The following is a 72,089-nucleotide window of genomic DNA, read 5'->3' on the forward strand; positions in this document are numbered from 1 at the left end:
TAACTTATTAGAGAAATTTATTTTATTTTTCTTTCTATCTTTCTTCTCTTAAAAATGTTTATAGAGAAATTTATATAAATAAAGTCATAATTTATTGAATTTCTATAAGATAAATTTGAAACAAAACAAGAAATTTAGAAAGACACGAGTGTTATAATGAATCATGAATGCTACATTGAAAATAACTTAAAATAACCTTATTAGGAATAAAATAAGAAACACAAAAGAAATTATGTAGAAGAAAATAATTGATTTCTAATATGAACAAGATGTGGGTTAAATTTATGAAGAAAAAAACTATCACATTGGTATTTTAAAATGTAATTTGTATTATATGATTAGCAATGTATATTGAGTTCCAATACGAACAAAACGTGTGCTAAATTTGTATTTACCTTTTTTATTTAATAAAAAGTCATATACGTTCATTATTATTATTATTATTATTATTATTATTATTATTATTAAAACAAATCTTACAATCAAATTAAATATAAATTCTATTTATAAAATATTATAATTATTGAAACAAAATCAACCATCAGATTTTGATGTGAAATTTGAATTTTGGTCGGTACCAATTGGTCTCAGTCCCTTTTTCTCTTTTGTACAGATCAAGATAGAGTTATTTAAAAACAAGACTCTTTTCTTATACATGGTGGATGATGCTTCTTAACAGTTGATGCTTGTGGCTAATATGCAAAGTAGTTGATTTTTTAGTGGTGCTATTTTTTTCATAGATATCTTTCTTCAAGGCAATTTCAAGACACTAGCTAAAAATATATAAATGTCTCTTTAAGCAGAAATTCAAATCTTAATTTGTCAGGTCAGAGAGATAAGTTTTTTTTTCACTTCACTAAAAAAAAGCTTTTTTTTACTGGATCCATAATTTTAGTGGTGCTATTTAGTACGAATTTATGTACAAGTTTTTAAATAAAAATGCATTGTAAAATGCTGCATTTTCAAATAATTTAAAATTAAAAAAAATATATAAAATGAGATTAATAGAAAATGGGATTCGTGTAATTTTGACTAAAATCTTTCGTAACTATTAGCCTATTTTAAAATGCGTTTCAACACTTTAATTATGAGACTTTCAGTAACGGAATAGTGTGCATACAACCGCACACACAAGATAATAAGAGAAGTAATTGGGTGTATTACATATAATTTTTTTAAAAAAAAAATTACTTGATTTTTATATGTTCACATATATAAATAAGAGAAATAAATAAGGATTAGTGTAGTGATATAAAATTCGATATGTTGTGTTCATATATGTGAGAGAACATAGGCGGTTTCAAGGCCCGGCTACCCTGGGCAATTGTCCAGGCTCTGGCCCAAATTCATTTGGTAAAAAAAAAAAAAGGTAAAAATTAAAAGAAAAATATTAAAGAAAGGGCAAAAAATTGAAAGGGCAAAACAATTATAAGAGTTAAAAATTAACCCGCTAAGAAGTCTCGCAAAGGACACTTGCCTCGTAATTTTATTTAACCCGCTATTGTAAGATTATGTTTATCTCTTTTATTTTAAACTATATTTTTGTTGACAAAATGACGAGTCTCTTTTATTTTGATTGATTACTATTTACATATTATATACAATGTGAATTTGCTATCTTTAAATTTTTGCCCAGGCTTTATAATTTTTCTGGCTCCGCCACTGTGAGAGAATAATATTTATTTAGTAGAAAAAAATTATGTTTGATTTCTTCACAGTGATTATGATTAGTTTCTGATTTTAGTGGGTTGGGTCACGACAGATACCATTAGGTGACTCGCATAACTTTTTTAATTCATTTTTAATATATATATATATATATATTTATATATATATATATATATATATATATATATATATATTTAGGGGTGTAAGTAATAGGGGTGAAATTATATAAATGGTGTTATTTAAGTGTAACATAAAAATAAGTGATTTAAGAGTTATTTATTTTTTCTACTTTTTAACAAAATATTTTATTCTTTTATAGTATTTTTTGAAGAGATATTATATTTTATTTTTTTAGAAAAAATATTTGAGTAATATATATTTTTCTTTCTAAACGTTAATATGTTATTATTATTTTAAATGTTAAAATAATTAGTTTATAGTCAAATGACTTTATTAGCATTTCATATATATTAATATAAGAATTTAAATATTATTTATTAATCTTTGTCCATGGATCAAACTTACAAACACTTTATAAGAGACTGATAAGTTAAATTTTGAAACATATCTATAATATTTTATCTTCTAATTATCATTATTTTATATTCTTTTTGGCTTTATTGTCTCGTCTTTGTTCTTCTTGTTATTGTTTGAGAGATTTCAACGAATTTTTTGGTCACGAGTGCAAGAGTTCAAATACATGTACTATGTAATTCTTAGAAAAATATATTATATATCAAGTTGCATCAAAGATAAGTTGAATTTTACCGGTAAAGTTGTAACCTTTGTTATGACAACATTTTCCTTCTATTTACCAACTATCTGGAAGTAAATTATTTTCAACGTTGTTAGCTACTATTGTCGTAAAAAATAATTTAGTTAGTAGCATAATTTATTAATTCCAAGTTAATGGTTTTTTAACATAATAAGATTTTTCGTAATAAAAATGTTTAACATAAATACTATTTTTTATTATAAATTCATTAAGATTCTTGATGGCACATGAAATTGGTGATTGTAATTTGTAATTTTGGGTTTTTAAAAAATGTTTAATTTATCTATTATGAAAATATATTTTCTATTATAGTTCTTAGATAATTTAGAAAAAATATATAATTATGATTATTTTGTATGAATTTTGATATGTGCTAGTTAATATATTTATTATATGAATTTTAATTTTTATATTTGGCCCCTCATTAGATCATGGATTTGTCTCTGGTTGGTGGACATCTTGTGATATCTGAAACTTTGACGATGAAAAAGAAAAGAGAGGAACAAATTCATTGTGCAAGTACAATATTAATTATGCATAAATTGTTAATATTAAAGTTATTTAAGATCGAATCATTTAAAAAAATCTAAACACAAGTAAGATGGTTATATGTAATTATTCAGAATAAAATTCAATAACTAATATTTATTTTCTTATTCTCACGTAAAAATAAATTAAAAAAAAAAATACTCCCATGCATTTAATAAATCCTATATATAACTTATCCATGTTATAGTGGACAGGCTTACAATCATCTCCATAATACCAAATTGGAATTGCAGTTAACAAATTAATTGCACTACATCGATCCTTAATATTCTAGAAATAAGGGGGGAATTGAAATTTGTGGAAAAGAAAAGGATTCATCCAATTATATGCATAGTGGTGTATAGTGGAAATCCACAATCCCATTTAGAACTCAAGTGATTGTATTAGTCATTTGTGAAGAAAAGCTCACACTTGCAGCAAGATGAATTGGCTTCTATTGTTACCGAACAATATGGATTTAAATTTGTACAAATGTCCACGGCATGTTTCTGCATAATGATATGGACATTGGTTGAAACTAAATATTTTCAAGCAAGTTGATGATAGCCCTTTTTTTCTAAGACAAGTGCCGTGGTTACAATTAAGTGCCCTTTCTTTAGGTGGACCAAAAAAGGACACTTATTTTCTGGAATTTGATAGTCTAACTATTGGTAGTAGAAAAAGTAGCACCACCTAACCCACTAACCAACAATTACCGCATCATTAGCATTCAGCAGCAGCGTTTTTCCACGTCCCACTGTCGAGATCATTCTATCCGTCGGTGAAAAAAATGTTATCAGAATATATGTGTTGTCGTTTTACATTTACGATCCTATTATTAGCTTTGGCATATTCGATCCTTATGACCATATATTTTTTGTCAAGTAAAGTAATCGTGCTAGCTGTTTTACATGTAGTGCATGTGGATCCAATTGAGTTTTGAAAGCTTTAAGAATTTATTCCATTAATATTACATTACCGGATAACATATAATTTGGATGTTATACCAAGAATAGAGATTAGCCACAGGTAAAGTAAGCAACTGACTCTCTTTCTACTCGTATTGCGTATAGGAGGTTCTTGTTTGTCATTTTGAAGAAAACACACTGAAAACCTGCTTAAAAATTATGATTAGAGATGTTCTTTGTGGTTGTGGAGAGTGAGACAAATGAGTTTATATAACTATTAAGTACAACCAACACTTAGTTACTAACCGTCGTCGTAGATAACATTGTAAGTAATGTCGTAGAAAATTTTATTTTTTACGATAATTTCATAAAAAAATCGTCTTAAAAAATAGATATTCTTCTAAGATGGTTCTTAATTAAAAATCGTTTTAGAATAATATATTTTTAAGATGATTCTTTGTCATGGGTTCGAATCCGGAAACAGCCTCTTTGCATATGCAAGGGTAAGGCTGCGTACAACATCCCTCCCCCATACCTTCGCATAGCGAAGAGCATCTGGGAAATGGGGTACGAAAATTTTTTTATTCTTTGTCAATCTTTTAATTCGATAAGACGGTTCTTACCATGAAGCAGTTACAATCAACACTATAAATAAGGATACAATGCACAACTAACTTAACTCCTTTCCAACTCTAAAATACTTATAATTACCACTAGATTTGAGGGTCTAATATTTTTGTAAGTACCACCATCCACCGCTTTAAGGGGGTTGATCAACTAAAGCAGGGGAAAATCACACTCACCACCATATCTTAATTGAGAACATCTCAATTTTTTTATAGGTATATTTAGATTCCACTGTAGCATCGAAGTAAGCTTTTCTCCGACCACCATAAAATGTGGTTTAAGCACATGCTCATTTATCAATGAATCATTAAAAGTTGTTGTGCATAACAAAAAAAAAAATCAATTTATAAACATACAAATAATATAGAAATACACGTAGAAAATGCGTTTATGTTGTGAATTCCATAAACATATATATAACAAAAACGTGTTCCCGGCATGTTCCTTTAATTATTCTCAATTAACTCCCTTTAGAATTCAAAAACCCGAATAAAAAGTATTAACTTTTTTTTGTTAAAAGTATTATTAACTTATGAACTAGTTATTTCACATGTTAGAAAAGAGCTTTTTTCCTCTTTACTTCATATATATTGAAATTTTACAAAAAATTATGAAGTAAAAAAAAAACATTAAATAATCACTAACGTATAATTTCATGCACATTATATTTTGGACTATATATTAAAAGGGTTATTTGTTCATTTTGATCACTTGCGGAGATGAACTGTCAAATAGCAATAGTACATAGTTTTTTTACTTTTTTTCTGGTCAGAGACCATGAACAAAAAAATAAAAACTAATACAGATTATATTTCCCATATATAAACGTAATGGAACCTTACACCATTAATGTGTCAACCCTTATAATTTTCCTACTTTTAAGATGTATGACTCTTGTCAAGCCTATCTTTTTTTATCATGAAATTGCCAGTTCATCCAAAATTTTGAAATATATTTGATTTGTATAAAAAAAAATTATAACCAGAAGTACCAAAACGGCTTATTTGGCATTTGTTAAATCACGTGCACATCTTGATATTGAGTCTATTGAACAAGTTTTATATCACTAAATATTTGTATATCTTGGTTCATACAAAAACACGTCATGTTATGTGTGTTTATATTAAAAATCCTAGTTCTCAAAAAATAGGATATAAAAACAAAATCAAGAGATGCTAAACATCATTGTCTTCTAGGATCGGCAATAATTTCAAAACTGACTAGTAGGGCATTGGTTCAGAATTCAAGTGAGAAAATGATGTCATTAAGAATGTATCATAATTAAAATAAAATAAAAAAACAAATTCTAAGAAAGATTTACCTAGCTCTTTGCAATCTGCACGTAAGTTCAAATTCCGAATAAGTTGAAAATTCATGACAATTACATCCTGCTTAAACAATTTGGATCTGTAATACTGAAATACCAGGAAGGCATCAGACAACATATATGCAAACAACTCCTTAGATTCTGTTTCATCGACTACACTCTGGCATCAACATGCTTGTGCCTTTTCATACAGTAAGGGGAAAAAAATCCCTAAATTAAGGCATACATTTGAAATTGTTCACCTACCTTTTTTCTAAAACTTTTCTGGAATAACCAGGTATGTTCTTGACATCTACTTTATACATAAAACTGCCAACATGAAGGGCTAAGCCCCATTGCTAACAGCGGCATCGTCATTCTTCACCCTGCGGTAAAATAGCACATAGGCAGCAGCAGTGTTAACCTCATCTTCACTTATGAGTGATATGTGGCTGTCATCAAAATTGTACCACCTGTTCTCATCTAAAAGCTGCACATTTGGAAAATATGAATCAGACTGCAGAGCATTGCTAAAAGGAAGAACATTCTGGGTGCTGAGCCCTAGCAAAAAATCAAAGCAACTTCAAAGGATTGAAATTTCTCACTTTACCTTAATATGTGCAGTGTAATGCCCGCTACCCATACTGCCATAATGATTTGTAAGGGCATACAGTTCGTACAGTTGACGCCGAGTGTTGTTTTTGTTGGCTATGTAATTGGTTAAATCAAAATCATGAATGGGAAAGTTAACAAAAGTCTCCAGTTTATGCTTCATTGACCTGCTGTAGGAAAACCTCTTCAAATGAATGACCAAAACCTCTGGGAGTCTCCACAAATCAAGCTTCTTGCTTGCTTGTCGTCTCTCTTTGCATTTAGGACAGTACCTATATCAGATTCAGATAAATATAATATTAGCCATTGATATTCAAGTACTAATTTTATATATGCAAATGCAGAAATGCTTTAAGAACTATTTCTGCAGCAGTTACACAGTTTTGCTCATCAAGAGATTTCAGTAGCAATACAAGATCAAACAAGAAAAAATAAAAGTGAACAATAGAATTACAAAGTGAAAAAGTAGATAAGTTCCTATCCTAAGGTAGAAATTGATATAAAAACAATATTTTACAATGTTTGTGTATCACATAGCTTGAAAGATATAACACTAAGAATAGAAATAAATAACACATAGACATCTAACAATAGAGCCTCGATTAGGTGTGTACATAAAGGAGGAGCATGCTAAGCAAAAATGCTTTCAATAGGAATGTACAAGAAAGAAAGGAGAAAGAGTGCTAGCAAAGCATTGATAACTCAATAGTTACAGCCTAGTTCCACCCATAAATGTGATTAAAGTACTTGGGTTTTACGGATATGGGCAAAGATGTTGAGCTTATTTGAATGTTTTGATTCATGTTTTGCTTTCTAGTTAAATTGGCTCAATCTTTGGAAATCTTGGGAAGTTAAGAGTTATTTCAATTAAGCATGTTTAAGATCTCTTATGGGATGTTTTGCTACTAAATTTTACAGATTTAAGGCTTAGACAAGGCCCAAGCGAGAATCAATCCAAATTGAAGAGGAAAAGGGGAAAGTCTAGCACAAGGGTGCTGTAGGGCTCTAGCCTATTAGAAGCATATACCTGATCAACAGTGCCCACTGACTGAGAATGTCGTGCCCATGACAACTCCAGTCCATTTTATTTCCTTTTTATCTAAATTTTTAAGACTTTTCATTCAGTCCTTTCTAGACCTAGATCTAGTGAGTTGAAAGATTAGGGTAAGGGTTTCTAGTGAGAGAAACTCAAGCATTTGGAGATCAAGCTTGGGATTGAGAGCTTTCAAGGATTCAACATCCAGTTCTTTGTCACTCTTTATTTTGGTTATAACTTTTTATGTATTCTGAACTATATCCTTTGCTCTTAACTACTAAGGACAGTATGGAGTTCTAAATCTTTTAGAGGCTCCTTTTAATTTACTAGGTACTTTGACTCTTTAAATCTTTGAGCATTTTATTATGAAATGGGTTTGTTTACCCACATCTACTATAAATGTTTTTAATTGCTTGGCTAACAACTGTTTGAACTTTGAAGAGGAATGCTAATAACAAACATTCTATAATCCATTCTTTTTAACACACTAATTATTGAGTGAAATTTATGCGGATCCCACTAAATGATTTGGGTTCCACTCCCTATTTAGTGGATCCAGCAAGCAATTCTTTTAGTAAATAATCTACATGCATTTTATCAATAAAAAAAACTGTTTTGCAGGCATTTCACATTTTAATTGGGTAACTCGTTTGATCAAGACAGGATCTGTATGTTGGACCATGGATGTGAATAATTTAAGTTCAACTTTCAAACTGTAGCCAATAGGATAAAAATATACCCATTGGCCTTGCATAGCCATAGTAAACGTGGTCTCTGGGCCAATTCACGTAGTGATGGTTACTTCATCTCATTGTTTTCCCTCTCAAGACTAGTGATGGTTACTGGTTACATCTTAGCATTTACTTTTTAAATGCTTTCATTTGTCTTCTAAAATTTTCAATTTTAATTAATTGCTTTGATAAAGGTTAGAATAGTAATTGATCAATCCCTATAGGAACAATAATCTACACCAAGTTTGTCACTTGCCATGTGTACTTGAATCTTAACAAGTACTCCCTCTGGTTTTAAATATAAGTGAAAAAAACTATTTCACGCTAACTAAGAAAGTTGGTTAACATTTAATTGCATCAATCTCAATTAAAAATTAAGTTATTTACCCAAACTACCCTCATTGGAATTTGATATCAAAAATAAGAATGAGTCATTGAAATTAAAACCCCTAAAATTAGTTGAGATTTACTTATATTAAAAACCAACACCCAAAGCAATTTTTTGGTTATATTCAAAACCAGAGGGAGTATATATTCATATAGCAACGGCAATAAATAAATCATTGTCATGAATATGTTAAAGTACAATTAAGTTGAATTTTGGACACACAAAATTCCCTTATGACAAAATATTGTAGCATGGAATTAGCAAAAAGCACTAAATGAAGTTTAAAATCAAATACCAGAATAAAATGTATAAACACAACACATAAGTTCAGACCTAAGCTATAAAAACTTGAAAATATTAAATGCTAACCCACTCAATGCTCATGAAAAGCATCTACATCTAAATTCATCTAACATAAATTGCGTTAACTACTACACAGGTGACCATGTAATGGACAATGCCACCTCATACTAGAAAATTCAATGCTGTGGATCATTAACATTTGCAATTACTCTTAATTTACTATAAATAACTCTTCAAACAAGAAGCATGTTACTAGTCACAACCACTAGTTTCATTCTCTTCTGTTAGATTCTTAAATTGCAGAATAGGGAACATTAATAAAATAGGTCACTGACAGATTTAGCTCACAATTATTAATGTACACTCCATTTGGACTGCTTGCTAAGCATGAGAAAGAAAGATATGAAGAGAGAATAGAGTTAGAGTGAGCTGCAGGATGAACTAACCACATATCTTCGGGCACCAGAGGTTCTTCACGCAGAAAAGCTTCCAAGCAGGTGTACAAGGAGAGAGGTTCAGTACGAGCTTTCTTGGTTACAGGTCCATATTTTAGAACTTCAGGCAAAGTCTCAAGTGGATGAGTATCATACTTCTCCAGAAGCTTCTGAGACCAATCAATATACACTAAAATCTTTGGTGACAATGGCGACAGTTTAACTACTTTTTCCTCTCCCATTGAAAGATCAATGCAAGCATTGTTATCATCTACCAAGAGAAGAGGTAATGTTGGCAATGGCACTGGCGGCGCCTTTGAATTGGTAGTATCCTTATTTACTGAATTAGACACCATGTTGGCAGCACATGCATCATCAGAAGAATTAAAACTGCATTGATCAGATGTTGCTTTTGAGATGCTTGTTTCAGAAGTGGTAGCTTGTTCTACATTGATACCTTTCCTTAGCAGTGGAGAGAGCATACGATTAACTATTACTTGTATATCACCTCTTGTGACTGTATCATCACATGAAATCAACGAAACAATAGGTGTTCCATATGGTTTCCATCCGGATATGATGTGTGAGTCACTACTCCTAAGAGAAAATTACAAAAATATATCAGAAAGCAGTTTAGCAAACAACATATAAAATTATGCCCAACTTGATGTTTTAACTTATGACCTAGATGACATATGATACCACGGCCAAGTGACTTCCATTTAAATTTTAATGGATCTGGACCTAACAGATGCAATTCAAATCAAATCAACATTAGAAAATACTGCATTATAGTTAGCTATTAAACATGACAGACTGTTTTCCCAAATCCCCATAATAGTAATAGAAGAGAATGTTATAACAAACGAGAAGAGAAGCATCATTATATGTACTAACATGACAAAGTAGATTCAATTCTTTGGTAAATATAACAACTGTGCATATCATGTAAATTTAAAAATCACATACTGCTCTCTTCGGCGATGTATCAACTGGAGATACTTTGTGTTCTTGTCTATCTTTGGAACCTTGTAAGCAGAAAGACGGTCATCATCTTTAATATTAGACAACAATTGAAGAGGATCTTCAAAATATCTATGGATCAAATGGTTTCGTATCTGTGAATAGCACATCAATATAACACACTGAATTAGAATAAGTACATGCAATAATTCCAATACATATGTTTAACTTATGAACTAGTTTGGTACACACCTCCACAAGTACTAGCCTCTCATTGTGCTTCAATGAGCAAGCATTGCTAAGTGCCTGTATGAGATCCCTGCATCGTCCCTGCTTAGGGACAGTTACTGTACAAGCAGATGGAAGGGCGGCTCCATCACAAGCAAAAACTGTCACTGTCATGGTTCTATTGGTGGTGGGCTGGAGTGGCAGGGAAAGGTACATAAAAGGATCAAATGTGACAGAGACTTTATTACAAACTGGACAAACCAAAGTTGACTTGTATTGTCCCTAAAAAATGAAGAATTATCAGAAACATATCCAAGTTGGTAAACTTGATCAGGAATATATAAAATGTGAATTCATATCATACATAAACAATTACAAATGGATAATCAAGAGACCAAAGTTTAAATTATGGAAAGAAATTAGCATCATTGAACATTTTCTTAATTGAAATTTCTGTGTACAAGAGTACCAGCTAAGCCATAAATAAAAAAATTACGCTAGTTAGGAAACACCATTGGTCTCTTAGTCTGAAGCATGGATACTCTATTTTGGGCAACGTACCAGTATCAGATATGTATCCAATACGGATACTCCCTGGATACATATCCTGCACGTATCCAGTTCCAGACCAATTTTAAAAAGGAAAAAGACGTCCCGATACGGCACGGATACAGCATGATAGTCAGATTTAAAATAAATCAATTTTTTTAGAACAGGTAACACCAAAATAAAAAATAGAACCAGATTTTTAGTAATGTTATTCCAGTATTTTGAATTTTTGGATCATATTTATTTGCAATTTCTATCTTATTTTTATTGATGTTTAATAAAATATTATTGATTTTAATGTATCCTAAATGTATCATATCCTATATTTTTTTAAAATGACGTATCGTCATATTGTATCCGTATCGTATCCGATACTTGTACCATATCCATGCATCATAGATCTCTTATCATATAATTGCCCCTCCCTTTGGATAAACTACAGTTTATTTTAAGTTCACTATGCTTCAGAGAAGAATGATCATTGTCATAATAATACTGTAACCTGCATTTTTATTCCCAATGCATTCATCATAATCCCACATCTTTTCCCGGTAAATCTCACCCATCCTAGATTCATTTTTATCATTTCAAACAAAGTAATGCATAAAGCTTAAACCCTTAAAAAAAAACCAAACTTAGAATCATCAATTTCTGAAATATTATCCCACCACCAGTGTTGTCAATAGCAGATTGCAGAAAATTGCGAAAAGCTGAAAATCCGCTATAGAATATAGTGGATGGCGTTGCGGCCAAATAGCAGAACCCACATAGCGGTTGAAATAGAATATATATAACAATTAAATGTGTATAGAAAAAGCATGCTATATGCAAATAAAAATAAGCTGGACAAGCATTAACATAATATTATCTCAAAAGTTAAATTGTTCAAGACAAAATATGTTCATTCTCCTCTGCCCCTTCCCCAATATTTCCATCCAGGATCAGTACTAGGAGGATTTGATTATCCCTCATTTGCCATACTGTGATTTTTTAAGAAATCAGAATAATAAGAAGGTCGGGCATAAGACAGATGACTTGGACGAAGAAAAAGGGGGAGTATTAAACCAAAGAAAGAAAAAAAAGTTCTTACCTGTAAAAAAACAGAGGCACTGGACAAAGAAGGCTGGAAAGTTTTGGTAGGGAAGGGTTTATGTGATGACTAAGAATCAGAGGAAATGCTAAGAGGTTCTAGAATGGTCTGGAAAACTGAAAACTTACGTGAAGTAGAAGTCAAAATGCTACTGTTGGGCCTATTAGAAGAAAGCCCGAGTCCATAAGTAAAAAGTAAAAAAAAAATAGAGTAAAAACAAAAAATTTGACTCTGATGTTTTAAAAACCAATAGAGTAAACTTTTAAAAACCCACGTGACTACTACACGTGAGTTTTAAATTTTGACAAAGCTAAAAACCTTGTGGACTGCAAGCCCAAAACAACTCTGAAGTACCTGACCCAAATCCGCACCTGACCACATTCCTCTTTCAGAACGATGAACCCTAAACGCGCATCGATGCAGTTTCGCTCCGGATTCAACCTTGTCGGAAACCGACAATGCAACAACCACGATGCAATGAGATTCCGCGACAGGTAAGGCACCCGCGATTGCAATTTTTGTGGAGTCCACAACGCGACCCCATCGCGATTGCGTTTTCCCTAAAACCCGCTACGCTATAGCTTGATAGTGCCGCGATAGCCACCATTGACAACATTGCCCACCACATGCGCAGGTTTCCTCACTCCTCCACACCTCATAACAAAACTTGAAAAATAAGAAAGAAAGCAAGATGAAGTCTGAGGAAAAGTCAGTACAGGTCATGGAGTGTAGACTAGAAGGAACATAGGGAATACTTACAAGTTAGGTGATTAGAGGGGGTTAATTAGATTGTTAGAGGGGGTTACTAGGGGAAAAGGATATATAACAGAAGATGTACATGGTGAAGGTCATCTTTTGGGGAGGATTGGAACTACTGAGCAACTGTTTTGGCGTAAAAGGAGAAGTCCTTTAGAGGAGGTTAACTATTGAATCTGAATTCAATAATTACAAACCTTTTCATCCTTTATCTATTTTTTTCTCAATCTTTGCCTCACCTATTTGATTCTAAGTTCTGTATTATACTTGCAAGAGGTTCGGCACTACAGGGGATAATGAGACTTCACAATTTGGAAAAGCCACGGCTTTTGCTGTGGGTGATTTCTGACAGTAAGTTCAAGAGGCTGACAACTTTGCATTCAGTAAAATACCAGAAGAAACTATGAGTGCTTTTTCTAAATGCTTTAAGGGTCGTTCAAAAGCAAAATTTTAAGTTCCCAGTAGGTTTTGAAACAGTCCCCATTTTCATTTTGTTTGAAAACGTTGAAAACAACTTTTTTCATTTTCAATTTTCTGCTTCTTTTTGGAAATATTTTCACAGAAAACGTTTTCGAGAATTGAAACAAACTTATTTTCTGTTTTCACTGAAAATGAAAACAGAAAATGGACAAACCAAACGCCCTCTAACAATTTTCAGAATATCTAAAACATAACAGCTTTCAAAATATTAGATAGTAGTCCCAAACAGATTCTAATGATGCTACTTTAGGACCAAGGCTGCTTATTACTCATCGTAGCAACTAATAAAGATTAGAAGCTGGATGAATCAGAAACAAACGAAACGGTGAAATGCAAAGGAAAATATTGAGTTTGTGAGGGCAGGATTATATTTAATTGAAAGTTAGTTGACACTTCACAGAAAATCATGAAAGGTTTGCAAAATGTAGATATCTAGACACCAGCTGTATAGGTTATTGTAGGTAAATGTAGACCTGCAAGTAGCTTAGAGCTACATCTCAGTTATGACAGATGTACAGTTAGTTAGTTGCAACAGCTGTCAGACAACTGGAGCTAGAGGTCTATCTTTGTATTCTATAAATACCTTCTCTGTAATCAAATCAGATAGAATGAAATAGTTCAAATTACTCTCTAATCTCTTCCACTCTGAATTCTACAATCTTGATTACAAGAAACAGAAATTCAGTTAAAAATCATATTTAGAGAGGCTGAATCATTTATATTGATATTTATTACATGACATTCTATGCAGCATTTCCAGTTAACTATGCTAGTTAAAGCTGTTTCTGACAAGCTGATATTAAGCCATTAACTGAGTCTATGACACATTACAATAATTTACTAATTACTGATTTGACTCACCTGGCATACATCAACAATTATGGAATCATTACGAGCAATATGATTTGCCCAATATTCGTCAGCCACTTCTTCATCAGGCCGGCCATCGGCATCTCGAGATTTTATATATGGTTTGTGCTTTACACGATTCAAGTCTTCATGAAGACCATCAAGAAGAAATGCTAAAAGCTCCTGAAAAAGATGGTAAAACAAATGTTACCACGGACTACGACATAGAAATTGAAGAGGGTAAAACTTTCAGTCAATGGGTGAACCTGAGAATCATGTTGATTGTGCCCACTGAACTGAGGTGCAAAGCGAACAAGCTTTGCTTTAAAAGGCCGAGGAGCGATTGGTGTTCGCCCAGGTGCCCATAGTTTTCGAAGCAACTCACCAAATGCTAGGGCTAGTTCACCCTACACAGTGGAAAGTTTTATTTAGAACAATACTTCATAATTTTACCATAACAGTTATCATATGGTTGACTAAAAATCATTTCCCAACCAAACCAAGTCATTGAAGGATGGCATAGTAATGCACAAAAAGTTCAATCCTATTGAAGCAGGCATTCAAGCAATACAAAGACAAAATGAGTTTATAACCCACGATAATAACTCTTCCAAATGGTTCAATGGAGACCATTTTTTTTATAAATGCTACCATTGACTCCAACTCAAATATTCTTTATTTCAAAATGACATATGAAATATAACCCAATATAATAGCTTCAATGAATAACAGAAAAATAAAAAATAATAATAAAAATAAAATAAAATTCATGCCCACAAATTAAGACTTAAGGCTAGGCTTAATTGAATTAATGGACCTCCAACTTTTATGGGGAAACATATTTTTCCCTCTAGATTTCAATTTGAACAAATAGGAGGAGGATGCCATTCAAATTGAAACCAATTGGAAGGATCAAAAGTGAACTTAAGCTTTTTTAAGTATAAAACTTGCCTTCACCCTAAAACTTAAGCTTTTGAAATAATTGGTTCATGACATAGTGTTAGAACCTCCAAGACCAAGTGGTCTAGAGTTCAATCTACACTGACCCCATTCTTCTACATAGATAAGTTGAAATTAAGTATAAGATAAGTGAGCCTATACATTATCAGCACTTGAAAACCAAAGGGCTCCAGTGCGAAGGAGTATGTTAAAGTTTGGGACTGGAAATAACCTTTTATCTCTAAACCAAATACTTGTTCTATAGCGGATCCCTAATAAAAGTATGGAAAGAAAAGGAAACAAATTCATGCTTACAGCTTTTTAGATGATACTTACAACCATGCCCAATGGATTTTGCCAATTTATCTCTCGGTGATAGTCTTCCCTGAAGTACCTAGCAAATTCCGGTGTATGAACAAGGCACTGTATTGCACTATTCATGTAACAAGTATTGCCAAGATTCAGCAATCCAGTGAGACCACCGAATGAACCTCTTGTGGTGACACCACTGGTTCCATAAGGGTTTTCCACATCTCTAACTGGAGAATTTAGGTTCTGAGATGAAGAAAGGTCCATGTTGTGGCCTCTAGATGCACCTCTGCTAGCAGATAAGCCACCAGCAATCGATAAGCTTGATTTTGAAGGCTCCACAAGAGCAGAATTCATTTCCCTCTGTGCAGACCCATTTTCTTGAGCAAAACTTGTGTTGTTTGTATTGTTGATGACCTCAACAAGAATCTGTATGAATATTATCATTAATCAAAAGAAAAACAAGAGTGATAAATTAAAATGTGTAAGCACAAGCAAGAGGAACATTCCTACACAAAACATACTGAATACTCACATCTTGGTCCATTTGTAAATTAGCATCGTCGAGAGTTTTGTCCATGTCATTCATCAAAGCATGCTTTCGACGGGCATAGTAATCCCAAATACACACCTACAACAGAGATAGCTATTTTTCACCACGTGCTGAATAAAAAAGAAAAAGAAAAGCTTTCAAAAAATTAGAATTTCAACAAGGAACCATGAAGTTTTTACTTGGTCTGGCTGAAGATCAAATATTTCACAAGCTTTTCTGTGAAGCTGTCCAATGGTTTCCTGCCCAAAATATCTCAACTTTAAGGTAGATATAGCATGTATAAACTGAATTATACTTGCAAAGGAATGGTAAGAGATGTTAAATATATATTTATCAATTATGAAGACTCAATACATTCTCTCAAACCACACCTTCTTGCTTATTCTTATAGGGAAACGATCATTTTTTGGCAACATAAGTAATTGAAGCCGTAAAGGATACACCTCTACTGCCAATTCAGTCTGGGAAAGACCTGAACTAATAACTTTCCTTGCCAATGTAGGTCCACCGCCATACCTAGTCAAGGGGGACAAAATCAGGCAGCTCGTTAAAGCCCAGTTAAAGGGTTAGAAGTTTGTGTAAATTAGTAGATTTCTTCCAAAACCATAAAAATCAAGAAATCCAAAAGAAAATCATAAATATAATATAGCACTTTCACATTTTAGATGAACCATATATGACCAGTGTGACAAGTAAACAATCTCACCATCTAAATAATTGGTTCCAAACTTCTTGGGGAAGTAATACATAGTCACGGCCTTCTAAAAGTGTATCATGAATCTCAATACCCATACCAGTGTCCTCTGACACAGCATCATCTATCAAATCAGAATTATCAATACCAGCTGGCCTCTTTAACACACTTGAATTGGCCAAATCACAATGTTCTGATAAGGAAGATGCATCATATGAAGTGTTTGTCTGTTCTTGGTTCACATATTCAATCCAATGTTGCCACCATCTGCATAAAATCTATCAGAAACAACTTCCTTCTAATCCTGTGTAATTACATGTGTATGTGAAGGTATTCAAACTAGGCCAGTCAGTCTATAGCCACAAAATGGAGATTAAACTTTAAAGTACAAACTACAAAACATTTCTGCATAGCGTTTCAAGTTTAAGTTAGGTTATTGTCACTGATTTTTTTTTAAAATAAATCTCTATGGACTTCCACTGACAAACATTAAGAAAGGGACTGAAATTTTTAATTTTTTACGCACACAGCTTTTAGTCCTAAGATGCTTGTTATGAGCAAATATACGTTGGAACAGCACAACTTTAATTGCTTTAAAGTCCAAGTAACTCCTTTCCTTTGGAATAACTTGTTTCCAGTTTTAGGGGCACATTGGGAGGAAAGGCACATACAAGGAAGCTGTTTCTTATGATTTTGATTATAGGCGGTGAGCATATGAAGGCCTATATTTTGCAGAAGTGTGAAATTTTTATCTTTTCTTCAGTAAAAGTCATACCCCAACAGAACAATCCCCCCCCCCCCCCCCCCCCCAAGCGCACCTTTGGGAAACAAAAGTAATTTAAACAACTAACTGAACTGAATAAAAACATAATCTTTGAAGTTTGAATTGCAATGACAAAAATGCAAGGCAAGGCAACAATGCAACCTAGGGATTTGAAGAAGCCTGCACTGCAAAATCAGCAGCAAAGAACGCCTTAACCCTATACCTCCTAATTTCACAACCATAACATTCGAGCTCAATAACCCTCCCCCATACAGTATTTACTCATGAGATATAAGATTGTCATGTTCATTAAACATGGTAAGACTATACAATTTGCCCAATATGCAAAATGCAGCTTTCTAACAAAAACAATTAAACAGCAAGCTAGTCTATTGTCAGAGAATGGCTGCAACAGTTACACCCTGGTAAATTTATCCCCATAAAAATAAAGAGAAAATGGATTGAGGGTTATGTGCAGTCATGATCAAGGTATCATCACTATCTATCCAATTAAACCAGTCCAAGATTTAGCCTAAAATTCACTCATTCCATCTCAATTAAATACAAAATAGAGCAAAAATCGAGTTAGGTTAGTAAAATTGAGGGCAAAGAAAACAAAAGATCTGAGCAAACTCAGGGCATGCCCATTTTCTCAAACAGTGAAACTTTGGCCTAATCTAATAAAATAACAGAAAAGGTGTGAACTTTGGGTGAGATTTGGAGTGCCCAGTTGCGAAAAAGAGGGAAAGAGACGAAGGAAAAACCTCTGAGTGATTAAGAAGAAGGTGTCGCCTTCTTTGCTGTTAGCTTGGGCAGTGAGAGCAATGTCTCTGATCAAGATCCTCTCCTCATCTGGACTCAGCTCACAGACGCTGGCGATACACATCGGCACCTCTGTCATCTTTCCTCTCTCGATCTCAACTCAACACAACCGTTTGAGACAACAGAGTTTCAGAGGAAAACGACAAAAACAACAACAACCACAAACAACTGCGACTCTCTCTTGTATCCGCGTTTAACAGCGGTTAGCCGTGGGTTACCTCGGTTCTGTGAAGTTCTACACAATTGCAAATTTATTTTCATTAAAATTGTCGAGATAATTTACTAGGGTACTTATCCGTGCCTGGACTTTACCAACACTTGGGTGGTTCATTTTATAGGTGAAGTTTAAGTAAGATACCAACATAGTAAGAGATGATTAGTAGATGATCAGGTGCCTGTAATCATGGTTTGATTTTTAATTTGAACATATAAAAAAAATATATGTTGAAATATATTGGTTTACAAAAAAAAATTGAATTAAGATCTGTTAAGATAATTGAAGTAAAAAATCTTATTAAAGATGATTAGTCAAAAAAATTTGAGAGAAATTAGTCTTAAGCAAAATCTCATTTGTTTCATGGGTTTTGTTTAGTAGTTGTTACAAGTTTGAAGGAATCTTAAAAAAAAAAGTGTTTGGAAAATCAACCTAATTGTATATTAGAATGGATAAATCTTCAAATTAATAATAATATTTTATACATTTTGAGTTTGATTGTCACTTTTGATTTACTATATTTTACAGTTATTATGTCTTGATTGATTAAGTTTAAAAAATTTTATTATGGGCCTTTAGGTTTTTTGAAATAAACCATTTTAGTTTTTTTTTCAATTTTTTGTTGGAGATATTAGTATTCTTGTTAACTTTTAAATTTTAAAAAAACGATCAAAATAATATATTTTGAAAACATAAAGGATCAGAGTGAAATTTTTATAATGATGGATCAAACCAAAACAACTACCAAACATGATAGATTAAAAATGAGATTAAACCTTTTAAAATAATTAACTTTACATAGTGATGATTAAGTACTGACATTATCTTTATTTTATTTTAAGAAAAAATAAACAGCTAAAAAATCATCATCTTTTTCAACCTATTTTAGATCTAAAATGGTAAAAAATACAGCAACACACAAATTGAATGAGTCAACACATAATCTCGCTAGAATCATTGAAAATTATGATACTCCTCATCAAAAAACCAAAAACTTTCACACAATTATGTTATTGAAAATAGAAGCATAGGAGATCGAAGCAAGAGTTGTCATCGACAAAAGACAAAAACATGACTCTAACTCACCAATTAACTCAGATCTTAACGATGAAGTCACAATGTGCCTCTTTGTGAGATCTGCGAATAAGACCTCCACTATCACACATGGTTGGGTCAGACAAGTAGAGGATTTTTCATCCAACATCTACAACCAGGTTGGGCAAAGGCAAACAGCGCAAAAAGGGATCAAACGTGTGTTCCATTGGACCAAAATGTGGACACTAACGTTTCTAACAAAAAATGACCAAAACAATACATTTCGAAAACATAAATGATCAAAATGAAACTTCTAAACATAATGTATCAAAGCAAAACAACTATGAAACATAATGGACAAAAAGTGACATTAAACCATTTTAAAATTTAAAAGTTTACATAATACTAATGTTTCTAACGAAAAATTGAAAAAATGACAAAAATAATACATTTCAAAAACATAAAGGACCAGAATGAAACTTTTAAAATTTAATGTACTAAAGCAAAACAATTGCAAAATATAATGAGCTAAAAATGATATTAAATCTACATTTTGAGTCTTAAAGTTAGAATTTTAGTATTTTATATTTAGCTTTTTTATATATAGTTAAGTATTTTTATCATTTTACATTTTTAGAGTTAACTCTAAATTTAATGGTTTTGTATTTATTTATATATTTTTTTTCTAAGATTGGAAGCACCTAGGGTTAAGCGCCCAATCACTTGGGTTATAGAATGTTAAGCACTCATTATGGGTCAAAGCATGATCTAAAAACAATATACCAAATATAAGCTTAATTACTCATTCGATCTTTGTGTTTGTTGTAATTTTTATACCCAACCTTAGACACTCAATAATAACCTGCACAAGAGTTAGGCAAATCCTAGACCCCTTACATACACTTTGTAGAGATCTTTGTGTGAACTAGGTAAATTCCAACTTCTAGACACTTAAGACGTATGATTGAGGAACACAACAACATATGAGTAAGTACAATCTTAGCCACTTAACAAGAAATTATATATATATATATATATATATATATATATATATATATATATATATATATAAAGACCATGACATGTTAGATCATCTTCATCTTTGAATCTTGATGCTCAATGGCTAGGGTCCTTTCTAAGTTATATTCTAACAAAACAACATTCAAATTATAGTCTCTTAGAAGTAAAAGACTAAGACACAACAAATCAACTTTGTTGTCCTAATTCAATGCTTAGGAGTTTGTAACTATACCAAGTAACCTTACTCAATTGACCTGTAGATTTAGACCTTTTTAATCAAATTGAGCCGTAACAAGTCATCTTCATCTTATTAACTTAATGTTTAAGAAGCTATGGATTGTATCAATTGAGTATCGTGTGTTGTTTAACAACCGAATCAACATTAGTCGCTAAATTGTGTATGTTTATGTTCTTTTAGCAACTAGTAAAATAATGAGTAAATTACACATATATCTCATGATATTTAAGGAAATTGCACATGTCTCCTCTCTTTCTGAAGAACTACGCATGTCTCTTCTAAGGTTTAAGAAAATTACATATATCTCTCCTGAGGTTTAAATAAATTACACAAGTCTCCCTTTTATTTTTAAAACCTACAGAAACCCCCTAAATATCGCCTAAGCATTTAACAGTAACAAGTCATGTGCATTGACAATTTTGATTAAAAAAGGCTAAAAAAAACAATGTAAAAAAGTTTAAAAAATCCAACACTTTCTACAGCAACGTAGGTTCAAATGTATCTGAAATTAGCTTTGAGCAAAAAGTAATAGATTTAAATTTTGCGAATATAAAAAATAGATAATTTTTTTACAGTGACATATTTCGAACAATTTCATATTTATAAGGACGAAAAATATATTTTAGTCTTTATTAATCAAAATTGTCAATGCACATGATTTGTTTCTGTCAAATATTTATATGACATTTAGGGGATTTATGTAAGTTTTAAAAATAGAAGGAAGACATGTATAATTTCCTTAAACATCAAGAGAGGCATGTGTAGATTTTACAAAAAGATGAAAGAGATGTTTAATTTCCTTAAACCCCAAGAAGGTATGTATAATTTATTCTTAAATAATTGTCCATCACTAAGTCATATTAATTGGAGTACTAGTGTGTTCCGTTGTCTTACAGCAATCAAATAATTATAGATTTTAAGTTTAGTAAATAGGAAAGTTAGTTGTTAGGAGTCTCCTCATGATATATGACTGGCAAAAGTCCTAAAGTTCTTTTGACATATGATCTCTAATGAAATGTTTTTTTATCTCCCAGTGTTAGTTGTTAGTTATTGTTATAATATTAGTGGGGTCATTTGAACCCATGACCTCTCCTTCTCCCTTGAGCCCTTAAACCCTCCTTCAAGTCAACCTCATAGTTCCATGGCTAAGGAAATGTGATAAGTGAAAGACAACCTTCTCAAAAGAGGTTAATTTTTTTAGTAATAATGACACTTTTTTTAAGCACGGTTCTCGCGAATAGTGGAGTAGGAGGGTGTAAAAAAAATGGAACCAAAATGAACCATTTCTATGAAAATAAGTTCAGTTCAAACTAGATCACTTGTGTTTAGTTTAGTTAGATTCAGTTTTTTCTCATACGGTTCAATTCAGTTTTTTTTTTTTTTTGCATGGTTCAAATAAAACCAATTTATAACAAAAACCACTCGGTTTGAAACATGGATGGAGTGAACAACGAAAATCAAATCTAGCATAACCTTACTTGCAGCCCTGCCTATGGGAGTTAGGTTATACCCTAGCTGAATTCGGAGGCAACACCTCTCGTGCTACATCTCAGTTTTTATGTCAGTCCCACCTTTGGGAGTTAGGTTTTAAGGGGTTGTTTATTGTGCCCTTGGTGACCCATCTCAGAATAGATACTATAAGATCAAATTTTGTTAACATTTTTAAATATTTGAAGAAAATAGTGCTAAAGTCAGATGGTTATAGAAGTACAAGTTAACATAAAAAGCATAAAACAGAAGACTTGCTCTACCCTGTGCTTACATATGCCATTTGATGAGGAAAAGAACATTACTTAGAGTTCAACAATGCTAAAAGCTAATATCAACCCCATCAATTCATTCATCTTTCGTTAATTCTCTCTTTTCTTCATCCCTACCATCCTTTAATAACTTGTCATCAGGTGAGATATGTTCATTGGCTTGTTCCAAATCTTCTTCCTTGGTCCTTTCACTAATTTCATCCACGGGCTTATAAGTGTAAAACCAAGCACATATCAAATAATAAACGAGATTCACAACTTGAATCCCACTAAGAAGAAAATAATAGTAGTCCAATCCACCCCTATTGAGGTTCCTATCTGGCAACCAATTATTCTCCTTGCCAGTATACTTATGAACTAATGATACCAGCAATGTACCCATGTAGTTCCCAATGGCTGTGGTTATGCAGTACAGTGCTGTAGCACTGCTTCTCATGCTTTCAGGTGCCTGCTCAAAGAGAAATTCCAAATGTCCAACAGACATGAAAATTTCAGCCACCCCATGAAGACAATACTGAGGTACCAACCAGAACACACTAATAGGAATAGTGGCTTTTGGATCATCCAATAAGTGGTACTTGGCAGCAAATGATTTCCTTTTCATTTCCATTAGGCCAGCAACCACAGTGGCTATGATGTTAATTATGAAACCTATTCCCATTCTTTGCAAGCATGTGATTCCAGAAGGGTTCCCTGTGAATCTACGCGCAAAGGGAACGAAAAGGCGTTCGTATAGAACAACTCCTGACATCATGGTTAGCACGCTGAAAATGGACATGCTAGCGGGGGAAATTTGGAACGAGGGAGAAAGGTGACGGTCCATAGTGCGAGCTTGTTGAATCACAAAGCTGTGTAGATGTGATGAAGAAGTTATGAGCAGAATTCCTGATGCCCAAATTGGAAGCATTCTGATGATGGATTTTAGCTCCTCAACTCTGTGGACAGTGGCTAATTTCCATAAGTTTGGTGTTGTAGTTTGGTCTCTCGCCTCCTCCTCTGTGACAATTGCAGCCTTGTCCAACCATCTGCAGATACACCAGCATTTAAGAAAGAATTCAATTTCTATACACTATTAGTCTGAAATTTTCTATATCATTCGTCAACTAAAAATCATCATAAGTACAACTTTTAAGTATATTAATAAAAATTAATAATTTATCATACATGTCAATTTATGATAAGATGAGAGTATTAATACTTTTTACAGATATTACATAAACTATTTTTTCATTAAGTAATGTAAAGTGTGCATGTGCAAATATTGGATAAGTGAAGTTTCATATAAACTTAGCAGTCCATATAATTATTGGGTCAGTTTGTTTAAATTTATTGGTTGAAGCAAACGATTATTTTTTAATATATTTGTCTAAATTGTTTTTACTTAAAAAATAATTTTGTTTATTTTAAAAAGAAAATCCTGTCTATCTCATAAAAAAGTATTTATATAAAAAAAAACTCTTATTTTAAATTTTTTTTAAAAAAAAATATTTAAAATAAAGAGTGATGGATGGACGGTGGACCATAAGTTGAATACTGAAGGCTTCACTATTTGAAGTTGTTTGCAGTTAATCCCATAAAAGGCAAAGCCAATAATGACCAACCCCACCACACTATTCGTGCTTCAAGTATCTGGTTTGAATCAAAAGAGCAAAAAAATTAACTTACTTATATTGATTAGAGTGTAGAAGCCTCCCTTCCAAAGAAATAGGAGTATCAAGTTCCCAATTATGGTACAAAAGCTGGGGATCTTCTGGCAAAGCCTCCTTCCTTTTCTTTATAGCTGCCACGGTTACTTGGGCCAAACGAACCAAAGGGCTCCCTTCTGGTTTCACAGTCTTATAAAGTGGTGAGCCCAACACAAAGGCAATTATGGATATCAACATGGCAATGCATGGAATTCCAAGGCCCCAACCCCAGCCCATGTTGTCTTGAATGTAAACCACAATGGTCAAAGCACTAAGAGAAGCCAAGCCCATGCTGAAAAAGTACCAATTGAAGAGGTTCCACTTCCTTGATGCTACACCACTTTTGGTCATGTCAAATTGGTCTGCTGAAAAGGGCACAACACATGGTCTAATGCCACCTGATCCAACAGATGTGAGGAGGAGGGAGATGTAGAGTATCCACAGTTGTGAGGATGTGGCTTCTTGGCAATTCACTTGTGTTGGGCATGGTGGGGGCCGAAATTGTGGCAGTATAGCTGATACTGTGATGCTAATCAATCCCTGTGTCAAGAAGAATAGTTTGACAAAAATTAATTGGTAGGGTGTGCAATATGGTATGTTGTACTAAAATGGAAAATGCTTGTAATTGAAATCATTTGTTTGAATATATGTGAAACTTTATCTAACCGAAAGCGGAGTGGTGTTTCAAGTGTGAGAGTTTTAAAACCTGAATAGATTAAAGGAAAAAATGAGATGAACTTAGTAAGAAAAGGGTTTTTTCTAGGTTGGGTGGTAGAATTAGATGATTAATCAAAGTGCCTTTGACTTAGGTATCAAATAAAGTATGAGAGAAATGTTTGTAGAGAAAAAGGGTTAACTTTGAAAATCTATATTTAGTGTATTTCCTTAATTTTCTTTGTGATCTTATATTATTTTTGCTTTGATACGTCGATCGAAGTGAAAAACCCTTAATTTCAATTAAAGGGTTAAAGAAATATGCTTGCTATACTAGAAATCTGCCCACAAATTTTTTTTGCTTAGTCTAATAGCAATACATAAAAATTAATACAAAAGTATTAATTTTGATGAAGTGTATTACTATCCCCTAGTCAATCAATAATTGTTGAATAAATAGAAGTGTTTGATATCAAACTTTTAATTAGGTTACAGCATATATAATTAGATCATAGTAGTTTATCATTGTAAAAGTGAATTATAATTATATATTAAAAAATCCTTAAAATCTTTCTTAAATATTTAGAATAAGTAGTCTTCAGCTCGTAACAATACATGTGAATAAAATTAATATATGATTCAATGAGTTAAAGGACACTCATAATATGCATCCGAAATCAAGAATAAGTGATAAATTAACTCCTATAAATATGAATATAAAAAATAAAAACTTATTCCTGATTTTCATATTAAAATATGTATGAATCTTTAGGTGTTTAGTTATTATATGATATGATTGAAACAACTTCTATTTAAATATTTAAAATACTTGTATAAGAAAGTTCACGAGTGTAACAATCAAATCAGACTTATTAGATAAAAGTGAAAAGGAGAGGGTAAGAAACCAATTCATAAATGAGAGAAGCAACGGTAATGGTCCAAAAGCGTCCAGCAAAGGAATCTGCCACGATTGCCCCAATGAGAGGGGTGAAGCTAGATGTTCCTCCAAAGTTTGTCAGTGTGTTTGAGGCTGATACCAATGGCATGTTCAGCTCTTGGGTTAAGTAACTTATCAAGTTACCATGAAAACCAGCACTTGCAAATCTGTCACACACTTCATTTGCTGCATTCATATATATGCACAACAAATACACAACAGGCCAAAATTAACTTCATGCGGAACATGATGCAATGGACATGTGGACACTGCACAATAGTTCTTTATTTTGTTTGTTTTTTTTGCCCTCAAATTAGTGTTAGCTACAGAAATTGTGATATTCTCTGAGCCACTCATTTGTGGATATTGTCAAGTGGTATACCCGAGAAAGGAAACTATTATTAAGGTACGGGACACGCTCAGAATACATTGATTTAACACATGTTTTTTTAATATGTTTTTAGTGTTAGGTGAAAATTTATGGTTTATTTAATAAGTCTCTTCACAAAAAAATAAAATAGAGAATGCTTCAAAGAAAGAATGCAAACTTAATTTTTCACATATTTAATATTTTTAAAGTGGTTTTTCAATAAAAAAATATTTTTCATACTTTTCGATCATCTCATAATAATATTTATTTTAAAATGATGCAATTTCTTAAAAAGATATGTATTACATAAATTATTATGATAAAATGGTTTTCTTTGACTAAAATACCAAGTGAGATACAAATAAATAAGGATATTATAAAAATAATGTTTTTTTTTTAATTTTCTAAAACAATACACATTTTGAGAAAAACTAATGAAATAAAGGAAATGATTTCATAAATAATAATTCTTAAAACACTTGTTATTAATTAAATTTAAATCTTACTCAATACCTACCTTTGGTCCTCCTTATAAAAAAAGTTTTTGAAAAATAATCTGTCTTACCTTTTCCAAATTGTTTACAAGATTATGAATTATTCAGGTAAAAAGAGATTACAAAATTAAATTCCCAATAATTTTAAGAATAATGACGGAAAAGTTACACACAAGGTTAACAGGTGTAATATCATAAACTAAATTAATTAAATTATTTAAATCTTATATAAAATTTGTAGTATATGGTCAAAGCTACTAACAAATGAGTAAGTTAAAAAAGCCCGTTAATTGAATTGTTGTTATTAAAACATTATGTACTACGCAAAGGAGTTGCGTAACATTTGCACGTGGGAAACTACTTCATTTCATGTTCGGTGGGAAAAAAAAATATAGTATTAGAAAAAAGATTCCTCGTATTTGAGTTAATTAAGTGAAAACTTCACTCGTTACTCAATTCTTCAATATAGTGATATTCAATAAAAATCCTTAATGATAGAACTTATTTTCGAAAGCCATAATCATGTCTCTCTTTGTCTGATCACGGACCACAATTTGATTTAAGTACTCCAGGCCAAAGAAAAACAGAAATAAAATAAAAACTGAGATGGGGAAGGATGTGAATATGAATATTCTGTGGGAAATGAATCTTCTGAAGTTAACTTAGCAACAATAAAGTTTAAGAGAAGTATAATAGTGATGAAGAAATATGAGTGGCTTACCAAGAATGAAAGGTAATGTTCTGATGCCTCCTCGTCGATGCTTCTTCTTCTTCTTCTTCTCTTCTTTCTCCCCCATTTCCGCATTGCTCTTAGTGCTCTTCTCTATCTCCATTTTTTTCCTCACTTGTGTTAGTGATGATTAGTGAGTAGTGTACCTTGGGTGGGTGTTGTGTCTCCCTCTCTCTATGTATATCAATTTGTGCAAGATAAAGACACACTGTATGGGGTCCCATACTCACATAAATATGAAGTAGATCAATACTTTATATAGTTTGTTTGTTGCAAAAAAATAAAAAAAAACACTTTCTTTTTAGTTATCAAAGCAAAGTTAGGGTTGAGAATAGCATAAAAGGACATACTTTTAGTTATTTAAAGTGATTCGTGCCATGCACGGATAATCTTTATAAATATTATTATAAAATATTTTAAATATATTAGAAAGTGAATTTTAAATTAAATTGTTTTTTCTTCTTCCTAATTTTGATCATAGATTATAAAGTATAATATTTTTATTAATAATAATTATTTTCCATTATAGATATATAGTTTATTATATATATAGCAAATGTGATTTTAAAATAAACGAGAGAAATAAAAATTTATTATGTGTTAGGTAAGATATGTAATTTAAATAACTGCTGTGAAATAAATCAATATAAAGTGAGAGTTCCTAATTAAAAAAAAAAGTATTGTATGTCATGCACAAAAGTATTTTCATGTACTATATGCTTATTTGTAAATAATGCTAATATTTAATTTTTTTAAGATTTTAAAATTTGATGAACCAAAAATAATAATAATAAAATTTTGTTAGATATCAATGATGTATCATAAAGTATAATAATTTTAAATTTATTAACTTGCAATATAAATAGTTGCATGAAGATTTGATATTAATTATTATATTATGGTTTTCCAGATATATAATAAACTATATATACCTATAATGGACAATAAATATTATTGATAAAAACCATGGTTTTCCATATATTATTAACTTGCAATATAACTTTCAATCATGGTTTTTAACGATAACAACTATATCCTTTTAAAAAAATGATAACAACTATATATAAAAAAATTTATTAATATTAGTTGCATGAGAGAAAATAAAAATAATTTTTAACAATTTATATTCTTATTAGCAAAGAAATTATAGTTTTCTAATATATGTTCGGCACATGTATGTATTTAATAGAAAATTAATATATAACAATTATACTGAACAAATTCTAAGCAAATATCAAATAAAATTAAACTTGATTTATAATAATATTTATATTTTCAGTATAACTTATATCAAATATTGTCATAAAAAAATTCTGTTATTAGCACAAATTATTTACCAAAATAAATCATTTCCAAAAATTAATTATATTGATATCTTTTTTTTAAAAAAAAAGCACTAAATCGAGTATAAGAAATTTTGGGTAAGAAAGGACAACTTCAGGGAATTTTTAACAATATGCACACCCTGTCTCCAAAAAAAAAATCTCAATATACACTAGTTTGATTCTTATTTTCTAAAAGCACAATTTGTACGTAACATTAAAATTTTTTAAGAGTCAAACTAGTATATATTAAAAATTTAAAAACATTATTTTCTTAAAACTATTTAGAGTCTTGTGTATATTGATTATATTATATAAAATGATGTTTAAGAGTTAAACTAGTGTATATTGGGATTTTTTGGAGAGAGTGTGTGTCTATTGGTAAAAATTTAACGACTTGAGTGATATGATGAAAGAACCTTTTACCGCTTTGAGATAACAGAGAGAGTCTTGTTGAAATAACACTCCTTTGCTACTTCTTTTTTCTTGTTATTCTTATTTAGTTCTGTTATAGACTTATAGTGGCAACACACACATTGAGAAAGAGAAAAGAAGGAAACGTTTGTGAATGAGAAAAATAACATGAAGGACTATGTTAGGTTGGCAAATTTGCATTTGTGGATTCAAGTAATTGACCTGAAAGTAGCACCACAACAATAGTTAGAGTTCATATTTATATCAGGTATTTGTTCATGGGAAATTGAAAATTAACTATTAGTGTTAGTCAATATTTATTATGGGTATCTCCAAAGCTGAATTTCCATTTTTAAGTAATAATTCAGAGGTTAATCAAATGTTTCATTTTTAATACCTGCAATAAATTACTTGTAACTAATATACATGAGAAATCGAAAACTAATCACATTACGGATATCTATAAAGATTAAATATTCAAATTTAAATCTTTAAGAATTGACTTATGTAAATATATTTATTTTATTTATTTATATTCCTCATGGAAATGCTAAAAAATGATTTTATATCTACATTAGAATTTGTACTTGAGTTCAAAATTATATTTATAAATACATATTTCATTTCAAAATAGTAAATGCTAAGAAAATCGTTCTATATCTATATTCTATTTAAATTCAACAGGGGAATAAATTATATTTATTTGAATATGTATGTGATTTCAAATTAATTTCCCCTATATAAGGGAAATTAAAAATTAATTATTAGGGATAATCAACGTTTATCACTCAGTAAAAAAAAATTATGACGGGTATGTCTGAGGGTTGATTTTTTTAAGTGATAATAATTCAAAAGTTACAACTCAAATTTAAATATCTAATTTATTTCATTCATATTACTTGGAATAGATCTTTTTTTTCTGAATATTACTTGTAATAGATGCGCAAAGAAGAAACGGAAATTAATTATTAATATTAAGAGTACCCTGGAAGGCATTATACCATACGAAAATATTATTTATTTTCAGTAATGAAAAACTATTATATCTGTAAATTAATTATATTTATGAAACTAATATTCTGAAATTCTAATTTTCATTAATTTATTTACATGAAATTCAATATTTTTGGTGCTGAGAATTTTCTTGCGCTAAAATATGTTTTCAATTTAAATTGATTTGAATTTGTATATTTATATATAATTATAATTAGGAGATCATTATATATTTAATTCCATGCTTAGATTCATTTTGATTATTATTATTTTAAATTGAATTATATCTAAAAATTAATGTCATAAATAATTTATGTTACGTAAATAAATGTCATGTACATAATCATCCATTTCTTATTTTCATTTAATTTAATAATAATAATAATTCATTTTAAAGTAATGATCACTTAAGTCTTGACTGATTTCTATCAATAATTTAATGCATATGCAAATATTAGGGAGAAGACGGCATGAATTTTTAATATCTTTAATTATATTTTTATATTTTGAAAAAAGACCAATAACTATTTTAATATACTTTTTGTTATCAATAACTATTGTTAACAAATGTTGTAATAAATTGTTTATGCAGTAATTATTTTATGAAAATTTAAAATATGTCATAAAATATTTTCTACAATTGATTTAAATAATTTCTATCATTAAATGAAGTTCATATATTTTATTTTTATATATGATTTGATTTTGTAGAAACACCCCGCTTTAAATTTTTATTCTTTAAATTTTGATTTAGAGGAATAGAGAATTATGTTTGTGTGATTAAAAAAATATTAGTTATTAATTTTTATTATTTTTGTACTGTCCAGGACACTCACAAAATATACGTGATATTTTACATGGTACTCAGAGATGTATGTCAATCCTACACGTCAATCCTACAAATAATTAATTATCTACAAAGTCACACATTATTTACAAGGTATAATTTTCTTCTAGCTTTTATTTATAAGCTATGATTTATCTCTAACATTATGTATAAGCTTCCGACTATTATCTACAAGTCAGGAATTATCTGCAAAGGCTATAATAGCCCCTACAAATAAGGACCCACAACTACACTCCACTCTTATAAATATCAGATTCCATCGAACCCTCTAAACACACATTCGCTCACACTAAAGCCTACACATACTTGCTCTCATACACATATACTTGCATATTTCTCCTAACTCATATTCTTACTTGAACGTCAGAGTCTTTTGTTTTGCAAATCTCCCCTCTTGTACTCTTGACAAAGTCACCTCTCAAAGCCGACGTGTGAAGTCTAGGAACACTCTTCGGTCACTTTCACCCTGACGTGTGCTAGCTTCAGATTTTGGCAAGAGCATTTGGCGCCCATCGTAGCGCTAGGTAAAACATACCCCACAATCTCTCGTCAACACTCTCCTATTCATCCATGGTTAGCACTCGGTTTGGCTTCAGATGCAAGACCCCTCTCAAAGAGTCTCATCCTCATCTAGCAGTTATGACAGACATAGATACTCTACAACAACTCCAAACCCTCATTACGGAGATGGAGTGACGCCATGAGAAGGAGCTAAGAAAGCTAAAGGATGACCATGATCAATTGGAGGCTCGTGTCAAACGTCCCCGGGGCGACAAGAACTCCGCTCAAACATTGTCTGAGCACACCCAAGGGGAATCACACCTTCAACGCACAACCAACACTACAGATGACTTAGGTCTCTCCCACATGCACCGTCTAGTATGGTGGACTACCCGCCGACATCCTTTTGTTGACTACATTATGGAGACAGACATACCCTTGGGGTGAAAACCACTCAACCTCAAGCAGTACGATAGGACAACAGATCCAAACGAGCATTTGGATGCCTTCCTGACCTAGGCGAACCTCTACATTAATAATGGCGAAATTCTATTTCGTATCTTTCCAATGTCCCCTAAGGAGGCAACATTGACCTGGTACAGTGGACTCCCACCTAGGTCCATAGATAGCTTCGACACCCTCGTTGAACAATTCAATGTGTAGTATGCCACCAACAGGTCTTATGCATGACCTTGGCCACCTTAGCCAGTCTACGACAAGCAGACGACGAGCCCCTCAAAAAATTCATGGACCGATTTGGGCACACAGTTGTCTAAATCTGAAATCTTAACCATGAGGTAGCATTGCATTCCATGCTCCTCACCCTACGCTCCGTCAAGTTCGCAGGCAGTCTGTGCAAAAAACCACCTAGTAGCATGGACGAGTTGCACAAGCGAGCCAAGGGCTACATTCAAATGGAAGAAATATCTAGATTCAGAAATGAAGTCCGACAAGCCGGACATAAGCGTGACAAGTACGAAGGAAGTATCAAGACCGACTTACACAAGTCAGGCAAGAGGCACAAGCTAGACAAGCGTCAGCCTCTCCCTAAATGACCCAGGTACAAACATTACACACCTGTAACGGCCAATCGCACCACGATTCTGGAGGAAGTTTTCAACCTAGAGGTACCCATCAGGCTATCCCTGATGAAACCTCCTAGATCAGGATCAAACACAACCATGTACTATAGATATCATCGTGGTATTGGTCAAAACACAAAAGACTATTGTTGGGTCCTAAAGGATAAAATAGAAGAACTTATATAGGCTATCCCTGACATTTATATTCACAAATGTTGTATCTTCCATGAAATCGTAATCATTAATTATAGACATCTCTTTATAATTTGAAAAAAAATCAAAAAAGAGAAATACTTTTTCGGTAAGTAAATAATGTTAAATATGATGACGTCCTTGCTTACGTCAAACTGAAAGTTAGTCAGAATTGAGACTAGCTGTGTTGCCACAGTTCAAAGAAGTTGGAATATAATCACAGGAGAGATCAGTTTCATAGTGTCTTCTGCATAGTGTTGTCCGTGTCACTTTGTTGCATATAATATAGTTTACTCGTGATCTTTCATCAATAGATTTCAACGAGATAAAGATTTGAGTTATTAATTCCAAGAGATCATCATTTTAAATAAGTTAGTTTATATGCTTTTAATTTTTTTACTCCTAACTTATACGGTAATCTATAAGTTTTTAGTTAACTTATAAGCTTTTAGTAAGTTTATAAATTAATTTATGAAACATAGTCTAGTTTATAATTTCGGATATAAATTGTGTTCTTGAATTTTTATATGCTTAGTAGTTTGTTAGTTTTATAATATGTCTGGGTTGGTGTTTTAAACACATGTATCTCAACATTTTCACGTCAAAATGATATGTTGATGCGAAAGTTAGAAATTGTCGCTTATGAAAATTCACCTCAATTTGGGTTCAGAATCGTTTTCAAACACACTTAAAATGTCAATGCATGAAAATTAATTCATTACCTATATTTATATCTATACTCTACATTTAAAAGATTTATCGCTAGTAATCATCATGTCTGATTCGAATAAAGTTATTTTTAATAAAAAAAATACTTATAATTTAGACAAAAAAAAATCCAAGAGACTATCATTTCGATCAGTCTTCAATTTCATAAATAAATTTCATTTTCTTGAATTTTTACTATGCTTAGCGATTTGTTAGTTATAGAATGTCAGTGCATATGAAAATTAAATTATTATTTATATCTATATTATACTATACACATTTATCTATCTATATTTATTTCTTTCCCATATTCTATTATATACTATATTTATTCTATACTATATGCATTTGAAAGTCATTGTTGAGGAAACATTTTACATATGACATGTTGTGCATTGTCTCCAAAATCACCTTTTTAAAAATCATACCATTTTTAGCCAACATCTTATGAAATGTGTGCTTCTATAATATTTTTTTGGATAAATACTAATTTGGTCCTAAAATGTGTTAAGTAATGATAGTTGATTCTTAAAAGATGAAAAAATTTAATTTAATTTCTAAATGTGTAAAAAGTGTAACAAATTGGTATATCGTTAACTCTTCTCCGTTAATGTCTCTCCATATGTGACATGTGATCTCCCTGCATGATAGTCCATGTGTGTAGAAAGAATGTTACATCATTGATGACTGTATCATACTAATATGTCAATATTGAAAGTTTTATTTTATTTTAGAGCATTCTTCCTCCTTAAAGTGCTAACAAATTAGTCCATGAATATTAAAAATTACTATTAACTTGGTTCTTCAAATATATAATTTACTGACAAATTAATTAACGAAAGATAAAACACCTAATTACATAATCTCAACCACAACACGCACGCAAATTGAAATTATTCCTATCAAATAGGAAGTTCAACTCTAGCTGTCATCAACCTAACATATTTCAAATCCCTAAACATATTCCTTTCATTTATGTGTAGACCATAGTCTTTTTTTACATGTTTATGTGTCTCAATATGAGTTAAACTTGGATAAACCCTTAACTTATTGGCCAACTTTTATGCAACTCATTTTATAATAGTTTGCTTGTTTTCTAAGATCCTACCACAATTATGCTTTAGCACAAAAATAATATTAGCAACTCTTTTTACAACATAATATTAAATTACACATCACTTGATATTTAACATTACTTTTAGCAATATTGATACATCCTTTTTCAACAAATGAAAGTATAATATATGCACCTTGGTTATAAAGTAAACAAAATGAATAAATTATTTAATACTTATTATTAATTACCACAACAAAAATCATATATTAAAAATTTAATATAGATAGAAGTACAATATAAATCACATACTTTAATCATTAAAAATTTAAAACAATATTAGCTACATAATGCAAAACATACATGAAATAAAATCAATATAATTATAAAATATAGTTTGGTTCAATTTCTATATCAAAAGCTGAAAATTGAACCAAAACACACAAAAAATATTATTTTTGAAGTTTTTTATTTTGCAGTTTTTGATTTAATAGATTCTTTTATTTTTGGGATCAATTTGACAATTTGCAAACGGTTTGATTCAGTTTAATTTGAACACTTCTAAAATCTCTCATGAACACCCTTTTGTTTGCAAATTGTTCCACCTCATGTAATCATTTCTCTTCCACTTGATATCCGTATCATGAAATATGGTGTAGTCTCTCACAATATCAATAAACATTATGACAACATCAAATTTCATCCCAATCTCCAAGTGCACAAGTCCAAAATGACTTTTTGTATTGTATTAAACTTCTTGTTTGATAGTTGCAATTTCAATTTGCATGCATGCAAATGTGTTGTGTCTGAGATTATTTAATTAAGTGTTTTATTTTTACGTGGATTAATTTGTCAATAAGATGTATCTTTGAAAGACTATAATGATAGTAAGTTGTAATGCTTCAAGACTAATTTGCTAGTATTTTTTAAAAGGAGAGGTAAGGTGTTGTAAAAAAAACTTTCAATATTGATAATTTAGTCCATGATAAACATACTGACATATTAGTTCAGTATAATCATTAATGATGTGACACCCTATATTTACACATGGATTATCATGCAGGGAAGTCACATGTCACATAGACATAAACATCAACTTTAACACAAAAGAGTTAATTGCAAAATCAATTTGTCTCACTTTTTGCATATTGAAGGATTAAATTCAAAATTTTCATCTTTTAGGAATGAAACTATCAACGTTTGACACTTTCATGGACCGAAATGGATATTTATCCATATTTTTTTCAAAACTCTACAAACTAACTTTTTTTTCAACATTTTGTTATAAAAGACTTTATAAATTATTAATTTTAATTTACGTTAATCATAAAAAATTGTAAATATTAATACACTAATATATATATATATATATATATATATATATATATATAAAAGAGTATTTAGGTATTTTTAATATTAACGGATAATGAATATTTTCATGGGTACCATGATATCCGCCTCTATCCGATTAACAAGTGGTAGTGAAAACATTTGTACATGCTACTCACAGTTACTCGTTAAACATATCTATTTTCTATCTATTGCCGATTTTATTAGTGGGTGTAGGTTTTTTTTATCATCCCTAGTTGGGATAGAAGACCCGACTAAAGATGATCAATTAAGTTCTTTGACAGAGATTAATTAGTGACAAAAAACTAATGGATACTTTACACTGATATAATGATGGCCCAAAAAAATACAATAATGATGCCAACAAATATTGGGTTTAATGAAAGGAGTTAGTCTCTCACAATGTAGTGGAATCTAAGATTCAAATTTCAATAGAAAAATATGTTTATATTTAATATTTGATCATACCTTGAACAACAAGATTATTTTGAAAAGAAAGTTAACCTAAAAATCGAAAACATAAATATGTTCGGAAAATCAATCCAAATTTTCCAACATTAATACAAGTATGTGGAAGTCAAGAGGTGTATTCCATGAAGTAGTAAATGCATTTTGGCTCTTGGAGAATCCTACTAGCATAATGAGAAGGTAAGTGGATAGTTGAAATCGTTAATGTGCACGTTCTTTATGAAGGAAGCGATGAACCTTTTCTAATGGATCATGCGAAGATAGAAGTCACTATCCAGGCCTAGAGAGAAGGTCATCACCCTAAGAGAGAGGCAGATTTTGGTACAATTAAAATAAGGAAAACAAAGATAAACCAACAAGCAAAACTACTCCTGTGGGTAAGACAATCTTCGTAAATTACATGGAAGATTTTTTAAATTTGTTTAGAAAACTTGTTATGTATTATGAAATAATGAATATTTATTGAGATGTTTCCTGAAGGTATATAAGACATGTCAAATCAGATAAAATATATGTCTTTTACTATTTATATTTGTAAGGTTGTTATCTATGCCTCATATATTAATCCTGATTGTTTGTGAAAGGCATTTACCCTAATAATACATTGATGCCTTGGTGGTATTAAAGTTATTTTATATTGTTATTTAATTATAAATATATTCATATACTATATAATAAAATCCCTTTTCATAAAAAAATAGTAATAATAAAATCCCTAATTTGAAGAGTATAGTTTCACTCTCTCGACACTCGTTCTATTCTCTCCTTAGAAGGTACATTTGATATATTATTTCTGTTTAAGCAAAAAAATATCTCTTTTTTTTAAGTTACAAAAAAATATACCTCTTAATTATATTAAATTATCCTCTTTTTATCTTACTTGATTTTTTTAATCACCTATTCATATCAATTTAAAAATAATTTTGTATCACAATTTAAATTATTTATTATAAATTCAACATATAATTTAAAAATTTCAAAATATTTATTTATTATGAATTTTAATTATAATATAATTTATAAATTTAAAAATATTTATTTTTATGAATTATAATTATAATTATTTAGATATAAATATTTATCTTGCATAATACATGGAATAACATACCAATTGTCGTATATAGTAAGATACTTTTGAATAATTACTTTAGAAATTGTATGTAAAATTAGTTTTTTTAATGCATGTAAAATTAGTTGATAGTGTGTTCAATAGCGTAAACACTATGGAAACTAAATTCCCATTTCTTTCATTTTTAACGTAAAATAATAGTAAAAATAAAATCAAAATTAACAAAACTTTTTAAAAAATCAAAAAATAAAAATATTAAATCCATGTAATCTTAAAGATTAACTTTCGTAGTTTAGTTCCCCAAAGATAGGGAGTATGAAGTGTAGCAACTAAGAAGTGTGATCCTGGTGTATCCACAATGGATAAGAAACAGAGTGACTAAGATTCTAACATCAACCTTAAACCTTGTCCTTCATATTACACACATTTCACCAACATTAATTCCCCCAATCTGAAATGTCAACCTTTGCATTCACTTCTTTATTCCAAATCACAGTCTCATCTTCATCTTCATCTTTGCATGCTATCAGAGCCTCAGCTTCTGAGTATGTTCCCTCCCAACACACCCTTAGAAGGGAATTCTTGAAGGGTGTTGCTGCTTTGATGCCTCTTCCACTTGTTGTGCTGATAGAGCCACCCCCTTCAGATGCTAGAGAAGTTGAGGTTGGCTCCTTCCTTCCACCTTCACCCTCTGACCCTTCTTTCGTTCTCTTCAAGGCCTCTGCCAAGGACACTCCAGCCCTTCGTGCAGGTACATTGATTTGAAACAGAGAGAGTGGTTGGTGATTGCATGCCTATGTGTTTGGGCATCACATTTATGATATTCTAAAATCCTGAATAATTTGATAGTATGCCTTAGGAAACTATGATTTTGATGCCTCTCTAGCAAACAATTTGGCGCGCTAATTGATCACTGGGGTCTTCCTAATGATGATTTTGCACCACCTGCTATCTTATTTGATCTAATGGATGCCTCTTAATTGCATATTTAGATATTATAGCTGTGAATTTTGGAGGTTTATGACTTTCAAAAGGTCTTATTATTGTAATTAGCATCTAGGTAGAATTGAATTTTGTAAAATTAACTAGGGGGTTAATGTACAATTTGGTAACTAAAAGTTGATGTCTATAATAAACTCTCATCCTGCACATGGATGCGGGTTTGATTCCTCCTGATGATGAGAAAATCCCCCTTGGTGAGCAACCTCCTCAGGAAGGTCTCCTAGCACCCAAGGTCTAGTTGAGTAGCTACGATTAGATAAAATTGCTTGCAGTTTGGGCCGTGCAGCAATCATCTAGGTAGGCCTATATTGGCAGCCGTAGTATGCCATTGCCCATTGGTGCCCTACTTGGTAGTATTGGGGTGTCTCCCTATTTTACCACATCATCAGCACAAAAAAAGAAAAAGTTCAGGTCTATACAAATGGGTCCTTAGAAGTATCAACCTGATAACAAGTTTACCCTTCATCTCTCAACGTACTAATTTGTATGGACAAAACCTTTCAGGATCAAAGCAGTACAAGTTGCCATTCACTTTCACTGATTCATATATTATAGTCAATAGTAGTTATGAGGTTATCCTCATGCATCTACAATTCTAAATTGCACCTTTTTGGAAAATGTTCAATAAAGTTATTGGCTTCTGATGAATTTTACTGTTGACATTATTATATATATATATATATATATATATATATGTTCAAACTTGTTTATATTTAAGAGATCAAACCATATCTCAGGCAGTTGATCTTGTCTACTGTTGTTCTATGCAATTGATACTCTAGATTTAGTTCTTTGCAGGAAATGTGCAGCCATACAAGTTTATCCTCCCCCCGACGTGGAAACAGGCTCGTGTAGCAAATATACTATCTGGAAATTACTGCCAGCCTAAATGTGCAGAGCCCTGGGTGGAGGTTAAGTTTGAAGATGAAAAACAAGGAAAAGTTCAGGTAGTGGCTTCGCCCTTGATACGCCTTACCAACAAACCAAATGCAACAATTGAGGACATTGGGAGCCCAGAAAAACTGATTGCTTCTCTTGGACCATTTGTCACTGGAAACACTTTTGATCCAGAAGAGCTCCTTGAGACTTCAGTTGAAAAGCTTGGTGATCAGACAGTAAATTTTCTTTTCATAGCCTATGTTGTCTGAACGCTTTTCTTTTGGTTTTGCTTATTAGAAAATGAAGAAACTGAATGAAATACTCAAGTAATAAGTTTAATAATTAATAGTTTTTTTTTCAACATTGTCACAAAATCAATGATTTAGGAGTTATAAGATTAACTTGGTGATTGGAAATGGGGGTTTAAGGGGGAAGGGTGGGGGGGAGAGGTCATGAGTTCGAATCCCCTCACTAATATTCTTAACAAAACTGACAACTAGCATTGGTTGATCAAAAAACAAAACAAAATCGATGATATTGACTTCAATTCCTATCCTCTAAGCATAAGCTATGCAGAGAGAACAAGAATGTTCCAGTTGAAGCATTTCACTAAAATGAGCAATGTAGAAGAGGTTTATACACACATGTATTACATAAATTGCAATAAGAAATTTCAGAAAACTAAAGTATTTGAAATCTCTGGAGGATGGGGCCTTATGAGCTTTCTGGAGTGTCTTTTTACCAGTAGCATTTCAGTTATTCTTTTGTGTTGCAATATAGTGCTTATGGCAGTTTAGTCCATGTGTCTATTCTTAAATAAGAAACCCCATGTGCCGTGTGCAGCTCCTATTGAAAAAGATAAACAGAACACAAAACCAAGTTTTTTATCTACTGAAACTCACAATTATAGATTGCATTGCATACTCTTCTTTTTTAATATTTTCTTTTCATTTTCCTAGCTAAATATTGTTATAGAAACCTGGTGTTGGCAATTATTAGTGACTAACGTTTCTGAAATGGTGTCTGCAGTACTACAAATACGTGCTCGAAACACCATATGCTCTCACAGGCACACACAATCTTGCAAAAGCAACAGCAAAGGGAAACACTGTTGTTTTGTTTGTGGTTAGTGCCAATGACAAGCAGTGGCAAACTTCTGAGGAGACTCTAAAAGCCGTGCTTAATTCCTTTGAAGTTTAGTTTTCTGTCAAAGGTAAATAAGAGAAGTTTATTTCTTTCTAGTTTTTGTTTATACAAAATTACTCAGAAAGAATTGCATTGGCCACCATTTCAATTTTTTGTGTTCCGAGGTTAAACTTTAACTTTTAACAGTCTGGCATTTTTCTTCTTAGTATATACCTAATTGAGTGAATGACATATGTATTGATTATCTTTATTTTATCTTTGTAACCAAAAAGTAAAATTAACGGAAAAAAAAAAGTTAAATAAGAAGAAGAAGAAGAAGAAGAAAATAAAGAGTAGCTGATTCATTAACTTGATTTGCAATATACTCTGATTCAGTTGTAGATAGAGCTACCACAGGCTGTAAGTTTTCTTTCCAGCAACTAGCAGTGCCAAACAATGTAAATACATATCCAGATAAGGACTTCCTAGTATCCACATTCCCTGCATAGTCTGCGTCCACATACCCCATAATAGCATCTCCTTGAGCTGCCTTCTTGTACTTCATATCAGATTCCAGAGATCCATTCACATACCTCAATACCCACTTCAAAGCCTCCCAATGAGCTTGACATGGATCTGCCATAAACCTGCTTACAATGCTAACAGCATGGGCCAAGTTTGGCCTACTACAGATCATACCATACATGATGCTTCCTACTCCACTAGCATATGGAATAGTATCCATCTTCCTCCTTTCCTCTTCAGTATTAGGAGCTTGAGTAATTGAGAGTTTAGTGTGATGTCCCAAAGGTGTGCTTACAGGTTTAGATTGATGCATCCTAAACCTTTCCACTACCTTCTTCAAATAGCCTTGTTGAGATAAGAACAATTCTCCCTTCATCTGATTTCTTACAATATCCATCCCAAGAATTCTCCTTGCAATATCAAGATCCTTTATCTCAAATTCCGAACTTAACCTCTCCTTAAGCGTACTAATCTCATCCTTGCTTGAGCTATCTATAAGAATATCATCTACATACAGGAGCTAGAAAAGGACACATTTTTCTTCTCTTCTCAAGATGTAGACACAACTATCATAACTACTCCTTAGAAAACCTATCCTAGAATGAAAGTCATCAAACTACTTGTACCACTGACACAGGCTCTGTTTCAAGCCATACAGTGATTTCTTCAAGAGACATACCTTAGTATGATCTTCTACAAACCCGAAATCGTTGTTTCCAGAAAACTTCTCGATATTGTACTTGGTACCCATGGTTTATCTTTCTTGATTTCTTGATTCCTTTTCTTTCTCCCCAGAGACAGCCCCACTTGTTGGTTCTAATTACCAATAAGCAGAAAGAAATAGAAACTACCAAGAAACCATGAACATTCAACAAGAAACACAAAACCCAAAAGCAAGAATGTAAAACGAGAACACAATGCAATTATGTGGTTCAGCCAATATCACCTACATCCACGAGAATAACAACTCCATTCTGAAACTAAAATCAACGAGATACAACAGAGAACCCCGTTGGTTCTACCCTTACATTTAAGAAGAACTCTCAACAGGAACACAAGCCTCACTCTGTTTCTCTCTTTGTACCCAGTGTTTTCTCTCTTATGTTTCTCACAGCAATCACATTGCCTCTCACACTGAATACAGTTAGTTACTCTTAAACAAAGATCCCATGCCCTATATTTATAGGCCCCAAGTCACTAAGAATCAACAACATAAGCCTAACATAAAACACTCAACAGTTTGATGCGTATCAGATTAATGAAACAAACTGTTCTGTCTGAGTGAGCATCAGATTGAGTCAGTCTGATTACAACAGACGATTCTCATCAGACCGAATGTCCATCAAATTGAACAACAGATTTTGAGTCACAGACAACACTATATCATTTGCCTGAATGTCTTTTTTCATATTATCCTCACAATTATTCTTGATGTTTTTACTTTTCAGTGTTAATGAGCTCTACAACTTTCTTATCACGTAATTGTACAAAATTGAAATTTCAATGGCCTCAACATAAGTGTTCCCTTTACCTTGATCATATAAGGTGTAATTTTTAATGCATTTTTTTTTCATCAAAATATACTGACTTGGACTGTTGGATCTAAAATACATTATTTCTTATCACGTAATTGTACGAAATTGAAATTTGAATGGCATCAACATAAGTGTTCCCTTTACCTTGATCATCTAAGGTGTAATTTTTAATGCATTTTTTTTATCAAAATATACTGACTTAGACTGTTGGATCTGAAATACATTATTTGTAGAATGATTCTAAATCTTTCTACTAATATGATAAAAATAACTTTTCTTTATTGCAAAAGATAAACATTAAAGGAAGAGAACATAGTGCACCCGCATACATGACGCACTCTCAACACACTTGTGCATATATAAACACATACACAAAGTCACAAAGAAAGACAAATATATATTCATCTCAATTTAGATTAGCAATCATACATTTTCCTTTTCGGATCCTAAAAATAGGAAGGGAAAAGTAACTAAAGTCATGTGACTCATGTCCATACCATTCTATTTTATTTTTTAAAAATCCGATTTTTTTTCCAGAGCACATATTAAGTTGAAACAATCTCAAATTAGTTAATCTAGTGGTAAAAAAAAATTAATTTCTTATAGATTGTTTCCTTTTTCCTTAAAAAATTCAATAGCCCAGATCAACTTAACATCGAGACTTAACCATCTAATTTAATCCTTCTATGAATGAACACATAAAATCTCTATTTTTAATCCCACATACCCGGGCGTTGCGCGGGTTTATAAATAATTAAAGAAATATTTAAATAAATTATTTGTTTGATAAATCAAATTTAAAAATATAATTATCAATCATATTTTGTATCATTTTTTTATAAAAGGAAATAAAAAAAAATTATGTACAAATTAAGATATTTATATTTATCAATATATTTTAAGGGAATATTCCAAAATTGAAGGTGGGTCGCTCAACGAAAGTTGATTAACATATGAAGATAATAGTAAATATTATGTATAAATTTATAAGAGCAATATAAGAATAAAGTGAAATTAAAATAATAAAACAGCCAAAGAAATATATTTAATGAAAGAAAAATAATCATCTATAATGGTAAAACACGTAAAAATGATGTGAATAAAACATCGAAAATTGTTCATTTAAATAGAATTTTTGTATTTATTTCCTTTTGCTGGTGATCTATTATTGAATTTTGTTTTTTTTAGTGTGCTCTATTTTAAACTTTGAAGTAAGATTGACTCAACATCAGAGGATGTCTCAAAACAATTTGTTTATTCGCCTCTCTTTTTAATGGACTTTCTGAGATTGAATCAACCTCATTTGATGATGAAAATGCATCTTTTGACTTCTTGGATGCTTGTAGTTTTGAGCTTACAAATTATTTTTTCACATTTTTATTTAATGGGCTTTCTTCTTCTTTTGATGATGTCTTTTGACTTCTTGGATAGTTGTAGCTTTGGACTTTGACTTGTGATAGTTTGTTTATTCGCCTTTTTTTCTTAATGGACTTTGTGAGATTTAATAAACTTATTCATTAGAAGATGAATATGCACCTTTTGACTTGTTGGATGCTTTAACTTTGGACTTTGACTTATAATTAATCCTTCATCCGACTCTCATCTGATGATTTGTCGTGGTGAAGTGGGTTCATTTTTTTTTAACAAAAATATTAATTAGTGGGCGAAACTATTACTATTTTGTACAATAAGTAAAAATGTAAATAAATTATAAATATGACTACTTGTTTAATTTCTTTGAGGAGAGGATCATGTTGAATGATATTTTTTGAGATAAAAGTCCTTATATAAGTTTGAAATCCTTCCTTCAAGTTGTAAGTTGTGAGCTTGATTTCAAAAATAAAAATGCACTTGCAAAGGTATACAATACTGGGTATGTCAACCTTATTTGCATTTTGGGTGTGAAGGAGTTCTATTGTGTTTAGAATTTGTTGTGTATCTCGATCCAACATTATGAATGTTGTTACACTGGTGTCATCAGATACTTTCAATTGTATCTTGAACCTAAAACAAATTTTAAATTTTTTAATATTTATTTAATTATGTTATAAAAAATAATTCATTATATTCAAATATTAAATCTTGTTAGTGGGTACTTGGATGACTATTTGCATTCTCTACAAGTGTATTAAGTTCTCTCTTTTGTAACTTTCTTTTGACATCTCTCACAAGCAACATAGTTTTAACCCAAACGTATGTCGATGTCATAGATTGTTGCATGAATTGTGAACACATTATCCTATTATTTTATATATGTTAAAACTAAGAAAAAATAAAGTATTATTGAATATTATGAATATGAATGTCATGATAGGTTAGCATACCTGTGATTCTGATCTTCATCTCATAGACATTATATCTTGCTGCAAAGATCTTCTATTTTTTTACATTCTCTTGTCAAGATAATGTTGGCAGAACTTGGAGAATATAATTTTTTATTTGATGTTGCTCTATTTTTTTTTTCTACAAAGTAGTTATTTAAAATAAAATTTATAATTTTTTAACTACATTAATCAAAGAATTAGAATAAATTAACGATTTTTTTATTGAATGTTACAAAATGTGTATAATAAAATAAAATAAAAAAGGAAGTTCATTTTACCCTATCTCATAACTTTACAAAATCAGGATTGTCTAGGTTGATATAGATCATCGGACTTGAAGTTAAGTTAATTGAATACTCATATGAAAAACAATTATTAAAATATAAATGTTAGTAAATTAAAATTATTATAGTAAATAAAATATACAAAAATATTGCAAGCAAAAAATATGATATAGGCTTAAATGAATTAAAATCATTTATTTATGAAATAAGTTGAATTGAAAACAATATGTAAGATAGTAAAGAAACATCTCAAATAAATAAATAAATATTAAATTAAATAACATGTTAATATAAAAATAAAGAGAAAAAATTATGGATCAATTTTTATTTAAATGTTATTTAAAGATTATATATATATTTAAATTTAGAAAACTAATTTTAATTTTCATAGTGAAATGACATGACTATCGTTTAATATAAACATTAAGTACAATTTAATCATTTATTTATGTAGTTATCCATATTTTTTAGCTAAATTATCTATATATATAAAGAAAATAAAACAGATAAAGTAGTAAGATATATAAAGTGTACAATATAAATTTTGTTAAGATAGTTCTATCATCCACTCTTCAGAGTTAGAGTTTCCATTGAACCAAACTCAAAATAGTGTAGATAAATGCTAATGAATATATTATTGATTTTCTTGACAACATTAGTAAGCAAAGGAAATCTTTTGAAGGTTTGTATTCATTATTTAGTGAGACAATTTTTAAATTATGTATGGTGTATAAGTTCTCATCTTGTAAAATATCATTAAATTTTGAAATTATATTCTTTTGTATTGCTCCATGTAGTGGAGTTTCTTATTATAATATATTTAAAAGTACAAATCAGATTAAAATTAAAAATGTTAAATAAATTTAATCAACATAAAATTTGTTTAAAGTAATTTAATGTAAAAAAATACATTTTGTGATATGTAATATTGGAGATAGTCTATAAAATTATATTTGTAATAGTTAAAGTTGAGGTAAAATATATTTTTTACAAACTAATGTGAAAAATAAATAAATTTCAAGTTTGTTTAACCAACATATTTTTTTATAGATTAATTTGAAAACTAATTTTAGATTATGAACTTTGTTGATGTGAAATATTTATTTTTATTTATATTTATAGAGTAGAAAATATATTAAAAATTAAAAATTACTAATATACAAAAATTAAATGATATGTAAAATGTAAAAGGAAATGGTTATCTTTTCATCCAGCAACACCATTCTCAGTAACATTAGATGTTACTCATTTTTTTTGTTATAAACATTCTACAATCAAGCAATACGTACTTTTAGAAACCAATCATCAATCTGTGTTGAGGTCTTCGATAAATTCATATTTCATTCTATTTTGCTAGATTCTTATGCAAAGAAAGAGAATATAGTAGATGAAGCTTATATGTAATTAGAAAACATTTCCAATTATATAAAATTATGATAAGTAAGGTAATAAATAATTTTAATATGTATTGAGTTAAGAAATTGAAATTTAAAATTTAAAATTATGTTGTACATTAATAATGAAATCAAATTTGAATCAAATAATTAATATAGATAAAAATCAAATTGTGTCATAATGAGACATAACAATGATATAAATTTAAATTTAAAATTCAAAAGTTTACCATACAGTAATAATCATAAAATCAAATCTAAATTAAGTATTCTAATATGAGAAATTAATAAAAAAATGTGTTCTAATGAAAATTTAGAATGTAGTAATTTTTTTACAACGGGTAATGAATAATTTTAAATTTTAAATTATATTTAATTACCAGTTAAATATTAATTGTTAATTAATTTTGAGAGGCTTATATATTTATTAAAATATATAATGTAAAAAAATATATAGAATGTATATAGTATTAAATATAAAAAATAATATGGAAGGGAATGCAAAAGAGTGTGACATTTGCTCCAGCTGTTATGCTGCGATCAACGCATTGTGGCTTTGCTTGCAATCGCGTGGCACATATGTTGCTTCTATTACCATGCAGGAGTTTGTTGTGCTCTTGTTGGGTAAGGCTTGTGATTGCAAGTGGTGTATCTTTCTTTTATTGTCATTGTTGATGCTCCTGGACATGAGAAGAATTTAGAGGTGAGTAAGACTCAATTAAAATGCATTGTATGATTTTGTAAGATTGTGAGTAACATTGAAGAATGAGGGTCATGAGCATAAGAAACATTTGAAAATCACTAAGATTGAATTAAAATGTTTTAGCATAGGATTTTGTTATGTTGTGAGTAAAGTTGAGGAAAGAAGAAAGAAAAGAAAAGTGATAGACACAAAAGAAAAATGTTCTCTTTTTTTTAAATCATCAATTTTGCTTACATGATAGAATAATAGTAAAGAGTTCAATTTTTATATATTATAAATAGATAGATTGCATATATTAGATGCTTTGACTCTACCTTCAACAAATCAATTTAGTGACCATACTAAGTGTATTGAACTCGTAAAAACTTTATTTTTAATCTAAATTATGTATACCGCATGCTTTGACTCTAGTTTCAACAAATCAATTTAGTAACTAGATTAAGCGTATTTAGGTTAATATTTATGCATTATTTTGAATAAAATTATTTTTGAAAATTAATGTTAAAAGTAAAATATTTTGTTTAAATATTTTATTATAAAAATAAATTAATGGTAAAATTCAATATAATATTTTTTATGTGATATAAGGGGATATTTGATACAAGTGAAAGTTTTAATTTCATGAAAATTTGAAGTTGTGAACTTTTTAGTCATGTTTCCACAAAATTGTTGACATTGTTTAACAAGTTACTTATTTTATGATATTTAGTTTTTTTTTTACCATCGAAGGAGATCTCCATGTCATGTTTTCGTTGTTTAAAATTAGATTCAGTTGCTCATATAATCAACGGTTGTTTATGGTTAAAATATATTTTATTGTCTCAATTAAAATAATTGAACTAAAATAAAATTATTTTTTTTAGTTCTTAAAATAAAATTTTGATTGAAACAAAAGTAAGTATAAATAATAATAAAAGTATAAAACTGTGGGTTGCTATATCATTGGAGCAAAATGTGTATGTGTTACCTAAATATAATGTGATATTGTAGAAACCAATGAATAGAAGATAAAGAATTTAAGATAAGTTACTTAAATTGTAACTATTAGAGATATTTATAGGTTGTTTGGTTTGAGTGGTGTTGAATTTAGTTTTCTTAATAAAGATATGGAGTTAATAAAGATATTGAGTTTGAGTTCTATAGATAAAAAATGTTTGGGAGGAGAGATTTTGTCAAAGTTAAATTTTTTGATAAAGATTAATCATTGATAAAATTATGATAAATATTTCGTACAAATGACATAATAATAATAAAAAAATTATACCAATCAGAAATGCTCTAACTTTCTCAAGTTAAGAAAAAAATTGTGGTAAAAATATCACCATTTTTAAGGAGTCAAAATATCACTTTACTTTTATTAATTATCTAATACGATAAATAATTAATTTTTTTAGTAAAAATATCACCTTACTCTTTTATTTCCAAAAAATTTATATAAATATTCACAAGAGTATTTGTAACCAACCAAATAAATTTTAGTTATTTTAAAAAAATCATGATTCTCAAATACAACAAATTTCAATCATTTTTAAAATTCATCCCTCAAGTTACTGAAAATTGATTTAAACTCAATCAATTCCTCTAAATTAGACCAAAAGTGAAACACAAAAGCATATATAAAATCACATTAATTATTCCCAAAACTTTAAGGAGAAAAAAATATAATTCTACAAAAGAAAATAATGTAAACTACTATTTTGATTACATCTCATATTAATTTCTAAATTTTTAAAATAAATACTTAAATCTTCTAATTGTTTCATCTAAAACCCTAAATTTAACTACTAACTCTTATTAAACTACATTTTTATAAACTTTGAACTAGTATAATTGACAAATTACACTTTCAAAAATTTATTTGAAAATTCTTTAAGTATAATTGACAAATTACACTTTCAAAAATTTATTTGAAAATTCTTTAAGTATAATTGACAAATTACACTTTCAAAAATTTATTTGAAAATTCTTTAATTTAAAAGACAACAATATAACATCATTATCCACTTTTAGAGACAAAAATAAAATAATTTAGTCAAATAATGTAAGTTTTTTAAAACTAAAAATACTATTCACAGTTTCACTCAGAAGCTAAGTAAAAAAATCGTAATAAAAGCGACTAAAGCACTTCACCAGGTTTTTAATCTAAATCAGTTTTACAAAAACATATACATCATAAAATCAAGTTCGTGCTTTGATCAAAAATCAATTTTATAAAATTCATAATTATCCAAAATCTTTGTCCCAAACACATTTCGACTATAAATTCAATAACGCATGACAAGGGAACCACTTTTAAACTATAAGGTGGGCATATATTATTAAGTTTCTATGAAAGGTCTCAACTCTACACCCAGTATTCACCCAAAAAACTCAGTACACGCAGTTGGTCAACCCCATTCAAGCCCAGCTCCTAAATTCTCAGGTACATTTTCAAGACTGCTACTTTAAATATGTTAATATGTACAAAACTGGAGATGAGTTTCTTTCCTTCCCAGTCCCCCACATCCTTTGTTACAGAAACTAGAACTCAGGTTAGATGCTTCGGCTGCATCAAAACTTTTTTCCGAAGGATTGTCATACGTAACCAGTCACCAAATGGGGAGAAGCACGAGGCAGACCACAAGAGTAAGTGACATACTTGACACTATCAATTAGCACAACCACAAAAATCCGAGAGAGTGACTTTGGTCTCATCATGCCGTCAACATCAACATCACCATCGCCAGCCTCTTTGGGATCAACAAGGACTGAAACTACCATAGAAGACTTATTACCATGGAGGTGGTCTTTCTGCAAATTCTTTACTCGTTCTTCAGTTATGTTCAGACTAGATCCATTAAGCGGCTCTGGGAGCTCATGAAGGGTTCTTCTATTCCTGGTCTTTTTGACACTGGTAGCATTCTGACGGTTTTCAGTGGAAACATTGGCTACTGATGTTGCAGGAACTATTGCTCCAGGACTTGGAGAAACATCAAACTGGAAAACTTCAGTGCACATGCCAGAACTTAACATTGGCCCTGCATCAAGGAATGGGAGAACTCAGTGTATATTTTCAATGTTATGTGGGTATCAGAGAATAGGCCAACAGGTCCTTTATTTTATTTTAGACAACTAGCAAAAAACTTTGCTCAAGCATGATTGAGAGGTGGACATCTCAAAGACATTGTTTTCAGCTCCTATATTCAACAGACACCATAGTGTATATCATGGCCTAAGAAAAGCTATTCTATAACAAAGATCAAAATGAACCAAAACATGCAAAAATTAACTGGATACTTTGTAAATTAAGCACTATTAAAGCCAAGCTCATCACACTAGTTTGAGACTCCCAAAGAGCCAAAGTAGTCCATCTAACCAATTTGGAAGACACTCTGAAAGACTTACTCACACAAAAAACGTTAGCAAATAAAACATCTTCAAAGGAAACCAAGGAACAGCAAGAGCAAACACAAAACATGTTAGCATAGATAGCATATTCAAGACTTGATCATCACCAACATTAAAAGCCTTATTAAGCCTATAATTTGTGCTACAATATTCACAAATTAAGGTTAGACAGAAACCAAAAAGACATAGCATAAGTCAATAGAAAGCGTTAATGTAACATTTTCATCCCTATCATGCAACCTATACAATTACAGAGTAAAATTCAGAAGGAATGTCAGAATATCCGGATAATTACCTACGAGACCTTCACGGAACCACTGTTGCATTTTACCATCAGTTACAGAGGACTTCATATGGTCCTTCAAAACTTTGGTTGAACCAGAGCCAAGAGCCTTCCTCTGTTCAGGAGAAACACTATACACATGTGGATGTTGACCTCTGCTTCTTCCAACTCCAGGAATAGCCAGTGCAGAATCCAAATCCTTAGGAATGGCCAACCCAGTTTCTCTCTTGTCCTTCTTTGCCTCAGCAGTTTGAGATGCCATGGCTTTCTCACTGGCCATAATGGAATGGATAATCAAGTTCCCGTCAATCTTCACCATCTTATCATTCCTAGGTACATACAGAGAAGCAACAAGAGGCTCACTGGCATTGCCCTGACGACCGAAATCATCCGAGCCTTTCCGACGATCATGCCTTTCTTCTCTAAAATTCCGGCCTCGCTCATAATTCACTCTGTCAGAAACACTAAACCTCCCACCATTAGAAAACCCTACATCCTCATCTCTTTCAGACCCATTCCTACGACCATTCAAAGACCAAACCTTCCCTCCACCTTGACCATACACCCTATCACTAACATAATTAGACCTACCAGTACCAGGAACATTCTCCACTAAACCCCCAAACCTAAAATCAACAAGAGGCCCACCGAAAAGCATGATAAAGAAAAACAAACCCAGCAAACTAATGCTAGCAACCTTCGTAGTTTTCCCCTCACTCTTCTTGTTCTCACTCTTTTTACCCTTGGGGGCTGAAGCAGGTTGCTGAGGCTTCAACCTAGGAATGGGAACCAAAGGAACCTGAGACCCTTGAGGCTTAACAACATAAGGAGCACAAGGCATCCACGGATAAGGCATAGGTGCCATTGGAGGATGATGAGGGTACATCCCAGGAGCAGGTGCTGGAGGAGGAGGACACATGACACCAGCAGCACCCACTTGCTGTCTAAGTGTAGCATTCTCAGCCACCACATACGACATCTTACTACTCATATCAGCAATGATGGAATTCAATGATCTCACTTTCTCCTCAAGCTCCTCCACGTAATGCTTCTTCCTCTGCCTAGAAAGCTGTGCACTTTCCCTGTTCCTCATCAACCTCGCCTTCCTTTTCTCATCCTCATCGTCAATTCCATTCAAACCAGACTGAGACTGTTTCTCGGTGTTATTATTATTATTCTCCACCAAGGAAGAGAACCTTCTGTGCTTGGTAGCACTTCCATCGCAACTTTCTTTCTTTCTCTTCAGATCAAAAGCTGGAGCTTCCTCCATTTTCACATCATTGTTTGTAACTGCATGCGCATGAGACGATGTTATGTCCCTCTCGTAAGGGCCGGAATCAGGTGAGGGCGAGTGCATGGCCTCGTATACACCCGATCCGCCGTTGCCGGAACCCTGCGACGAAACCGGTCCGTTAGAAGACTCCTCCCGGTCGCAAAACTCAGCCTCCGGCGACGGAACGCTCGAAACCCTAACATTATCCGCGGAATCGCCCTCGCCGGAAACCGCGGACACGTCGGAATCCGGCGAATCGGAATTCTTTGCGTCGATCGGCGGCGAAGCGGAGTCGTACTTAGAGTTACAGACGTCGGGGAGGAGGAAATCCTCGGCGTCGGAGGGGATGAAGATGTCGTCGAGTTCGTCGAGGTCGTCGAAGGTGATTTCGAATTCCCCGTTGTTGTCGAAATCCATGCCGAATTCGAGATCGGAGGCGAAGGGGAGCGCGTCAGTGGTGTTGAAGAGCGAGTCCATGGAGGGGATGAGGAAGGCGTTGAAGTTGGAGGAGAAGTCGTCAAACACGAGATCAGACGCTGGAGGCTCCGGTGACGGCTCCGGCGAGGGCTCCGGTGACGGCTCCACGGCAGGCATTGACTCAGTCATTGGTGAGGGTTTCTGAGATATGGTTTTGGGAATTTTTGGGGTTTCGTTAGTTATTTGAAGCATCGCGCGTGGGGATCACGCGCTGAAACCCGTGTACTGTGATGAATAGTTGCTTTGTCTGTGTTCTCGTCTTCCGCTGACTCGTGTACCACGCGTTGCGAGGAGCGGATTAATGCGATTTTATGAAATGTTATTACAGGCGACACCGTTTTACGCTCTCCTCCCATTATAATTATTGTGTTTGAGATAAAATTTATCCAAGATAATTGTATTTTACTTTTTCAATGGAATAATAACTCTATTTTTTTACTTACGTTGCTTGGAATATTTATGGTAACTAATAAAATTTATATATAAATTAATAATGATGTAAAATTAGTTTTATAAATTTATTATTCTATTTCATCAATTTATTATTTTTTATTATTTTATTTAAAATAACCTTAGACAAATATTATTTTGGGATCAAGAAAATATTTTTTAGGGTCTTTGCTTGCCTAAGAAATATTATTAAAAAATTAGAAGAAAAAAATATTTATTAAAAAATCATAACAAGAGACAAAAAGGACTCATGAAAAATACAATTTTACATATTTTAATAAAAAAAATTGAAAGTATATTTATTTAAGATTTTAAAAGATTTTTTTTAAAATCTTGAGATATTCAATTAAGATTTTTAAATAATAAAAACAAATTTTATGATATTCAAGTAAGACGGTTAGGATTTTTTTAAGAAATTTAATAAAGTTTATTAGTATTCAATTAAAATTTTGTATAACTTAAAGAAAATCTTTTGATATAACATGTCATTTCTTTATGCTTTTAATCAATGGTCAACATGCTCTCAAACATGTTATATGAGAGATTTTTTCAATTCTTTGAATTCGAGGGACATGTCGAGTGCATGTTTATATATATAAATAAACGTGAATATATATATATATATATAGAGATTATTTTAATGAATACGAAAAGTTGATTCATGTATAAATAGATAAATATATAAATAATGTTGAAAACAATTATTGGGCATGTTGTGTTATTGTGTTTGTAAATATGCTAGCAAAAATTGATTTGTTACTTAATAAGTTTAGGGTTGCTTGTATAAGATGAGTTTTATTTCAAATGTTAGTGAACAAAATTTTTAAATTTTTATCAATAATTTTGAATGTTTTTTTAAAATTCACTAAATCCTTTCGCATCTTAAAAATTTATAATGTTTTTTCAAATATTATAAATTCATATTTTGTAATTTTGTTAAAATCTGAACTATAAAATCTTAATCTTAAAATTCTTTTTCAAAAACCTTTAAAATCATTACATTCTTATAAAAACTTCAAAAATCTAGAAGATTTTTTTATTTCAAAATAACCTTTTAAAATACACTCTCTTAATTTCTTAACCAATATGACGAGTACCAATTACCATTTCTCATTTTTTAATTATATTATTATTATTATTATTTTGAAGGAATATTATTATATTATTATTATCAATCAACAACAACAATTTCTTGGATAACGAGTATTTAATTAATTATTTAGTGCTATGATGGGAAGAAGTGTGTCTGGAAACTTCTATGTGAGCGTGCGAAGGGATAATATTGGCGAAAACCAAATCCAGTGACGAGGAGTTACGTTTCCGCTACGTTCGGTTACTTTCAACGGCCGCGACTTACGGTGTCACGTTGTGAATGAGGTTTTTCTTTTTCGAAATAAAATCTTGCTAATAACTTACTTACTATACTAAAAAAATAACTTACTATATGTATATACAAAAACTTCCTGAATTAATACATTACTTAATAATTTTAAATTTGTTAATAATTTAAATTATTTTTAAAAAATATTTTTTAATTTGTTGAGATTTACTATTTTACTCTTTTTATTTAATTATTTCTTGTAAATTAATTAATGTGTATTAGTCATTTTAATATGATCTAGTCGTCTTTTTTATTCTTTACAAAAGAGAAAATAAAGTTATCTTATTATTATTTATTGTTTATTGACTAAAAATGGTAAAGTAATTAAAAGTATTTTGGTAAAAAAATACAAAAAGATAAAAAAGGAAAAATAAAATAAAAAATATCTTTAAAAACTTTCAACAAATAAAATTCAAAAGGTTTTAAGTTCTAACTTCTTTGTCGTTGTAAATAAAAAAATATAATCCTAGTTATAAATAAAATAACTGTTTGAATTATTTGATATTTATTCACTAGAAAATATCATGTTTTGATTCAAAATTGTACTGTTATTTTAGTTAATAAAAACTTTATTTATCGATTGATAAAAAAAAGTTAAACCTTATTTAAAGATTTGATTGGATTTTTGTTACTTACAAAAAGGATTTAAACCAAACTACAAACACAACATATTGGTACAAAAGGTATAGTAATCAATTACTTGACCTGTGACTATGTAGAACAATTATTTACCATACCTCATTATTTATTTTGATGCACTTCATGTATATTAGGTATTGGTACGTTAAGTAATACCTCTGTGTGTAGTGTTGGTCAAATGCCGACTAGCCTGTCGTATGGAAAAGTAGAGTGTTTGTCCAAAATTACTTGAACACCTCAACGACTTCAAATGTACAAGCTATGCTATATGCTATCATATCACGGGGTGGAAGTAGTATTTGATTTTGAGAGTTCTTTACAATTACATGCATGTACATGTACTATTGTACACTCCTCAAAGTACTTTGCTGTCACTTGGCATTGGAAAAATATGAACGTCCATTCCGTGGAGTGGATGGGAGTGAAGAGAAAAAATATAGATAAAAAATAATAATAAATATGATGAATAATATAATAAAAACTGAAAAAAAAGGTAAAAATGAGAAGAAGAAGAAGAAAAGGGTAGATATAAATATAATCACTTTTCAAAATTGCAAACTAGACTAGGTTGATTATTGTAGCTCTGTTCATACACTGAGAACAAAGATTGTGATTTGATTTTTTTTCATTTTCTTGTTAACTTTAAATTAATACAAATCAATTAAGGAGATCTAATTTAATTACTTGAATAGAATAAATAATTTATTATAAATTTTTTAATATTATTTTCAATTTTTATGGATAAAAAAAATTAGTACACATTAAGTACAATTTATAAAATGTTAGAGTTTCATATAATATGTAAATAGTTTATAGTTTAACTCAATTTTAAAACCTAGCTTGATTCAAGTGGTCCGATGGTGAATTAGTGGTCGGTCGAATTGACTATAAGACCGGTCATGTAGTCAACCAGATATGATCAAGTGTTACCTGGTCGAGATTGTGGTTGAATTAATAACAATCTATAAACCTGAGTTAAGTCATATAATTTTTTCTTTCATTTAAATTACTTAAAATGATATCGCTTTGTTGTTACAATGTGATTGTTGATTTGTTTTTTATATTACTTATTCAATTTATTGTGTTTAAGGAGGATCTATATTTAATTATTTTAGGTATTTGACCTTGTGATTTTGTTTATGAATAACAATTTTTATTGGGACTTTTTTAATTTAAGTATAAAATTTTCATAAGATTCGTCACTACAAGATCTACTAAACCCAGTGCACCATCATATTTGCTTTACTAGCCACGCGAGCTGCCATCACAAGTTTGTTTTCCAAGAAAAACATTATTGTTCAAACCCATGGTGCCTAACGGGGATGCTGACAAAGGCCCTATAGAGGCATGCCAAGCTGCAAACCTCACCAACGACGATGGTAGGTTCATATGGCGAACTATTCATCAACCCTATCATCATTGTTGACCGGAGTGTGGAGATCGATAAGTCTACCATAATGATGTGTTGAGATCACCATATAAGATAAAAGAAATGATGGAGGTGGCAAAGAAACAAGAATAAAAATGAAACTTCAATACTGAAAATTGCCTTTGGCAACCATGAATGGTGGTAAAAAATTTATTAAATGAGTTTTGTAAAATCAAGTGTGGCATGACCCATAATCACTCAATTGATCTAGTGATTAAAAATAATGGTCCATCATAAACCATCTAGTGAATTGGTCCAAGCTAGCCTTAATCTTAATTATTATATGATTTAATTACCCATTTAGTCTCATAGTTTTTAAACTTATCCATTTTAGTCTTAATAAGTGGTTTTTTTAGTCTATGTAGTTTACCATTTAATTCTTGATAGGTCCCTACCGTTAAAATTGTTTAACACTGTTAAATTATTGTTTCCGGCCGTCCTTCCCCGGAGCTCTCTCTCTTCTGGGAGGCCCCTGACTTGCAACGGATACTACACTTCCACCCCCACCCTCACCGTCGGAGCTCGCTACAAAATCAGTGTCGCCGTCAACCTCTCCGACACATGCAAAGGCGAAAAAATGGAGAGGAAGGTTTTGACAGCCCAGTGTACGGTGGGGTTTTCCGTTTGAGACATAGCACTCAACAATGATGACAAATGTTTTGTTTCTTTTCATTCCTGTCGTCGCTCCCCTCCATCTCATTTTCACCATAGATCTATTCTTCCAACGCTGTCAACATGGTTGCAACCACCCCTGAACCATGTATAAACCTCGAGTCCTTATTTGATTCCAACGGCAACAACAACCACGGGTTCAAATTCATAGTTGACGGCAACAACCATGGGTTCAGATTCATCATCATTGAGTGTTATGTCTCAAGTGGAAAACCCCATCATACACCGTGCCGTCAAAACTTTCCTCTCCATTTCTCGCCTTTGCATGTGTTGGAGAGGTCGACGACGACATCGATTTTGCAGTAGGCGCCGGCGGTGAAGGTGGGGGTGGAAGTGCAATATCCACTGCAAGGCGGAGAACTTCGAAGAAAGACGACTGACAACAATAATTTAATGATGTTAAACAACAGTAGGGACCTATCGGAAATTAAATGGTAAACTAAAGGGACTACAAAAACCACTTATTAACTATAAGGACTAAAATAGATAAGTTTGAAAATTATAAGAACTAAATGGGTAATTAAACCTTATTATATGAAAAACTTACCAATTTTGATTTTTTTAGCCCGATAAAATGTTGATTTTTTTAATTGTAATGGGATGATATTTATCATATTTTATTTCAATCCGTTACATGTTAATATATTTCTATTCATTTCATTTTATTTTTCACAACTAATTCAAACATATCTCATGAGATGAGATTGGTTATTGACTTTTCATAAAAAAAGACCCATGACATTAAGAACATAAAATTATACGTAAGCAAGTTACATTTTTTTTACCAAAGCCAGTTAAATTCATAAAAAAAATAAAAATATGTTTTTTTCTTTCTAAAATATTGTAAGTTCAGTTTTAATTCTCCAGATTTTTATTTCATTTTCGCATCTTTAATTTAAAATTATTTATCTTATGTTTCTCAAAGTGTATCTCTAACAGTTTATATAGTCATCATTAAATATTAATTGGAACTATTTTAAAGATCAAAATCGAAATACTTTCAAATTAAAGATGAAAAAATAGAATAACATTTAAAAAAAATTAAAATCAAATAAAAAGTGCTATTCTGATGAGATTTTTTTGTTGAAAGAAAAAGCAAAACGATAATAGGAGTGTGGAATTAATGATTTTGTGATGGGTGGGATTGTGGAAAGAGGGAACCGTACAAAGAAGATAACGCTAACGCGGTGACCCTTTTTGTCTGTTCACATTAAAGAATGGAGAAAGAGGGATGAAAGAAGATTTTGGGAAGGAAATATAAAACATTTATTCATTGTCACCAAATTTTGTTCCCTGCAAGAGAGAGAAGAAGAAGTTGTTGGGTTGAGTTGGGTTTGGATTGGATTTCTAATCTAATCTATACCTTTCTTTTTCCTATGCTTTTAAGGCACAAATCCTTCTCCCTTCTCTCTTCTTTCTTCTTCTTCTCCTGACCCTTATTATTATTCCTTGCCCTTACCCTTTAGGCAAGGGAAGGAAGAAAGAATAACTATATTATTATCTTTATTGTAATCTATCTTTTTATTATAATTATAATTATAATTATTGTTGTTATTATTCCTTAAATATGGATTCGCCGTGTCTCTCCAACGATTCGGTTTCTGGATTCAAAGACAAGGAGTCAATGGTTGACCCCTTTTTGGTCGAGGCTCTCCAGAACCCTCGTCACCGCCTCACCAGTTAGTCTCTTCTTAAATAACGTTTTTTTTTGTCTCTCTACTTTTTTATTTGAAATTTTGAATTTTTTGTTTCTGGGGTTTGGCTGTTTTTGTTATTTCGATGTTTCCGCGTGGTGGGTATGCTTCAAAATTGTTGCTTGAGCTCGTTTTTTGCTTTGACCCCTTTGGATTTCTTTTTTTCGTTGTAGGTTTTTGGTAAGAATCTTTGTGTTTTTGCCTTTCGGCTATGTTTAGGTTAATTGAAGTCAGATCTGGGATGATTGTGGTTATTCCCTGTTTAATTGAGACTCTAATTTTAATGTGTGTAGTTGAGGCTGTTCTTTGGGAATAATCAATAAATAGGATTGTAATTTGTGGGGCTTTATTGAAAATTATGTTCATTAAAATTGATGTGATCGTAGGCTATGTAGTTATGTATGTTTCTGCCAAATAAAATTTTAGAGGATTAGCTTGGGATGAGATTCGGAAGCACCTCAATTATCAGAGTTCATAAATGTATTTTAGTGTATCATTTTTCTGCTTTGAATTTTCAAAAACATGGCATCCACCATGGACTACTAATGTTTATTACCACTCCCATTTCATGGGTTATAAATCTGGCATCCACCATGGACTACTAATGTTTAAGCTACACCGTACTGGAGTAGGTCATAAACTTATTGGTGTTAATTTTAAACTGTCAAAGTTCCATCTTAATGTAAGATTACTTTAAGTGATGTACAGAAGCCCGAGCGCTGGAAAATTGTTACATAAGACCTGAGTTGGAAACTACACGACAAAATAAACATAATTTGAAATTGTTTCGTAAGACTTGACTAAATACTCTGTGAGTCTGTCTGTATCTTACTGTTATTGCATTTAGTTTTTACTATTTAGATGTTGTTGTTGAAGTATTGCTTATTTGGATTGGATCAAAATTTTGTGTCATAAGCTTAAAGTAGTAGTCCTTGAGTGTTGGTTGGCAGTCGTATTAGGAGTTTTATGGCAAATGAATGAGCTATTCTTTGATGATTATGTTCTGCCTGTAATTTCCCTTTACTATTGTTGTTTCTGAATTCTGACTGCATTTGTGGTTATTTTCTTTCTATTTTTCCCCTGTCGTTGTAAATTATGGCATTTTTTTATTTATAATTTTTTACTTTGTTTTTATCTTTAGTTTTGAGGATGGAGCTGGAGATCCAGAAGTTTTTGAATAATGCTGATCAGCTGCATTTTGAGTTTCATCATTTCCCTTCTTCCTATCTCCGACTGGCTGCACACCGTGTTGCTCAACACTACAACATGCAAACAATGGTTCAAGATAATGGCTTAGATGGCCAGGGAAGTAAAATTCTGGTTAGGAAGTTACCTGAAAGCAAGTACCCTGTAGTTCGATTATCCGAAATACCTGCTAAGCAGTTGGAAAATGATAAATCTGAGCAGAAAAAAATTGTTATTAGAACTAGGCCTAATAAAAACAGTTTGAATGATGCTAACGGAGTTGGGAGGAAAGGAAACCCTTTAAGAAGTGTGGAAGAAAGGAAGGAGGAATATGACCGGGCACGGGCACGTATCTTTAGTAGCCCTAGAAGCTCTGAATCAGGTGATACCTCATCCGTGGTTCCAATGGATGGGAGATATTCTTCTACTAGCAAGGATGAGAATGAAACTAGCAAGAACCCCATGGCTGATTCAGAAAGATATATCAGTACCAGGGATAGTTGTTCGACTCGAGTTGCCATACTCAGAGATAGGGAAAAGGATCGTAGTGATCCAGATTATGACCGTAGTTATGGAAGGTGAGTCATATTACTGTATCCTGGTATTTAATTGAGAGCTTTCCAGCAATTGAATGCTGTAGTTGCAAATGCATGTTTATTTAGTTATTTTCTATGCTACACTTAGAAGTTTGAGATGTATTTATATCTAGCAATAAAAGACTATAAACTGTTTGTTTGTGAGAGAGATGGAGTAGGGGAGGGATACACAGCAAAGACTGAATAATGACATTTCTGTTAATTGGCCGGCACATTTGATGGCACTTCGGATTTAAGAATTTATATAACTTGTGATGTGATGTTTTTTGTTTCTTCAAGATTTTTCATTATTTGATGGTTGATGTGGTCTCTACTGATTTAACTTATAGTATACATTCATTGAATTACATTATTGTTACAGGTATGCTAGGAGTATCCCAACCTCTGCTGTTAACTTGGTGCCATTTAACTTGCAAAAAGCTCAACCTTCATTTGCTCAATATGATGCTACGTTTAATCAGTTAGGTCAGATGTCACAAACTCAGGCCTCACTTGGCTATATACCTCCTTCAACCCCGATAATGGGTCCTTTTGGCACCACAGGATTAAATCAGACATCTAGTGAGGGTGTTTACCTACAGTGGCCTAGTGCTGCAATGATGTATGCACATTCATACGACCAATTTAGACATGCTGTTTTCCAGGTAAATCACGTTTAGTTTACTTAATTTTATTACCCTGCAGAATTCGACAAGTGATATCTGTATTAGCTTAAAAAATACCAGGACATGCTAGCAATAAATCTAATGATTTTATTAATTAATGATGTTGGCTTCATTGTTTAATGCTCTGAACTGCTTAAAATGATTTTTGGGAATGATTGTCTGCGTGGTCTGCTAATAATCTGCCTCCAATTTATGTGTGAGGCGGTGTCTTGCTTTTGCCATCTTGCAATTTCTTGTAGCATATTACATATAGATTTGGACTGTTAGGCCATTTTTATTCTCCAACATTTGTGCAGGGAGGTAGATCTGTATATCTGTACAAACACAGTCGTAGTATTTTATTATATGGTATATTTTTAATTCTTGTTGCTTTAAAATGTTGAAATTTTCCTGACATGTGATATCATGATTCATGATTGTTGGGGTAGGTTAATGAATTTGCTGGACTATGCATTGTTTGAGTTCTACTCTCTGAGAAAGATTAAAGATTTTTTAATTTCATTTTTTCACTTATATCTGATTTTACTTGTTCCAAATCGAGCATCTTATATACTTTTTGCTGTTTTGCAGGCTCCATTTGGTCAACAGCCGTTGAGCTTTGACTATTCACAGAACTATTAGATGACATTTAGAGGAGAATATTCAATTTGGATGAAAAAGTTATGTTAGCTTTTTTAAAATTTCATGTTAGGTTCATTTGTCAGTGCTGTCAGAGACCCTTATTGTGTTTCAGTTTTGATGGTTATAGTAAATCGTTGGGTACTTCTAATGTGACAAATTTATAAAATAGTGAATTGTAGTGTATTACTGGATTTACAATATATGATAAGGTTTCTGTGGTGGTTTTATAAGGGGAGGTACACAGATAAATGTATTTTTTTCATGGGTGTTTGTTTTAAAGATAGGTAAAATTAATTTCCATAATATTAATTTTAATCCTTTGAATTTTATTCGGATGAGTGTTTAAATTAATCTTGCTAATAGATTTTATATTAAAACGTGTTATGGGAAGAGAAATTGATTGTGAAGGTTTGTAAAATGGAGACTTTCAGTGCGTTCGACAATACTGTACAATCAGTTGGGAATTTGTTTTAGTAGTTGAAAACTTGTTTGGTAAAATAACTTGTTTTAGTAGTTTATATTATTTTTGAAGCATTTCAAGTGTAGCATTTTAATTTTGAGTTTATAATTGAAAGTTATATATATGTGTGTGTGTGTGTGTGTTTTAATTTTTATTTTCATGATTCTTTGTTTCTCCATTTATTTTAGAAACTTACGATACTAATTCTCATTACTTTCTCTACAGATTCAGTGTTCTATCTAGTATTGTCATCATTTGTTGGCTAAATTAATTCTTTGAATTGTTACAGTATTATATTATTTATTTTAATTAATTTATCGCTTGTGATTTTAATTAATGTACTGTATACAATCTTTATTTATGAGAATTTGAAATTATAAACAAAATCACTCTTTCAAAGAAATATATATATTTTTTACGAAAGCTACAGAACTGAGAAATGTTTTAATTTAAAAGATGTAAACACATTATTTAATTGAATTTTAATATATTTAAAAACATAAATATTATACCAAGAATAAAATATTACACTATTCACTATTTCTGAAAGTAAATAATCGTCGATCTAAGAAATAATTGATAAAATTGTCCATTTTTTTATAATATAATTTTTTAAAATCTAATTGAGTTCATTTGAGTTATTTTATTTTATTTATTAAAAAAATTGTTAATAAAATAAAAATATTATCATATAAGATAATAAATGATTTAAAACATTAGAAGTATATAATTACTATTGGCCAAGTAAATAATTATATTCTAATAATTTTCATGATTTTACTCGTATTATTCATTACTTAATAAACAAAATAGCACTATCTTCTTCGTTCCTATTTATAAAAAAATAAATAACTAATTTGATAAAAAAAATAGTGTCAAAATTATCATGTTAACTACTACTTATTTACTTGCTAATTTTGATGAGCACACATACCCTTGGTTGATGTAAAGCAGCGCTGTAATAACATTTTAATATTAGTTGATCTGTAAGGATAAGGACGCCAGCTAGATGGAGGCCATTAAAAAATAATTTGGCTGATAAATTTATTTGCTCGACCAAACCATCCATTTCGACTATGGAATCGATTAAAAAAATTTATCCGGTCCAACTACATTATTTGATTTAGTTTAATTAAAAAAATATTATTTTAATTTTTTTTATCCCAATATTAAATATGAATAACATTAAATTATATCGGTATAATTTTAATAATTATTATATTATTTCATAATTTTTAATTGAATATATTTATTTAAAATTTATTATTGGATTCAAAGTTACTCTTTCACATAAATCATACATATTCAAAATTTCATATTAATTTAAAATTATTTATTATCTCGTTCAGATTAGAATTGATATAATATAAATTTTAAAATATATTAAAATATAAGTCATTTTATTATGTTGTTATATTTTGATAAAATTTAATAAAGACAATCTTAATAATATATAGATATAATTTAACGGTTGAATCAATAAAAAATATATTGTATATCAAATTATAAAAATGATATAATAATTGTAAAAATTATTTTGACTTAATCTAATTCCTTCCCATTAAATATTTTCTGATTTTGTCAAATAACTATTTTTTTTCCTAAAAAACCTTATTAATCACCAATAGAAAAACATTGGAAGAGAAAAAATCTTAATAGGATCTTCCCTCCTATTCATACTCGACTCGAATATGAAACACTAGTTGAGAAGTGAAAATAAATTTTTTACAAGTGAATTACATACAACTAATATTTTAACTTATGCATCATATAAAATAAATTTTTGTTTTAAACAATTAAAATATATAATAAATAAATAAATTTAGAGTAAATATTGTTGTACTGTCAACGTAAAGATCATGCAGGTTAAATTTGTTGATTTTTATAATAAATATATGAAATGTCATAATTATTGTTTTAATCTGCACATCCTATGAAATTTAAATAATTAACGTTTTATAATAAATAAAAAATTTTAATGTTAAATTATATTATAATTAAAAATTATAATAAATAGACAATAGACATATTTACAGATATAAATTATATTTTAAATTTATACTAGAAAATTTAGATTTTAATAAAATGTTATTCTTAACCATCTATAACTTTAAAAATACTTAAATTTAATTAAAAATGTAGATAAAAGAAAGCATATTGAAAAGAATAGACGGTTGAGAAAATTAAATATAAAAATAAAAATAAAAGAAAAAGAATTTGAAATTCAGAGATAAATTTATTATTGGTTATGGGGAATTGAGCGTGAAATGTAAAAAAGAAAATATTAAAAAATCTAATAAAGAGTATGAGAAGAATGAGAAAATCACTTTTTAAGTTACTTATTTTTATGTATAATCTATCTACTATCTTATATAAAAGAATATTGTCAAGACGACACTGTATTCATTCCCACTAAATTATAATTATATACAATTATTAATTATTATAAGATTCTAATTAATAATATAATTATATATTATAATTAAAATTAATTAATAATACTAATATATATTTTCATTCTAATTAGATGATTATTCTAATTATAGTAACCAATCATGAATAGAATATTTTAACTGATAAGTAATTATATTTTCTAATTCAAAATAATTAATGCTACAAATATATTTTGATTCTAATTTAAATTTAAATTTAGTTAACACTAATACGCTTTCTTTTATAATTATAGTAACTTCTTTACATGATTTTATTAAATGGTCATAAATAATAATAATAATAATAATAATAATAATAATAATAATAATAATAATAATAATAATAATAACAACATACATTTTTGAATCAAAATATAAGTTACATTAAAAAATATATAATAATATAAAAAATTGTAAATTGTAAGATTAATACCCCTTGCACGGGGTATTTAACTAGTCACGATTTTATAATGAGCTAATAAAGTATTTTATAATACTAATCACGATTTTCAGGCCATCCTTTATCTACTATGCAAATGGATACGACAAACTGCGCGCGAGTGAGAACTGAGAAGAATGGAGTTAAGTTCTATTTTTTTTTTTTTTTTTATAAAAAAAAAGTTGTATTTGTTTCCTATTAGAGAAACTAGATCCAATTAATGAATAAAAAAAACTAGATCCAATTAAAAACCTCAAAACATTTTTTTTTCCTGTCCGCAAGTAAAAAATAATAATTAAATACTGTATAGGATATGGTTTCTTGTTATTTTATAAGGTTTCATGATTTGAACATTTACAAATAAAAAATTGTTTTAACAAATCAATTTAAAAATACATTTTACCTTTTCTGCTGACGTTTTGAACTATTTTTATTTACATTTTTGATATTTTTTAAATTAAGTCTTTAACTAGCAGTAATAAAATCACAAATGTGATAGAAGAATATCAACTCAAAATTGAGCATCATTAACAAAAAGGTTCTGAGTTGGCTTAATATTATTTATTTATTTATCTGGCTTATGCTTATGTTTTATATAATTTATAAAAGTATATTTTCCATTTGAGCAAAGGATATAGAAGATGATCTGGATTTTATTCCATTCGTTTGACCATGGTGTCTTCCACCTTCCGCTCCATTGCCCAAATCTGAGGCACTGTGATCCATTAATTAAAGGGACATGCTAGGTGCACCCAGCAACATTGCTGGTGCACCCAGCAATTAATTGAATGGGCAAAATTGTCCTTGCGTTAAAAAAAATAATTATTCTTTCGGAAGAAGGTTCTTCCGAAAATTTTCCGGAAAAACAATTTGTGTTCTACCGGAAGAATCTTCTACCGGAAGAACAATTTGTGTTCTATCAGAAGAACCTTCTTCTGGTAACACAAATTGTTCTTCCGAAAGAAGGTTCTTTTGATAGAACACAAATTGTTCTTCCGAAAGAAGGTTCTTCCGGTAGAACACAAATTGTTCTTCCGGAAGAAGGTTCTTCCTCCGAAAGAACCTTCTTCCGAAAGAAAAATTATTTTTTTAACACAAGGACAATTTTGTTCATTCACTTAATTGCTGGGTGCACCTAGCATGTCCCTTAGTTAAATAACAAACAATGGCAAGATTTGGTTGGCCCACTTACACGTAAATTGTGCTCTTTGAATATGAAACTCATATTGGGCTGCATATAAAAACTATATGTTTTGTACCGGATTTGTTATCTAAACCTCCCTTTTTGCTTTTCATACTGCCTGCCTTTTTCTTTAACAAAAATATCCTTCATTGAAATATATATAACATACTCTTCAACATTTTCTTTTTCATGTAAACTCTACAAAATTATACAAGTTTAAGCCTCTGCTCAATGAGTTTCATTTATAATTTAACAGGAATTGTGTTAATTTTTATGTTATAATAAAAAAGTGTCATATGTGTTTTAGAAAATATATTACTAATATTTTTCCCTGTATCAATCAATCACTCGTCCAGTATGGGAAGCAAAGACACAAAAGGGAATTTTTGTTTCTGTTTTACTTATGATTCTCTTGCAATTGCAAATAATCTGTTATATCCTATACTATGAAAGGTTGGAGTAGAAGAACCAGCGGGATTGAATCTAGTAAAATGAGTTAGTATCTCACAAAGTGGTAAATCTGACTGTTTTAAATTTTCCTTCAAAATATACATATAGGAAAAAAAATGATGCATAATTGATATTAAAGTTAAATAAATAAATAAAAGAACAGACACTTGCTATATCCAGTTTTTCCTTGACGGTATACGTTTCTCATTGTCATCATGTCATGGCGTAAGAGGATAGATCTGTCTTTCCCTTGGAGGTTAGTATCTAATCTTACTTAAAGAAGGAAGTTATGATAATTTATCATATGAACAATTTTGTATATATAAAAAATGTACTTTATCTTGAGTCCTGTCATAGCAATAGTCATTAAAGATTTGAAGGGTAGCTATTGCACCATGGAAACAACTGATTAGCCGCAAGTGGACAAATGTCGATATGGGTTTTGACATGCTCAGCGCACAAAGTTAGTGACTAGTGATATATGTACGATATCAAGTTACTTGTAGGAACGAAACATTGAAAAAAGAGTTAAAAAAATCGATTACGTTGCACAAAATGTCAAATAAATGAAATTTTCTTTCACAATCCATGAGATGAGATCCTAGTGTTGCTGTCGTAGCTGCTAAGAAAAGAAGAGACAATGGCGTGACCATTAAGAAAACAAGAGATAATAATATACCATTGTTATGATAAAAGCATATATTAACCGAGTAAGTATGTCATACCAATTCTCATTGCATTTTCTATTTGACTTAACTTCTTTTTTCTTCAATTTTTTATTAGTAATAAAATCTCCTCTAATTAATTTAGGTGAAAACTCTTTTCTTCTGATTTCTCTTTTAGAAAAAGCTAGGTCAATTGTTTACCTAACTTGGGAGGCAAAAATAACCATTAATAAGATGACACTTGATGTAAGTGTTTTCTTTATTTATTTTTAAAGAAATTAGAAAATAAGAGTAAAAATATGTTTATTTAAAATTTTAAAAACATTTTCTTTGAAAATATTTTTAAAAACAAGTCAAAAAATGAAAACAACAAATAAATATTTTCAGTCTTTTCTAAAGAAGTAAAAACACACTGATACCTTAAAATACTTTTTTCTCAATACCTATTTTCTAAATCTTGAAAATTTAAAAATAAAAATAGAAAAAAACACTCAAACCAAACATCTTCAAGGAAAGTTTCTATTTCCAACCAGGAACAAGGCAACACAATGTTTTGGACAACGGGCAAATAATAAATTTGATATTAAAAAGATTTTGTTGGATAAACTTTTTTATAAACACTTTCAAGAAAATAAAATAGGAAAGAAAGATAAAATGAATTTCTCTACAATTGCTTATGGAGAAATTTATTGAAATAGACTCATTTATGACACTCAGATTAGTTTGCTATATCTTGTATCAACAACACGTCTTCTCCTTGATAGATATACATGGGCGATGGAAGTCTGGTTCCAAGAGTAAATGACACAAATCTCTACAAGTTGGTTAACAAAATGAGAAAAACCAAAAAGTAGTTAGAGATGGCAACAATATTTCTCATGTGGAAAGATAGAAAGAAATTCGTGAGGTTGCCACTTGGGATGGCTAAAAAGACTCCAAAGTTCGGAAAATATTCATGCTAGTTGCTGCATTGTAAAACATTACAGCTCTTGTTCATCATAATGAATGTGTGCAGGGTAATTTGTACATCAAAACTAATATATTGACCATCAACAGCAAAAAGAATGTCAACCGAGCCATGAAAGGAAGGACTACAATTTGTTTATAAGCTATTGCAAAAAAAGTAATTCTGTCATGCTGAAGCTAAATCCATGTTTCTTTCAAAACATAAATACATTCAGGAAAAATACATGACTAACAGAAGAAACTCTGGAAACTGGAGAAGCAAAACAGCTTAAGATTGAAATCAAGGTGTTTCACTTACAATGAGCACGTTATTTGGTAACTTTAAAGTGATGCTGACCCTACCTAATTATGGAGTTAAGTTGCCATTTTAATTTGACATAGAACTACTGCAAATAAGATAAGAAAGAGTTCCAAGTACACTAACAGGAATAAGAGTTCCAAGTACACTAACAGAAAGAGTTCCAAGGAGTTATCCGTAGAGACTGAGGAAACTTCCAGAATGAAGATGATGATCTTAAAATGCATTAGACAGATGACTGGTTGTCAAAATTTTTAGACTCTACCAAATGAGAGCATGCTCTCCTAAGAGGAACTAATATTGTCCATACTACCATAAAATAGATGGTGAACATTTGTTTTAAGTAAAACCAATCTTAATTTTCAACGTATGGCTATTTCTTTTACACTCTCATTTGATACGGCCACTATTGATATGTATATATAATTTTGAAGTGCAAGATGATCATCACTTTATCTCATATAATAGCATATCATATTGGGTAATGCATTCCAACAGAGTCTAAGTTTCTGTATATCAATACCCACCAATCATTATTTGTACTTTTACCATGCCATTCAAAACCAGAAAAAGAATGTCAGTGTGAACAGTTAGATCATTATCCTTTATGTCTCCAAAACATAGCATAGCTAAGATACAGGTCATGAGCAAATTAATCATCAAATAATAAGATTCCCAAGGAGTCATAGTACATGTTATAATCTGAAAATTGTAGTCAAAGAAGAAATACACAATTAAGTAAACATGAACTTATTGTTTTTGTAAGCAGGGTAAACCTAGAAATTATGGAAACTAGTTTACTTGAGTTCATCTAGCATATAGACCCCACACCGGAGTAAGATTAGAATTTTAAACGGTTGCCTCACATCAGGCATTCAAGTCTTCTATAGAATCAAACAATGTACAACTCACCTCCACACGACAAAAAACTCGACAACAAGGCGACAAGTCTATCGCAGTAGAGGTTCCCGGATTTAGTCGAAGAATTCACAACCAAACACGCCGATCAGATACGCCTCCATTAGTTTCTACCAACTGTAACGCACGGTTATTACCACCTGCAGACACAAGTACCAAATTGGCGGCTTTTGCCACCCCCTCCATGAATACCGACACAAAACCTCCCAATCTGTGACCCCCCAAGATTCCATCCAGTCATGACCAATCCCCAGAAAATTAGAGGAAGCCCCAACGCCACGAAACCACTGATTCCCACCCGGAATTACAGACAATTACATTACTATTGCCGCCCCCAAAGTGACATCATGATTAATGTCAGTCACAAGAAGCCGACAGAGAAGTTTATCCAAATAGACCGTTACCACCACAAGGTAGTTAACTAATTAATTACTCCAAATCCACCAGAACTTTATCCATCATGACTTCTGTAGCTTTTGAATCTGCAGACTTAAAACTCTAGACTCCAATACCACCAATTAGCAACACCAAATTAATTACCAATAACCCTAAACACAAAATTACCAACTAAGACCCTGACCAAACATGAACTTCACATTCACAAGACAACAAGGAGACAGTGACACATACCAGAAAAAGACCAAAGAGCACTATACTATACTATTACCATCATCATCATATGAAACCCAAATTCAATCAATGAATCAATCATCTCCAGTTGGAAACAGAGTAAGAACCTTTCTACCTCCAGAGGCAGCATTAGCAGACTCCATGTCCTCCACATAACCACTCACAGGGTGGTGGTTGTTGTGCACAGGACCACCACCACCCCCTATCCTCTGAAGATTCGGCCTAGACATAAACGGGTTCTCGAAGTGCCCGTTCGGCGGCGACCCGAAATGCCCCACCTGCCGGTGGTACTGCGCCGCGGCCGCCATCTGCTGCTGCTGTTGGTGGTGGTGGAGCGCCGGCACGAACGGCAGGAAATGATCCGAATTCGGCCTCGCGGCCGGGTGCAAGAAATGCGCCGGCACCGGCGAGCTGGCGAACAAATGGTCGGTGGCGGGGTCGGCGACGGCACCGGAGGCGCCGCCAGGACCGGCGGAGGATATCCCCTGCATGCGCTTGAGGTAAAGACGGTACTTCTGCAAGTGACTAGCGACGTTTTCGCGGGTCAAACCGTCGACGCTCATGAGCTGCATTATGGTCTTGGGAACGGCGTTTTTGATGCCGAGGTGAGCGACGGCGTCGACGAAGCGCTTGTGGAGCTGTGGGGTCCACACGAGGCGGGGCCGTTTTAGGGTACGCGCCGGCTCCTCGCCGGCGGTGCCGGAGCCGAGCTCACCGGAGTCGGCGAACTCGGCGGAGGTGGGTTGTTGTTGTTGTTGTTGCTGCTGCTGCTGCTGCTGTTGCGGGTTAGGGAGCGAGGAAGGGTTCGAAGGTTGTTGTAGTTGCGGTGGTTGTTGGTTTTGGTGGTGGTGGTGGTGTTGATTCTGTGCGGTGTTGGAGGTGTGAGGGTTTCGGATGTCGAAGGCCATGGCTAGATCGGGAGTAATTAGGGTTTGCGATAGAGGCATGAGTTCTTCCGGAGACGGAAGTTCCTCTTCCCATCGCGAAAACCAATTCGAATCGTCTTCCCTCATTGGAGGAAACGGTGTAACGGTGTATAGTTTTTTTGTTGTTAAATTTAACGCTTCAAGGGTGTGATGGTGGTGGAGACAGGGGTTTGATTTGATTCGTTTTTGGGAGGGGAATTTGGTGGTGGTGTGAGGAGAGCTTCGAGGTGGATCTTGTTTTTTCTTTCTTTTCAGCTTTTTATTGTGGCCACTGTTGCTGCTGCTTTTTTTTTTTTTTTTCTTATGATTTTTATTTTTCCGGGATTTGGGGGTCTTACTTGAGAGTGAGTGTTAGCAGATCTCTCCAGGTTTTTTATTTAATTTTTTTCCCATGGTGGTGCGTTTGTTCTACGCGCCTCCGTGATCCTCTCTGGAATTCTCAATGCCTATATCTTGATAAAAATGTATTGATTGATTTTTTATTTTGTCTTTTCTTTCCTAGGATGACTTGGTTGAAATTTGAAGAAAATATCTACGTTGGAGTGGTTTTTCCGTTTTTTTGTTTTTAGCCTTTTAAGTTTATTAAATGGTTTATATGATTTATCGGGATGTGCAATTGTACATGTTTAGAATGAATGAAGTAAAAAATTATTTTCAAGACAAATAATAATTTTGATAAAAGATCAAGATCATTATTATTTATTTTTATCTATTAGATATTTTTTAGAAGTGTGTATCACAACAATTTTAC

The 72,089-nt window shown here is 31.3% G+C and overlaps 6 protein-coding genes across 7 annotated transcripts in view; 2 read left to right on the plus strand and 4 right to left on the minus strand.

The window, feature by feature from the left end:
• Positions 1-5,822: 5,822 nt before the first annotated feature.
• LOC114400090 (ubiquitin carboxyl-terminal hydrolase 5-like) lies at positions 5,823-18,607 on the minus strand. The gene is made up of 13 exons (XM_028362371.1): positions 18,254-18,607; positions 16,739-16,993; positions 16,404-16,548; positions 16,212-16,271; positions 16,015-16,110; positions 15,507-15,908; positions 14,498-14,638; positions 14,244-14,414; positions 10,532-10,789; positions 10,286-10,434; positions 9,329-9,913; positions 6,423-6,696; positions 5,823-6,302 (listed from the first exon to the last, which is right to left on the minus strand). The coding sequence occupies exons 1-13, from the start codon at positions 18,388-18,390 to the stop codon at positions 6,159-6,161; spliced, it is 2,817 nt and encodes a 938-aa protein (XP_028218172.1). The 5' UTR covers positions 18,391-18,607; the 3' UTR covers positions 5,823-6,158.
• Positions 18,608-22,472: 3,865 nt separating this feature from the next.
• Positions 22,473-27,611, minus strand: LOC114399656 (protein NRT1/ PTR FAMILY 3.1-like). 2 transcript variants are annotated; one of them, XM_028361863.1, is made up of 4 exons: positions 27,440-27,611; positions 25,823-26,040; positions 24,244-24,803; positions 22,473-23,603 (listed from the first exon to the last, which is right to left on the minus strand). In XM_028361863.1, the coding sequence occupies exons 1-4, from the start codon at positions 27,549-27,551 to the stop codon at positions 22,655-22,657; spliced, it is 1,839 nt and encodes a 612-aa protein (XP_028217664.1). In that variant the 5' UTR covers positions 27,552-27,611; the 3' UTR covers positions 22,473-22,654. The 2 variants fall into 2 exon arrangements, with proteins under 2 accessions (XP_028217664.1, XP_028217665.1); XM_028361864.1 differs by lacking the exon at positions 25,823-26,040 and having other exon boundaries at positions 27,440-27,605.
• Positions 27,612-37,757: 10,146 nt separating this feature from the next.
• LOC114399192 (psbP domain-containing protein 6, chloroplastic-like) lies at positions 37,758-40,719 on the plus strand. The gene is made up of 3 exons (XM_028361324.1): positions 37,758-38,199; positions 39,249-39,565; positions 40,359-40,719. Exons 1-3 carry the CDS (start codon positions 37,905-37,907, stop codon positions 40,527-40,529), a joined length of 783 nt encoding a protein of 260 aa, XP_028217125.1. The 5' UTR covers positions 37,758-37,904; the 3' UTR covers positions 40,530-40,719.
• An 8,782-nt stretch (positions 40,720-49,501) lies between these two features.
• Positions 49,502-52,879, minus strand: LOC114398185 (bZIP transcription factor 17-like). The gene is made up of 2 exons (XM_028360354.1): positions 50,902-52,879; positions 49,502-50,236 (listed from the first exon to the last, which is right to left on the minus strand). Exons 1-2 carry the CDS (start codon positions 52,829-52,831, stop codon positions 49,794-49,796), a joined length of 2,373 nt encoding a protein of 790 aa, XP_028216155.1. The 5' UTR covers positions 52,832-52,879; the 3' UTR covers positions 49,502-49,793.
• Positions 52,880-58,348: 5,469 nt separating this feature from the next.
• LOC114399795 (R3H domain-containing protein 2-like) lies at positions 58,349-62,201 on the plus strand. Its single transcript, XM_028362009.1, has 4 exons — positions 58,349-58,889; positions 60,046-60,667; positions 61,047-61,329; positions 61,921-62,201. Exons 1-4 carry the CDS (start codon positions 58,778-58,780, stop codon positions 61,969-61,971), a joined length of 1,068 nt encoding a protein of 355 aa, XP_028217810.1. The 5' UTR covers positions 58,349-58,777; the 3' UTR covers positions 61,972-62,201.
• Positions 62,202-69,508: 7,307 nt separating this feature from the next.
• The window catches only part of LOC114400235 (transcription factor MYBC1-like), a 2,856-nt gene continuing 275 nt past the window's right edge, over positions 69,509-72,089 (minus strand). Inside the window, exon 1 of the mRNA XM_028362575.1 lies at positions 69,509-72,089. This exon is cut by the window's right edge and continues 275 nt beyond it. Coding sequence (XP_028218376.1) covers positions 70,487-71,425 — 939 coding nt within the window. The 5' untranslated portion in view covers positions 71,426-72,089 and the 3' untranslated portion in view covers positions 69,509-70,486.

Source organism: Glycine soja, chromosome 19, assembly GCF_004193775.1.
Source record: "Glycine soja cultivar W05 chromosome 19, ASM419377v2, whole genome shotgun sequence".
NCBI classification, from domain to species: domain Eukaryota; kingdom Viridiplantae; phylum Streptophyta; class Magnoliopsida; order Fabales; family Fabaceae; genus Glycine; species Glycine soja.

Bases quoted from the DNA above. Each gene is read 5' to 3' on its own strand.
- LOC114398185 (XM_028360354.1), bottom strand. From the start codon at position 52,831: ATGCTTCAAATAACTAACGAAACCCCAAAAATTCCCAAAACCATATCT. The intron at 50,237-50,901 runs GTAATTATCCGG...TCCTTGATGCAG, and splicing joins GTTCCGTGAAGGTCTCGTAG to GGCCAATGTTAAGTTCTGGC.
- LOC114399656 (XM_028361863.1), bottom strand. From the start codon at position 27,551: ATGGAGATAGAGAAGAGCACTAAGAGCAATGCGGAAATGGGGGAGAAA. The intron at 26,041-27,439 runs GTAAGCCACTCA...ATATGAATGCAG, and splicing joins AACATTACCTTTCATTCTTG to CAAATGAAGTGTGTGACAGA. The intron at 24,804-25,822 runs GTTTCTTACCCT...TTCTTGACACAG, and splicing joins CTTCTCTCATTTATGAATTG to GGATTGATTAGCATCACAGT.
- LOC114399795 (XM_028362009.1), top strand. From the start codon at position 58,778: ATGGATTCGCCGTGTCTCTCCAACGATTCGGTTTCTGGATTCAAAGAC. The intron at 60,668-61,046 runs GTGAGTCATATT...TTATTGTTACAG, and splicing joins TATGACCGTAGTTATGGAAG to GTATGCTAGGAGTATCCCAA. The intron at 61,330-61,920 runs GTAAATCACGTT...GCTGTTTTGCAG, and splicing joins TTAGACATGCTGTTTTCCAG to GCTCCATTTGGTCAACAGCC.
- LOC114400090 (XM_028362371.1), bottom strand. From the start codon at position 18,390: ATGACAGAGGTGCCGATGTGTATCGCCAGCGTCTGTGAGCTGAGTCCA. The intron at 16,994-18,253 runs GTTTTTCCTTCG...GATTTTATGCAG, and splicing joins TTCTTCTTAATCACTCAGAG to ATGGTGGCAACATTGGATTG. The intron at 10,435-10,531 runs GTGTGTACCAAA...TGCTATTCACAG, and splicing joins AGAGGCTAGTACTTGTGGAG to ATACGAAACCATTTGATCCA.
- LOC114399192 (XM_028361324.1), top strand. From the start codon at position 37,905: ATGTCAACCTTTGCATTCACTTCTTTATTCCAAATCACAGTCTCATCT. The intron at 38,200-39,248 runs GTACATTGATTT...AGTTCTTTGCAG, and splicing joins CACTCCAGCCCTTCGTGCAG to GAAATGTGCAGCCATACAAG. The intron at 39,566-40,358 runs GTAAATTTTCTT...TGGTGTCTGCAG, and splicing joins AAAAGCTTGGTGATCAGACA to TACTACAAATACGTGCTCGA.